The 72089-nt window shown below is 42.2% G+C and overlaps 1 protein-coding gene across 1 annotated transcript; it reads left to right on the top strand.

Moving 5' to 3' along the window:
• Positions 1 to 5996: 5996 nt before the first annotated feature.
• On the top strand, positions 5997 to 48282 carry LOC149273365 (protein jagged-2-like). Its single transcript, XM_089506403.1, has 26 exons — positions 5997 to 6071; positions 6713 to 7039; positions 22411 to 22465; positions 26492 to 26746; positions 27539 to 27599; positions 33204 to 33334; positions 35226 to 35345; positions 35750 to 35863; positions 36093 to 36206; positions 36808 to 36921; positions 37217 to 37263; positions 38140 to 38313; positions 42382 to 42532; positions 42811 to 42975; positions 43084 to 43197; positions 43338 to 43451; positions 43559 to 43672; positions 43959 to 44075; positions 44480 to 44507; positions 44693 to 44778; positions 45205 to 45318; positions 45705 to 45820; positions 45986 to 46231; positions 46686 to 46817; positions 47121 to 47274; positions 47837 to 48282. The coding sequence occupies exons 1-26, from the start codon at positions 5997 to 5999 to the stop codon at positions 48280 to 48282; spliced, it is 3684 nt and encodes a 1227-aa protein (XP_089362529.1).
• The last annotated feature ends 23807 nt before the right edge of the window (positions 48283 to 72089 follow it).

Genomic DNA, 72089 nt, shown 5'->3' on the forward strand with positions numbered 1-72089 from the left:
GGAGGCTGGATTGGGACAACAATTAAATGCAAAATAGGGGTGCCTAGGGGGTATAAGTACACAATGGTGTTGGGACATAATGTACAAAGGGGGCTGGCTGGGGGCACAAATCCACATGGGGCAATACACAAGGGTGTGGGGGGAAATACATTAAAACCAAAGGGGGGGCTGGCTGGGGCATCAATACACAAGGGGGGGGAACAAACAAACAGCAAACCAGCGTGGAAAGCATTTTGGATGTGGGTGTCAGTGTTGCAGAGCCTGTCCTGGTGTGTGTGTTTGGTTGTAGGTGTGGTAGAGCCTGTCCTGGTTTGTATGTGTGTTTGGATATTGGTGTTGCAGAGCCTGTCCTGGTGTCTGTGTGTTTGGCTGTCTGTGCGGCAAAGCCTGTCCTGGTGTGTGTGTGTGTGTGTGTGTGTGTGTGTGTGTTTGGGTGTCGGTGTGGCAGAGCCTGTCCTGGTGTGTGTGTTTGTGTGTTGATGTGGCAGAGCCTGTCCTGGTGTCTGTGTGTTTGGCTGTCTGTGTGGCAGCGCCTTTTCTGGTGTGTGTGTGTGTGTTTGTCTTTCTGTGTGGCAGGGCCTGTCCTGGTGTGTGTTTGGGTGTTGGTGTGGCAGAGCCTGTCCTGGTGTGTCTGTTTGGGTGTCTGTGCGGCAGAGCATGTCCTGGTGTGTGTGTGTGTGTGTGTGTGTTTGGGTGTCGGTGTGGCAGAGCCTGTCCTGGTGTGTGTGTGTTTGGTTGTCGGTGTGGCAGAGCTTGTACTGGTGTCAGGGCGGGCTGTTTGGGGATGAAATTGGCTCACGCTGGGCTGTTTGGGGACAAAGTTGACTCACTTTGGACTGTAATTTGTTAATGTTATTTTGGTGCTAGTCGGGTTCTATGTGGGCAGTGTGGACACCAGGGCTGGCTTTGGGGGTGTGCATCCTGTGATCTATGCCTGTAATTTAGGGGTTTTTATCTATACCTTAAATGCTTAGTTGTTATGTGATTTCCGGTTGATCTGTATATGCAAAGCTGGGTTTGTGTGTTATTCTGTTGATCTGTATCTGCTATGCCATGTTTCCATACATTATTTATATATACCTGCAAATACAGGGTTTGTATTTCTTATTCAGTGCTGTTTACATGTGTTGTTTATTTGATTTAAACCTGAACTACAGGGAGTAAGTAAAACAGAGGTGTGGCTTAGTGAATGAGGGACAAAGGGACTCTGGGGATAATTACAGGCAGGGGCCCAAGGAAATGCCTAGGGTCCAATTTTTTTATTTTGTTACAAAAATTAGCTGTTTTTTAATGTATTAAACATAATTTTTTTTACTCCCAGTCCCATCACATTACATCAATAAGCGTTAGAAAAACAGGAAAAGATGGGCATGGATGGTGTGCTGATTCGGTGACGCAACGGGCCACTTGACTAGACTTGCCCCCCAGGCCTTAGGCTGCCAGCCCTCCCCTGCCCCCCTATATGCATTTGCCCCTTTCCATACCGTCCCTGCGCATGATATACTCACTACCGCTCAGCTTCAGCACTGGCTCAGCGAGCATACTGTGTGGAGGGTCCAACTGATTGGCTGCGTCAATATAATAATATACGTATACTACCGCAATTATGTATTATTTATTTAAATTAAAAAAAAAAAACTATACCTAATCCATAATAAATAATATTTATGAAATAAATGAATACAATTGTTCAACACTTTGAGAATTTATCTACCGGTTAACAGTGGACTTTTAACATTTACTATGTATAAATAAATATATTTATTTATATATATATATATACAGTATATATATATATATATATATATATATATATATAGAGTGAGAGAGAGAAGGAGAAAGAGAGAAGGAAAGAGGGAGCGACAAAGAGAGAAGGAGAAAGGGAGGGAGAGGAGGAGAAAGGGAGGGAGAGAGAGAAGGAGAAAGGGAGGGAGAGAGAGAAGTAGAAAGGGAGGAAGAGAGAGAGAAGGAGAAAGGGAGAGAGAGAGAGAAGGAAAGAGGGAGAGAGCGCGAGAGAGAGATAGAAGGAAAGAGAGCGAGGGATGGTTCATCTCTCCAGTCATTTGAATGTATATATAACACTCACCTAACGCTTTATTTACTTTGAGTTGTTGAGCCTGTAGCCGGTGGACACTTAAACAAATATAAATTACATGTAAGAGTCCTGTGTGGGCCAGACCGATAATTCCTTTCTCCATTTATCTTCCTGGGCCGCGTGTGCTTTTGACCATAAAGATGCATGTTTTTGTGCGATTCTTTATCTCAAGCAGTCAGATAAGTAGCACAGGTACATAAATCACCCCGACCCTTCCTTCCACGTTCCAATGACAAAAAATGTAAATTTTAGTATATAAACAGTGGCCGAAAGTTGCCATATTAGGTGGCCTGTTTCTCCTGCCCCACCTCCGCTGTCCACTATGTTCTGTACGTCTGTATAATGTTGAGCGTTCTTAGCACAACCACCAACTTATCAACGTCCGAGCGTTAAAAGAGCTAAATAATAGTAAGAGAATCACATATTCCGGACCGCTGATATATTTTTCCTAAAAATGTTTCTTTACTCTGGGAAATGGTTTTTCCAAGGATTGGTGTTTTTATGCTGGTTAGTTGACATTAAACTGGCTCCAAGATGGTTGTGTGAAATTCAGACGTCTAGATGTATAATTAATACACTCTTTGATGAGTTGCTTGGATGACCTTGCCAAACAGTGTAGCCGGCGGCTGGATATGCCGGCCTCATGCTATGTGAGCGTCACAACCTAACGTGCAACCCGTCATCTGGAACCATCAGTCACGCTTACGTCACTAAGTGCCAGGGCCGCCCCAGTCTCCCCTTCCATCCCAGGCTCATCAACTAAGCGTTGACTTAAGCAATGATATCCCAAGTGTATTAAGGCTCTGTTGGACCCCCCCCCACCTGGGTGTAAGCATCATAAGCTCTATATATTTGTGTAAGATGCATAATGCACAAAGCTCAATTAATGCGGAAAAGGTTCCAGAACCCGCGATAAGACCTACAAAAGATGGTACCAGACACAGAACCTCCATAAAACTGAGACAGCGTAGACCCAAATAATGCTCCATCTGCTGGGACTCTGCAGGAGCTCAATCTCCTATATGGTTTTCTCGTCGTCATTACATTCTCCCGAGGACAGTAGGTCTTACAACTAGTGGGTCTCACGACTTGTAGGTCTCATGACTAGTAGGTGTCACGGCTAGTAGGTCTTACAACTAGTAGGTCTTACAACTAGTGGGTCTCACAACTAGTAGGTTCTCTTGACTAGTAGGTCTCACGGCTAGTAGATCTCACGACTAGTAGGTCTTACAACTAGTGGGTCTCACAACTAGTAGGTTCTCTTGACTAGTAGGTCTCACGGCTAGTAGATCTCACGACTAGTAGGTCTTACAACTAGTGGGTCTCACAAATAGTAGGTCTCACAACTAGTAGGTCGCATGACTAGTGGGTAAAGTATCATCTTCTGTAGACCATCTGCCCTCCAACTAAGTAGACTGCTTCTCCCAGTTTTAAAGGGCATTGGAAACCAGGCATCGGCTCCCCACACTGTGCCATTAGCAACCGCCGCATGTAAAACACGAATATTAAAATAGACACACACATTCTTTCAGGACGCACACTCTCCTTCGCACACTCTCTGTATCGTCCGCTTTGAAGAGGACTGGTGGCTCCTCGGATCACAGTTTTGGTGCTGCTTCGTAGAGAGGGTGAAGCCGGCCAGAGCCGAGTCCCTGTGCCCACCTTGCCAAGCTAGGCATGATCTAGGCTGAACATGGCCTTTGGATATGGAGGATTGGAACCTTACAGCTGCTTGGGTTTACACGGGGGGTAAACACGGGTTTACAGAGCCCGGACACTGCTTTCCACATGACCCAAAAATGGCTTCCATCAAGCAAAGTCAGCTCAATAAACATAATTATATTACTGCAAATCTATAAAACAGATTAGGACTCCAAACACAGACCATAGCGAGCGCCGAGCATTCTCGTTACCGCGCCGTGCGATGACCAGCACCTCTAGGACCGTTAGGCGCCTGCAGATTCCAGATCTTACTACACTCTTTGTAATTAAATGTAAATTTGACAGAATTTGATGAATTATTAATGTTTGCCGGATCACTGTGCTGTTACATGGCGCTCTGTTCTAGAATGCGTTTTTTTTAACTCTGAGCTGGAATCCTATTTTTTGCATTAAGCAGGGGGGGGGGGGGGCAGCTAAAGAGTCCTTTGCCGGTCGTAGAGCCACAACTCCCATAATGCTTAGCCAGCAGCCTTAACGGAACGGGCTCTATGTTTAGCAAAGCATCGAGTGACCCGTAGCTGTACGGCAGCTGTAGAGCGTCGAGAAGTGGAGATATGCATATAATTGAGTAAAGGGTACAGCTAGCGGGTGGTGTACACTGCCTGCGCTCTGTGCTCTGCATTGTTTAAACAGAAGGGGGAGCTCAGGGGATTGAAAATGCAAATCATATTTGCAGAAATTCATGCGTTAGTCGGTGAAGTCAAAGAATTAACTCTTTACTACTGATCACGACATGCCGTTGAAACACTATTAATAAAAATATTATTATTTATTGATTTATATGGCACCATCATATTCCGTGGCGCTGTACAACAGGCAATTATTCCATCACATAACAATTTGGACAAAAGGTGGGGAGGGTTCTGCTCATAGGAGCTAACAATCTAGGAATAAACAGCTATGGGCGGTGTGGGGGGGGCTAGGTGGGCTTGATGATTGACAGCCCTGGTTTCCAAGTCGTTCTGCAGCAGCTAAAGTCGTCAATATTCTATTTCATCCAGATAGGCGGAAAAATAAACGCAACTCAACGGAAGCGGCATCTTTCCAGTACCGGGTGGGTGGACAGCACCAGCCAAAGGTCCTCCAAACCCCGCATTCCAAAATTCACTTTTATTTACCAATAAAAACCTGGTAGAAATTGAAAAAACAAACAAATAAAATAAAAATATATAAATGAGAAGTCAATTTCTCCATTTACTATTTTAACAACAAACTGCAACATTTTAGCCGAGTTTATTGTCACACACAGATTTGTTTGTAAACATTGTTAACTGGGTGTGATCTTATATATATATGTGTATATATATATATATATATATATATATATATATAACTTTACATGTAAGAAGTAAAGTTATATATCGAATATATTTACACATTGCACAACACTGCAGAATATGATGGCGCTATATAAATCAATAAATAATAGCACTGATACATAATAGACACATCCAGAGACATATATACATATATATATATATATATACATGAGATTGTATATGGGCTTGTATATGTACATATCATAGAATATTATATATCATAATATATTACACATAATCATGGACATATATCTATCTATCTATCTATCTATCTATCTATATATATACACACACACAGTATATATGTGTAATAAAATATTATATACAGATTATGAGATACTATATATATATGTATGTGTGTAATAAGATATATACATATTATACGATATTCTATATAATAATATATTACACATAATCCTGGACATATATGTGTAATAATATGTCACATAGAATGATATTATGAGACACTATATGGAGTCACAGGTCACGTATATGTCTCCAGGTGGGCGCACCGGCTCTCCACGCGCAGCACCTGCAGCCTCCCTCCCCTCCGGCTGCGCTCTCCCTGCATCCCTCTCCCTCCCTCCCTTCTGCTCCCCCGGGCCCGCCTCCAGTCCCGCCCTCTCATGAATAGGAATGAGGCGGCGGCGCTCTCCAGTGGCTGGCGCGGCTGTCAGTCTGTCAGCTACATGTTGGTTGCCTGGGCTCGGTCGCAGTGATCCCGAGGAGTCGGCTGGGAGCTGTCCTGACAGCCCATGTGTGCTCGCTGCCGCCGCTCGCAGCCCCGTATGCCTTCGCTCCATGGCTGTATCCCGGCTCGCCTCTCACCGCTCCGGTCAGCTCTGATACCGCCCGCCGTCATGCGCTCGGGTGCCTCCGGGAGCCGCGCTCACCTCACAGCGGTGGGCTTGGTGCTGCTAACTTTCTGGGTCCAGGTAAGGCTGCCTCCCGGTGCAGGGCTAACGGTCTGCACCCCCGGGGATCCCCCCTCAGAAACAGCCGGCCCCTCACCGTCTTCACTTACATGTCTTATGTAACATGGCATGTACGCAGGGCACACAGAACATGGATCCAGGAGGGCACATGTGCAACCTGCGTGTTACATACAAGAGAAAATGCATTCTACTTATTAGAGATCCCCTCCATCATTCAAAGTTACTCTGTGTGTAATATATATATATATATATATATAGGTATATATCTTACATACTCTGCATGCTGATGTCTCCCCCGAGGGTCTGTATATCTGCCCCCGGGTGTAATTCTATATGTTGTATGCACGTTGCATGCAGTGCTGGTGAGGCACACGCTGCGTACCCGTGGATCTGGGTGGGTGCCGTGGGGCGGCTGTTGCATTTCCAATTAGCGATTGGCTGCTCTTTCTGCATTTAAGTCATGCGATAAGCGTCTCCGCGTGGGAAGGGGCCGCAGCGTTCGCCGCATGCAGTACGTGCAGCTCGAGACCTGCCTGTGGTGGTCGTCGACTAAGTGCAGCTCCCCGCTGCTGCATGCCCCTTCTCCCCCTCTGCCCGGCTCCGTAGTAATGTCTCTCCCCTGTTTGATGTGTTATTTTTAGGTTTCCCAGTCCACGGGTTATTTCGAGCTGCAGCTGAACTCGCTGAAGAATGTCAACGGAGAATTGTCCAGCGGGGAATGTTGCGATGGCGTGAAGAGTCCGTACAACCAGGACTGTAGCGGCGACGAGTGCGACACCTATCTCCGGGTCTGCCTGAAGGAGTTCCAGGCCAAAATCACCCCTTCTGGCCCGTGCAACTATGGCTCTGGATCTACTGCGGTGCTCGGTGGAAATACTTTTTATTTGAACAACAAATACACCCACCAGGGGAAGAACGGCCCCGGCGACGGTGGCAGGATTTTAATCCCGTTCCAGTTTGCGTGGCCGGTAGGTTTCTCGCCCTCTTCGTTTTATTTTTCGGTAGCGATTTAATGTTTGAATTCTGGTATACGGATAGCGATGAGTTAACGGCATCGCTAACGAGACATAATTGCCCCAAAATTCCACGTTTTATATGTATCCAGGTTACGCTGAGGTAATGTTATTGTCGCCGACGCATGCAGTTGGGTCCCCCAGGGACAAACGGCGATGATTCCCCCCCCCCTCTTTATACCTCGATTTGTTGGCTCTGTACCAGATCGTGCAGTACAAGCTGCAGCTGCTGCATTACCGCTTGCGAGTTGCAGCTTCCTTTATCTGTAAAGCTTCTTTGTGCCAGCCCCCCCCCCCCCCCCCTTAATATCTGAATATAATTGCCGGCTTTGTTTACTGCGAAATGTAAAATAAAGGGTTTGTGGTTTGGCTCTCGCACGTTCGGTGAGTTTTCCCCTTTTTTTGGGGGGGGGGTTGTTGTTGGAGGAGCTGCGAGGTTGGGTTTGCCTCCTCGGGTTGGTCGGGAAGCCGCTGTATTACCTGTTCACCTGACTGCATGGATACCAAGCACCTGAGCGTCTTGTAACCGTGGATTTGCACAGGGTGCAGCTCTGAGCGGCCGCAGAACGTTAATTACGGCCGTGACACCTGCCTTAGCCGTTTGTCTCGCCGAGACTCTTGTTTCGTTGTACTTCGTGCGGCCGAGAACGCTGCCGATCCCTTTATGTCGGGGCGAACTCGCAGTATTCCCGTGTATGTTTAATGCCATCCTTGCGTGTGTCGAGACCGAGATAAATTGTTCGATAGAAACGTTTCCCGTTTGGAATGTCCTGCCGAACGCGGTCATCTTGCGCTGACTTTCTGGTCCGTGTGCCGCGTTTTAGATGATATATAATATATATATGTGTTGGCTGACAGCCTGGTTTATATACCCGGTTGAGTCCTGGGGGCTCTGAGGCTGCTATTTCATGGCTACAGGTGGCAGACAGACCGGCGCTACGGGAGAGGAGGCTGCCTCCGTGCCGGAGACTCCTCCAGGGACTGCCGTGGCACCTTGGGGGTGTGCCGCACACTTGGGCTCCGAGTCCGCTGCGGGCTACGACAAGGTGGGGTCTGGGAAGACGACGCGGACCTAGCGTGTGTGTGTGCGTGTCTCAGCACACGTGACAGCTCTAGTTCGATCCGTGTTGGTTGGCAGAAGGTGTCTGAGAAATCTTACAGATCAAACCATGGGAGGTAATTATCCCTTTCCGGTGCCGGGGAGAATAATAATCTGTTTTGTCGCCCGAGTCTTTGGCACCGAAGGGGTTAAATCACCTGGCAGCCTCGGTCGAAGTGACGATTTGCTCTTCTGACGCTCCGTCTGCTGATGTACGGATCGTTACTCGTTAGGATTCCGCGTCAAACGCCGCAGGATAATAGAATCCTTTGAGGCTGTTGGGCTCATTTTTTTATTTTGTTTATTTGTTTTGGTTTTCTCCGTCTTGCGTTTTCACGACAAAAGTGCCGGCTCTGTTTTCTGAGATAACAACACAACTCCGGGTTCTCGTCGGGTTTTGTTTTTATTTTATTCTTCGTTTCTTTGGTTTTTTTTCGTGCTGGTATAGAAGTACCTGTTGAAATACTGTACGCGAAATTCCGTTCCGTGCGGTCATCCGCCCCGTTACCGTACGCAGGATGAGTGGCCTCCTCTAACTGTTAGAAACCCAATCCGAGTGTGAGTGTGTGGCGTGTCAGTAGTGCTGGCTCTGTGCGAGATTAAAGCGTATTAAACATGAGGTTTCACCAATGGCTCATGTAACGTCCCCCTTCCCCCAGTCCCTCTGATACCCCTTCTTCTTCTCTCGGACCGAGACAGGTGTACCCGGCCACAGATCACATGCAGCAGGGATCACCGGCCTCGCTCCGCGCGGCACAAATCCACTCGTCTAAATTTACCCCCCGAGCGTTGATGAAACGTCTGCGTTTCGCAGAATGCCGTCTCCTCTTACGATGGGTTTTGGGAGGGATTGTTCGGGGACCAGAGACGAATGGAAGCGGCGTATGAGTGCGATATAACGATGGGTGGGACGAGGTCGCCGACTCCGCTGCCGGCAGTGTCGTGTAGGTTTGTGCCAACTGGTGTTGTGTTTTGCTTTAACGTTTCTGAGCTCGAAACATGTTTTTGGGTGATATTTTCCTTCTTCCAAGAATGGTTTGTGGAGGTGAGGGTGTGCGTATGTGTGTTGTTTGGAATGTATAGGTTAGATATTTAAATGGTGGATATGGCCCCTGTTCCTTTAGAATGTCATGTTTTAGAAGAGGAAATGAAATGAGTACATGACCACCAATTAAAATAACGGGGTCTTTAGGGACTGAATTGAATCCCGGTTCCGTTTTGCTCACAAGCTCCTGTTTCTCTCGAGTATAGGTGGATTTTTGTGGGAAATGTATGTTTATCGGTGCTTTAATTTAGTGATGGCTCTAAATATAGTGCACCCATCTGTATGACGTTTACACCAGTACTTAAGAAGTAGAGCGAAGTATTTTCCCGTTGTGTGTGCGCGTGTGCAGCGGGGCTTTTGATACGATAGGGGCATCGGGGATCAGGTTTGGTTTTCTGCGGGGTGTCGTGATGTGTAAAAGGCAAACCACGTGGCTCGTGTAGCTCTGCTTCTTCTCCATAGCCCACCTCTTGCGCATGCGCCAGCAAAGTGCTCACGGTTAGCGCTGGCTGCTGGCAACGAGATGTGGCAGAGGGGTGGCTGACGAGACGGCTGCCCGGGGAACGGCCGTGGACTCGGTGCTGAATGAGCGTATTGTGTCACATTTAGGGCGTCTATAGGGGGCGCTATTCAGAAACCATGTCAACATGCGTCCTGCTTCTAGGATACCTGTTAGTGATCTCTAGTCTATTCTAAGCACCTGTAGTTGTGGAAATATGCTTAATGTCTGGAATATTGGCATTCATTTGCAGTTTTCTCACTTATTTTGCACCCGTTCAAAGTCTGTGTTTCTGTAAGAACCTTTGTGAGATTGTGTGTGCAAAATTATCTTTGAATTTCAATTTGTACCGTTTTGGAGAGGCTTTTATTGTTACTCCTGAGGACATGAGTTATTCTATCCTCCCATCTTCCTGGTCGCCGACCGTCCTGTTTTCAGTTCAGCGTATTGTCTTGTGCCGTCCCGACACCCGGGCGTGGGAATCTCGCAGGTGTTACAAGAACTGCTTACAAAAGAGCAAAATATTTTCAAAAAAAATAAATCCTCATTCCCTTCTTGCTATCCTCCCCATCCCCAAGTTCATTATTTTCTGGATCGGAACGTCGCGTTGCTTTTAGAATCTGCTTCTCTCTCTGAAATAAATGATTTCGTGTCGCTTCGGTTGCTCAAACACGAAGTGTTCCGTTTTAACCGGCTTCCAAAATCTTCAGCTATGCGATGGATATGGGGGGGGGGAGCAGAATTTCAAGGCTAAACGGCAGTCCCCGTCAGTCGGTTCAGAAGCTTATAGCCTGTTGCTTAGGAACTGGTAATAGTCTTTTAAGTAACCAATTAGTTGCCCTGTGGATAGAAGCTCCAGAAACCAAACACCTGTTCAGGTTTCACGCAGGATAAGACTTCAGAAGCTCAGTCCAGCGATTCCCTGGCCTTTTTATTATCGTTAATGATAATATAATCAATATTATGTCGCATAGCTCTCCTTTCATTATTTATTTTTCCCTGGGAAAGCTAAATATGCTCGCTTTTCCTTCTTCCTATTGCGTTCGTGGAGTTGCCATCTGTGAATAACTCCGGTATCTTGTGATGCGTTTCAAATCTGTTGTAAAATAAATCTCTTCGATATTTATGCTTTACCAAAATAACCGAACCATGTGGACTCGCCCCCTTGAGCAAAAAGGAACGATAATATAACATAATATAATATAGCTGTTTTCTTCTGCCAATTCCCATCTGAGCCATAACGGCCCCTTTTTTTATATATTTTTGTTAATTAGCCTGTAAGTCGCTGCACTTTATCGTGATTATTCCTTCCTGTGACGTTATCTCCGCTTTAATATTAAGTTGCTGATGATTGCTCATTGGTCCAGGCACGGAACTTTCTGGCCAATGAACGCAGCCCCGGGGAGGTTAAATAGACACAAGTATCTCTGAACCAATGGCGTTTATTTTCCGTTTATAACTAGATACGGTAAAGTGATCCAGATGTTCTGAAGGTTACCTTATGATTTTAAACCTATTGCCCTGTTCTACATAGTAAGGGCGTAGCATGTAAGACCCCCACAAAGGTGGTCTGTCGCAATTCTCTTGCGATACGCATTTTGAAAGAATGCGCTAAGTGATAGAGATCCATATTTTTTTTTCTTCTAATCAGATCAAAAGTGTTTTTAATAAAAAAAAAAAAAAAAAAAAATTTATTAAAAAAAAAATGATAAATCACGTGTGCATGATACGGGGTGCACAGTTTAATAAAAATCTAGGTAGACTTAACTCTTTCCCAAGTAATTGTGTTTTTTGTTTTTGTTTTTTTATTTTTTTTTTCTTCTTCTATGACGTATACCATGGGCAGGAATGCTCTACGTTGTGTACACTTGCCAGTCAAACGGTTATTGTTTATATATAAAAATGTAATGCATTTTTGAAGCTATATTTAGATGCTAGAAAGCTGGAACTCGCCCAAGAACAGATAAAACAGCAAAAAATATTCTAGTAATAGTACAATGAAGACCCCCCCCCCCCCCCCCCCCCGTCCATGTAATCCTAAGTACATCTGTTTCATGGGCTCGGTATGGTACGTTTAATGGGTGAGATACTAAGATATGTGATAAATTTATTGCATGCTACTGGCACACGGGCCGCTGCCGCCTTCAATGTGGAAACTCATCTTCCCCGGCTAAAAATAGGAATGTAAATTGCTGCCACCATCTGAAGGACGAATCAGTGAAGTCATCCCTACAAGAAAATGCACAGGATTAAACTTTTAATCCCCGATGTGCGGCAGACAGAACGAGACGCGTTCGATACCTGAGTATGAGGTAGGCTCGCGGAAGCACTTGGCCGAGTGAGTGATGGGGGTGAGCGTGGCTCAGGACGACGTGGATGTCTTATACTCTGCGTCTGTATTATAAACGTCATGAACGGGTACCTTTCAAAGGGACACGGCGGCCATCGTATGTATTTTAATGCTGATGATGGCTGTGTGGTCCATTTTATATGCATGGGGGGGGGGGGATTCTGCAATCCCTTCCAACTAATACCCTCCAAATCGCCACCTTTAGGGCTGATCATGGAAGACAGAGCGTTAGCCTGGCGAGAGAAAGTCCTACGCAAATTTTTGAGCCGGTTTTAATTTATTTTCTTTTTTTTTTCCTTTGGTGGAAAAAGACAAAAAAAACCTACTACAGACGCTACCCTATCTTTGCACGATTTTCTTCACCCAATTATATATATATATATTATACATACATACATACATACATACTTACATTTAATGCACATGCTTGCTTGCCTGTACGTTCAATGGATTACCAGTCGTGTTACATACGTGAGGAATCCTGGCTGTTACGGCATAACCAAATGATATGTTTAAGGCTTATGTTGGGTTGGTTATATGGTTTTTGCGACGGAAGGACCCATGGACGGTTATGCATGACCCAAGGGTGAGGATGGCTACATACATGAGCCTTGGACTCACGTGTGTCTGCCCTGCATGCATGTGTGGGTCTTTCTCCAGCAACCTCACGCTATGGGGCCTTCAGCTATGGGGCCTTCAGCTATGGGGCCTTCAGCTATGGGGCCTTCAGCTATGGGGCCATCTCCCTCATTCCCTTATGCAGACTCGTCGTTGGAAACAAAGACGCACAGCTTGGTACGCCCTGCGGACATAGTATTCCTGCCACATAGAATTTGAAGAGGAAACGCCATGTTTTTGCCAGTATTAATTACCGCTTGAGCAGAGATCAAGTCAAATTATAGTAATTATCCACATTTTGGGCAATAAAATGCTGCAAAATCATTCACATCCTTTTTTTAACGCCCCTATACAATGCTAAATTTAATTTTAATCACTAAGCTTAGAAGCCGGTTCCAAAATATTTCTCAAGGTTTTAATGCACGGAATTGGTTCCCACGCGTTTTGCTCCGCGAAGGAAGACTTTCTTGGACAGGTGACTTAAGTTTTTTTTTAAATGGGCTATTAGAGCAGAAAGCATGACGGGGCAAAAGGTGGCAAAAAAAGCTACTTTAAATGCACACACAAATATATTTCCCCCGGTGACCATTCTGGGAAGCGATCGTTCTCTCTGGAGAGCAAACAAACCATCCATGTTACCGTGTACTGCGCATGCATAGCTAAAAATACTCTTGCGGGAAGGGAAGCATACTGCGTGTCGTGTAATTGTACCGTGTGTGTGGCAGACATCATGGTGCTGAAAGGACCCCATGGCATTGGGGGTGTATCACGAGTGTCCCTGTGTCTCTCTCTCTCTCTTGTAGAGCGCAGCGAGGGCTTTCCGATATTTGCTGTCTTGTCTCTGTTACCAAATGAAACGTAATACGCACTGCTTGGTGTTGTATAAATCATGCGGTTCAGACGTGTACTGTACTTACACTGTACAGCGACGGCAGGCAGTGACTCCAAGAAACCGGCTTCCCAGGCTCAATGCAGAATGTGATATATTGTTTTATTTATAATGGACGTTTTTGTTGCACGAGGCAGGTAGTGTCGTCACCGGGCCGCTTTTCCTCAAAAGCTTGCGTTCTACATACAGGATTTAATTTTGGGTCCGTGTCATTGTGTAAAGCAGGGATCGACAAATTGGATTTGAATCTAGGGGCTGGCCCAAAATACACACGCTAACACCATACACATACACACGCTAACACTATATGCTGACATAAACACTCCTGCTAATGCCGTACTGTAACGCAAACACCACGCTACATGCTAGCACCACACTCATATACACACTCTGTACTATCATAAATATATAAAATTATGGGCACATATATATGGAATCTGGCACTACAATACAGTAGACATACTGACTATGGCACTATACATTTACACACTTGCACACTGACTCTGACATACACAGTACTCCCACTCTCCTCTGCCATCGCACTCTGCTTGCGTGTGGGTGCGATGTGAAGCCAGTGACGTGAGACACCCAGCGGCATTATGTGACCCGGCTTCTACACCGGACTCATGGTGAACCCTGTGGTTCCTAGTCGCCATGGCGACCTGGCTTCTGGGGTTTGCATTGCCCTGATGTAGCGCATACTTCTGTCTTCTTTAGTTGGCAGGGAAGTTGCAGTTTCATCTCACCAGTTTGGCTCTACCGTTGTCTTCTCCTGTATGAAGCGTGAAATTTCTTGGGCTGCCCTACTTATAGAACTGTAGTCTTTGACTTTTTTAAGCGGGACTTTCCCATGCAAAGCGGGACAGTTGAGAGGCACGCTATATGTGTAACTATGTAAAGTACAGGAACTCATACATGTCCAAGGCAATGGGTGGTATGTATTAAGTTGCATGCTACAGAAAAGACCATAAAGAATGAAGCTTGTCCAGTGCCCCCCACTACACGTCTGTGTGAATACGGCTTTGTCTTGTGGTTGGAGTCGTTATAAAGACATGGTATCCTCTGTTTGCTACCCACAATGCCGCATTCTGTTGCTCCCTCCAGTCATTGACAATATAGCGTCGGACACCGCCATGTTTTATGTGTATGGCTGCTGAGGCAAAAAGCTTTGAGCAGAAAATTATGTCTTGATTTTTGAGCCAACGTGACCGGCTTGGGAAAAGACTGGTAGTTCCAAGGAACTCTTTAGCATCAGTGAGTGAATTAGGTACCGGAGGTGTCATTCCTCAACACGTAACTTGCGGAAGAATACAAATTAAAGATGGATTTTGTTGAGGGTGTGTTTTTTTTGCAGTTTCTTTCCAGGTTTTATTTCATGGAATATTTGTCTTCTTTTAAGAGGATATGGTGTCTATCGATCCCTATTTCTGCCAGCTTACACTTATATTGACTTTTGTAACCAAATGTGTCGTCCTGACTTTCCTTGGTGCGATATTTTTGTCGTGAAGCAGGATCAAGTTCTCCCTTCTGGCACAGGTTTAACATTTTTATTGTAAATGCGCAGTAAATTCTAAAAATTAAAGTCCATTATTTTACTGTATCTTACGGTAACAACATTTAAGGGGGGCACTTATGAGTATCTGCACAATTACCCTATTGGGGCACGATTTACTACCATTAAAGGGACATGTTTCAGCTTCAGAGGGCCGCCGCCAGCATATTTTTGGCACAGAGCAAGCCTTCTCGAATGGTAATTGTGGAAACGTTGAAGCCGCGCGTTGTCCTTGCGCAGAATCCCCCCCCCCCCCCCCCCCCCTGCGCTCTTCATCTTGCGATCCACAACGTAGAATTTGGCTGTGGTTTTGACCAACTTTGAGGGTTATTTGGAGATCCGGTACGCTCTGTTCTTTAGAAGGTTAAGCAGACTTCTAAAACCGTGTCCAGGCTGTGGCAGATGGAATGCCTGTTTATTTCAGGCTTAACACATCCCCTTATATCTTATTTTTGTGCGTCAACAGAGTTTGCTGCTGAAGGTACATAGCAAGCATTTGAAGGATTTAGGACCCCCCCCTTATGAGAAAGGGGTAACTTGGTGATGTATAAAATGCAGATTTCCCCCATTTCTATAGATTTCCCTTGCGTGCCGTGTATTTATTTTTTTTTCTCCACCTCCTTGCCTTAGATGAGCCATGTTGTAGCAGGTTATTACAGCATGTTGACTTTTGTTAGGAATCTGGCTTTGCGCGTTTCTCGGAATCCTCCTTCTGTCCTGTTAATCAACATGATGTCTTCGGTCCCGCTGTATTATGATGTTATTTCAGGCATCAATAAGCTGTTAAAAGCCAGAATGTGCTTTACTTTCCAAATGCAGAAGGATTATGGCAGAGCTGTGAAATATCTCTCTCAGGACCTCCTGTCATTTGTGGGGGGTTTTTGTTCCCCCCCCCCCCACTATTACAAAACCCAGGTTTATCGGCACAGAATGGGGGGCGGTGATGGTTGCAGTAACAGGTGCACTTGGGAAAAATAATTTGTGGTGGCTATCTATCTAAATACTTCAGTAGAAATCCTTGGTGTCCTCTTCTACATTGTCATTTATTTTAATATATTTTCCTTTTATATTGGTTTACAAGTGGGGCGCTCCCCAAGTACAATGCCACCTGGCTACAGAACCTGCATAATTTAATTACTTTATCTTTCCTTTAACATCTCCCAAACCGATGCCAGCCAATCGGATTCCACCAAGCATCACAGATGGCCGGGTTTACTGATGATTCGGAAGTCGACGACGTGCAAAGTTTTTTTGTTTTTTTTTTTTCATTTGTGTTTGAGAATCAAATTTGTTTTTTTTCTATCATGTCCGTTATGCAAAGTCGCAGTGATAGTTCACGTGTTTGAGAATAAGGAATATCTGGGTTTTACTCTGTACGTGTGTCCTTGGAGCAGACTGCTGGTGTTGGTTTTTATTGGGTTTTAGAGTATATGACTGGCCAAACCTTTTCTGATGGACAAACTTTTTGATGTTCTCCTTTCAACGCTTTTGAACCTAATCTAGTTAGAATTTTCAGCAGTATTTATTCCCCGGTATATGTAACAATCATTCTAGGTTTAGCTATTATGACTCGGGATAATGCCTTTTTATCCTGTTCAGAGCCCACTCGTTTCATTCGCACGGGATCCCAAATCTCTTCTGGTTTGACCTTTTGAAAGAGAAAAAAAAAAACAAAAACATCTTCCAGAACTGAAACGATGACATGTAACGTGAGATTTAATATTATAAGTGATGGTCTGCGCGCTCCGCGGTGATGGTAGACAGAACGGCTGCAGGAGAGCCCCGAGTCCTGTAATTTACATTGTACTTCTGCAAATACGGGATTCATGTGCTGGCTTGTCTCCCGTATCGAGACAGCTGGTTCTTCTTCTCCTTCCTGTCTAGTCTTAAAGTGCTTCATGCTTTGGTCTGCTGAGGACTAAGGACAATAATATATGCCACGTGTGGTACTCTTCAGACCGTTGGATCATGCCACCTTCCATAGCCCGGGGGTAGACATGGGCTGAGAAGGTCTATCTTGTCGAGGCTGTTTTGTCGAAATGAAGCTCTGGAGGCGATATCAATTTATTCTGACTTGGGAACTTCTGGGTCACTAAAACTTGTCTTTCCCTCGCCTTCCTCATGTTTTATGACAGGGACGCAAATTAGGTCACTCGTAAGACACATGGATGTGTTCTAGTTGGTATTCTGGAGCATTGCTGTACGACCGGCGTGCGCCTTGTATTATATTACTTGCTTTATCCCCCCCCCAATGTTAAAATTTGGTGCTCCTTGTCCTGGTCAGACCGGAATGCTTCGAAGGATAGCAAGATGTGTAAGGGGGTTGTGGTGGTCTTTATTTGAGGTGGCAACACCACTTTTCTTTATTTTACCTAGAATGTCTATTCTATTTATAATACCCTTTTATGTTTTCGGACAGTCATTGCTTTCCATCTACATTTTTATTTTAGGTGAAATATTCCTGCTTTTTTATGTTTCTATGGATATATTTACTATCTCTACCATTCCTCTTATGCCATGATTAAACGTACCGAGCTCTGCCGTCGATCGGTTTCATCTTGTCCTCCATCTCTCATCCCTCTTACCAATCTTCCTTATTAAGCACCTGAACCCCTGGGGGGTGGGGGGGGGGGAGACTTGGCACTTGCAAGTGTCTGCACTTGCAACATTTCGGGAAGTGATGTAATTGTTGAGGGAAGGACTCGGGTCTCCTGATTTTAACCCTCTTTCTGTCATGTAATGCTTGCAGCGCACTTACGAGTGATTACATGGTGTTACGTGATTGATTTGGCATGGGGGGGGGTTTAAGAAACATGAGGCCGGCATCCTTTTCCTAATGGAAAGATGTAGCTAATGGACACTATCAGTGCTGTAGATGAGATACCCTGCTGGGGGGTATGTATAAACATTCGAGATCCAGATACGACCCGACAGTGGTTTAGCTACGGCCCTGCCTCGTCCGACGCACTCTAAAATATTAAAATATTTGCTATTGATCTGTATGCAGTAGATGCTTCCGCTACATCTGCCGACCCAGCAGAATGAATGATGAAATCAAGGGCGTGCGGTCACCCAATTTACGGACCGTTTATGCATGTTTATGTACTTATTTTGGCTTTCATGAAGGTTTGTGTGTGTAAATAACGAGGCGAGGCATCCAGAAGGGCTCCCGAGTCTGACATGAAAGCATTTATTTTCTCCGAAAAGTTGCCAGGAATAAGCCGTGCCATTTGATACTGGTGGGATCCGGCTACACTGGAGCCTGCGAGCGGCTAGAAACGAGAGCGAGGAACGCAATCCGAAAGGAATGACGACTTAACCTTGAGTGTGAATGCTGTTACAGGAGTGCGTGTGATGCCGCCTGTCACCTGCCATACATTTTATTTAAACAAAATAGAAGAGGGTTTTATTATTTTCCAGATGTCTAAATTCCATGGCAGAACCCAAAATATTCCATGTCTTTATTACATGTGAAGGTGGCACATTCTGGGCAATTTGGATGTCCAGTGGTCACCTTTGCAGCGGTGCTGTCTGTTTGACTTCCCTCCACCTTAATGCAGATGAGGTTTACGGGGGGAAGAAAACCCACCAGACTTCCCAAACCATTGTGACTGCGTCTTGTAATCTCACATGAGGTTATGAAGGAGTTGTATTCATTGTTAATTAGGATGTTGGTGCTACCATAGTTTGTCTCCTTGGTCTACATGTAGCGGACTCTCTGTTTTTAGTGTCTTTTTCTTTTTTTCTTTTTTTTATTATTGTTCCGCAGCCTTTAACCAGCTTCAGCTATTGCTTAGTGTGAGGGTTTTGTTTTATTATGTTCAGAACGCGTTATATTTTTTTTATTGTTTGTGGAAGCAGTGAGCTGAGGTCCAGATTTGTGGAAAGTGATTATTGTTCAAAATGAGTATCCCTTCTGTCATCTTTTTCAAATGGTGTGTGTGTGTGTGTGTGTGTGTGGTTGCATTCTTCCTGAACATGTAGGAACTTGAAGGAAGACATGCTTGTTTTCCGTCGCTCTGTTTTGATGAATCTTGCATTCTGTAATATAAAAACACCATGTTCAGCGCTTATTTTGTCCAAACGTGGAACAATCTACTTTAGTAGAACAAACTGTTCGGCTTAGGCAAAGGTGCTTGCCTGCTGCTATCGCCATTTACCTGTATTTGGGGGGCTGTTACCAAATGCATTGTGGGCCTCTTCAGACAGCACGGTTACTGTAGACCATCAGAACTTAGTTCTGCTATTCTTAAAGAACTTTGCTCTTTAAGAATAGCAGCGTTTGCGTATTTGCCACTTTTAAGGGATCTTTTTTAACACCGAGATACAGAAGCACCTGGATAAAGTCTTTGTCTTAGGTGCGTTAGGCTCCGGGTAGATATGTAATATTTGGAAATGCTGCTTAGTCCTTTTTAGATCTTCAGGAGGCTCTGAAATGTTTTGATGTAAGCCTCGGTACAATGATTCGCAAGAGGATAATTGGCAAGCGGTACAAATGGATGGTCTTTCCATCTGGGTCCTTCAGCCTGACTCGATTTATTTTTTTCCTCCTCCTCCTCTGGAGGACCTGTACTTGCACCCACAGGACTGCATGGTTGGCCACAGTTTTTGTGTCTCACAGTGGCCCAAGTACAAATTAGCATTTCTGCGCCACGTTGCTTGGCCAAATGTTGATCTCGTTGGTTTCCCAAGAGTTAAGTCTCAACAATGAACCGTACAAGATATGTTCAGGAAGCCACAAATGTTTTTGTTTTTTGTGTTTTTTCCATATATAGCCGGCCACACTTCATTTAGTCAATAGAAGCAATAGTCAAGTTTATACACGAAGACGGTAATACAAGAAATGCCCACAAATCTGCTCCTGCCAAAGCCTGGCTCCCTATTGTTAGTGCTTCGGCACAAATAGTTTGTTGGTATTCGTGTCTTTGTGAAGAATGACTATGCGAGATTGTAAAAGCCACATGTCCTTTAAACAGTGCACCTTTAGGCATAGCAACACCTTCACTGCAAGAGAAACCACTTCCACGGTGGCTTTTAATGACTTGTGGGACACTACTAACAATCCTAGTTGGAGAACCACAAGGTTCTACTGTTGTGCACTTGGTGAAGCGATCCGGCAGACTAAGAAGTCTTTTGGATTCACGCAATACTTCTGATTTAGTGGAGTTCCCACTGTCTCTTGACTGGTGCACATAAACAATGGTTTTTCCATTCCTCGTTTATTCAGTTTGGGCCAGAATTTTTTAACGAGGCTTTTTATAATTCTAAACTACTGCCGTTGGCTTTTGGAGCAGTGCAGGTGTCCTCGGCTTGAACTGCAGAGATATAACAATGATATCTAACGCTCCGGTGGGTTGCAGCTGACTTCACTTAATGCCTGGATGCTCAGCTTGAGTCTGTAGAAACATGGGGGGGTAATTAACCTCCTTTCCAAGTTGTGTATTCTATATGTAGACTCAATATTTACATTGTGCCGCATGGAGGCCCTGGTGGGTTTTTTTTGTTTTTTGTTTTTCCCTGAATGGAATCTCATGTCCCAAAAAATTCCATCGAGTTCTCTTTAGCGAAACCAGGAGATAAGTCTGGTTTTATTTTTGGTTACCTGCTATGCAGTGAGTTCTGTGGAAACCAACGGCGTGTTTATTAGACAGATGCTATAATAATGCTGTAATGGGCTGTGATTCTTGATGGCGACTTTAGATGTCCTCTCTTAAAACGTTAATAGACCACCTATCAATCTGGGCGAAATATGGAAACGTGCGGACAAAGCTGGTGTGTCCAGGAAGGCTGATGCTCAGTCGTTGAGCTAAACCAGTTGTACCACTTTGTTGTATTAACTCTCAGAAAGAATAGCCTAAAACGTGTTCTTTAACATACATGAGCAGTGTCTATGGTATTGCGTTAAAAATTGGTCTTGGTGGCTCTGGCAAAACAAAAAGATTGAGCCCCCCCCCCCAAGTAATGGTGAATCTGTATGTTAACGTTGTGTTATGCGTGGGGGGGTCTTCTGAAATGCAGTAAGCATTACCTGCCTGTCCCTTTATTACACTGCAGTTATTTGATGCCTCGGAGACCCCATCGTTTCAATGCACGAACTCATCAGTAAACAAACCTCGGTGCATTTAAAAGACTAAAGGCAAATGACCATACTAGCAGAGTGATGATAGGAACACGTTAAACAAGGAGAATAAATACTCCCCAGTCATTTTCTCTCCAGTCATACAGAGATGTAAAGTAATACGTTAAAAAGCATAAAACAAATTCCTGTGTTTTATTTTGTTTATTTATTGTGCTGTAGTGGACAGATTTGTATAAAGGGAGCTGCTCATCCGTTATTAGTTCCACAGCACTTATATGAATAGCCTTCACTACCGCATATCACGCTTCTAGAATAAAAATAATATACACTGCCGTTCAAAACTTTGGGGTCGCTTATAAATGTCCTTGGTTTTTTTAAACAAAACATTATAGCTTGACGCATAGAGGCCCTTTATCGCTCCCATCACTCCTGTGTTCCAATGGCCCTTTCTCACTCCCATCACTCCTGGGTTCCAACGACCTGTTATCACTCCCATCACTCCTGGGTTCGCTCATCCAAGTTTAAAAGGCTGATTGTTAGAAAACAGTTTTTGCGATTATGATGTTACAGCTAGAAATGTCCTTGTTTTCTATGGAAGCCCTTTTTCATGACAAGGGGTATTTTACACCATAAGGCTCAAGCTTGTATGTTTGACTATTATCCTTACAAACGCCGTACAGTAACACACGCCCTAACATTTACTCGCGTACAAACATGCTAACACCGTACAGTAATACACACTAACACTATATGCTGGCATACACACTCCTGCTAATGCTGTAACATGCATCACACTCTTATACACACAAACACACTGGCTTACGCTATACATAAGTACACACTCTAACACTACGGACACAAACACACTGGATCTGGCATTACAATGCATTAGACACACACTCACTCATTCAAGATGGCAGCCCGGCTAGTATTTACCCCCTTGTCCTACAAAACCCTGGGAGCCAAGGAGTGGTTTCTAGCCACCTTGTTTGTCGAGCCCTGGTCTGAATGGTAATGGATATTTTCATTTTGACTTTGAAATGCTCTTCATACTGTTTTTGTATGGTATCACATGCAAAAGTTTGTTTTTACCCATACCAACCGATGACTTTTTTTTTTTTTTGTTTTCATTTAAATTGAGACATTTATTTCTTAAAATTCCATGTTTTAACAGCCTTCTTTTCTTTGTTTTCAGAGATCATTTACTCTTATTGTGGAAGCTTGGGATTGGGACAATGAGACCAAAGTTGGTAAGTATTTCTGATTATTTATTATTATTATCCTTTATTTATATAGCGCCAACAGTTTACGCAGCGCTTAATACAATACATAAATTCAAGGGGCATGACAAGACAAGAATTGACAGACTAAGACAAACCGATACATTAGGTGGAGAGAGCCCTGCTCGCAAGCTTACAATCTAGTACTGGCGTTTTTTTGTTATCCCAACCCCAAAATAATTTTCCGCATTAAGAAATGTTAAAATTGTATTTTTCCTAGTAGTAGTTGGTATAGGTCTGTTTCCAGAGAAGAGACATAGTCCCTTTTATGAGCTGGCAAGCTTTGAACTGCACTGGATTCTGTAGCATTAATGGAGCGTTGGGATTACCACCAGACAGAGATACTGGAACCCTGGAAAAATAAACTAGTGTTTGGGAAAACTATGATAATATACGGTAACAGAAAAGGTACCAAAGCTGAGACTTTGAGGGACGTGACGTATCTTCTGCCTCTTGTCCGTCTTGCCCGGCTACGTGTAGGAACTGGTTTATTGATTGTATTTATGCTTTCGAACTGTCTGTCTCTGTGCCTTCATTGTCGTGCCTCATTGCGTTCACAAGTCGGGGACATTCTGCTTCCTCCCGTCGTAAGACCAACCTGATCTGAGGTTTATCTAGTTGACTGGGAGGACAAACCTTTTGGCCGTTACCATGAGGCTGCTTTTGATTTTAGATTTTGCTCTCCATTAGTCCTTTCTTGTTGCTCTGAATGATTTATTTATTGGATCCTGTAAGCCAAAACCTAAATTGATATTTATTTTTCTATAAATGAAAGAAGAGTCTGTTCTTGGGTGCATGCCGACCCAGATAATGTCCCTTAATTACTGCCTTTTAAGAAATCGAAGCAGTCCTAGGACAGCCTTAGCAGAATGGTTTGTATAAGTGTGCGTATACGCAGTGGCTTGATGTGCTTTTTTTAATTAGTTACATTTGTTGACATTAATCTGTTTGCGAAGTCCATGAGGTGTCTCCTTTTTCTAATAACTTTCTGTGTAATCCAATTAAGGTTAGTTTGTGTAGGTTTAGCATGTTCTTGTAACAACATATATATTTTATTTATTTATTTTAGCATTTTCTGATTTTGAAACCGTTTGAAAACTTGTATATCCCGTTAGATTTTTGTGGAATTGATTGTCGGAGTGGTGGAAGGTTCTTTCCATGCTTGGTGTAACGGATTTTCAGAGCTTGGTTTAAATAAATCATGATGCCGCCGTCCTTTTGCGCTCAATAAGCCTACAGCCAGCACACTACAGGGGGCCGCAACGCGCGCAGCTCGCAACCTCAGTGGGAATAGTGTCACCTGATACGCTTTCTTTGATCCGTCTTCATGAAATACCTTATTCTCTTTGCGTTCTGAAGTGCAATTAGCACTAGAACTTTGTTTTCATGGCTAAGTACATTTACCTGCTGTTACCCCAAGAAAACTAGTGGACTATATCTCTGCGGAGTTGTTTTGTATGCATTGATCCCTGCAGAGATTTTAGAATTAGTTTTTTTTTTGTTTTTTTTTAATACAGTTGATATAAATATTGTTAAAAAATGTGGAAGAAGCTTATATTTTGAGGAAAGGTCTGCTTTACGATCGGTTGCGCACACGAACCATCAATTGAACTTACTAGTAGGTTAAACTGAAAAAAACCCGAACAGATCTGTCCTTTTCATTCTTTTAGAGGGTTAATCGCTTAAACACAACACGAGCTATTAAGGTTTTCTTCAGCTTTTACGGCAGAAACCTGTCGGTACCTTCTGTTTTTTTTGTCACATTTTGATCTCTTTGGTAGATATAGCGAGAATCCTTATCTCAATGGAAATCGCTATAATAAATATAAAAAGTGTCCCTTTACTATTTATTGCTGTATAGAAGGTGAAAACACGTAAGATAGCCGATTTATGTCAGCCTGCGATGGCGAGCTCCGTGTTCACAAATTGATGTGAAAGTAAAGTTGGGCAGTGAATTGACCTTTTGATACATTGTATCCTGTGCATTAAAAAGCTTTCTTTGTAGCAGACTTTCACTTTGTATAGCTAAAAATCACCAAAAAAGGATTTATCTTGAATTACTTGACAGCAAAATGCCTGCTAATTGCCAAAATAAAAAAAATACACGCCCCATGCAAAGCTCTTGGTGCCCTGAGGGTAATGCCACCATTAGTTGTGCCATGTTTCTGACACAAAGAAAAATGGCGGCCTAGATGAGTAGAATGGTTCTTATGAGGCGTCCATCATGGCTCAATGGACACACACAGATTAACAGATGGAATGATATCACGTCCATCTGTTGTATTCTAGTCCTTGAACATTGTTTCTCGCATTCTACGTCTTAAATACACTGTGACAATCCATGGGATACTCTTAGTCACCAATTCTCTACTGGAAAGTTAGTATTTCAGAAATCCTCATAATACCCTTAGGTCAAGGTAATTTATGAGGCTTCACTCCTTGAAAGAGGCTTCATAGAACCTGCACAGATTCTGTATAATTTAGATTTTATGCATGAATTGGTTATAATGGGGTTTACCATACTTGAGTACATGGCATAGTGACTCGGGGTGCTTGGCATCAGCAGATAGACCAAAGCATGGGACATATTTCCATTGCAAAAAAAACTTGACTTCATGGTTCAAAGTGGTGGTTGACGTTGTCCCGGCTCTTAAGAGAGAGATTTTAAGAAACTCTATTGTATCGTAGACTGGATATTACCTCGTTCTTATGGAAGTGCTGCCGGAAATGACCATGATGTTAGCTTCTTAACATTATGATATTACTTTTTTAATCTTGGTTGAGGTATGGCTCCAAAATACCTTTGCCCGAAAAGAAAAACTTAATGGGCCATGCCATTCAGCCAACGCTGGCGATGCCAACCGTTCGTTTTGTCGGAGGGCACGATTAGTACAGCTCCAGGCCAATCGATGGATTTACAAACCAATGCAGATCGGAATAGCTAATGTCCTCATTGCATTACATCTGTGTTCTGATTATACCATGTAATTTTCCTGGGATGACGGTAATGCCAACATTTTTTCGTGTGTTTGTGTACTTACCATTGTGATAATGTTGCTGAAAATATCCATAGTTTGTACAGATGGCCGTCTGCTTTTGCGGCAGCAGTAATTGAACACTTTGCTCTTTGCTATCTCATACTGTAAAGCAAGATGCAGCAAGTCTGTCTGGATGAGGACATATTGGGTCATAATTGTGGGGGGGGGGGACGGAATTTAGAGGTAGTTTTTTAGAAGTAGCGTTTTGAGTCTTAAGTGACATTTTATGCATTTTTCTCTAGATTATATGTTTTGACCCCCGCCTTCCGTTCCTTTTTCTCCATGTTTACATATTAAACTCGAGAAGCCCCTGATTCATTGTTTTTTGTTGCGATTTGTTTCTCCTCGGCAAGTAGGGCAGTCTGAGAATGCAGGAATGAAATGTACGCTCTGTATCCTGTTCGTATTGTTGACTAGGAAATGTCCCGTTCTTTTTTTTTTTTTTTTTTTTTTTTTTTTTTTTCATGAAATGTGGATTTTAAATACTCGCAGAGATTTCAGCTAAAGATTTGTTGCTGTCAACGTTTTGGGTGCGGTTTTGTCTTCAGAAGGAAGAGGGGGAAAAAAAAATCTTAAGAAAAGGAGAAATGTCCCAGCTTCGGAAGCTTAGATGTGAAATAAAATATATATGTTTGGTTTATGCAAGCCCCTGCGGTGCAACTAGGCTGCAACTTTGTGAACCTTTAGCTCCTGACCAAGAGACAATATCCTTCCCATTTTGTGTTTAATAAAACTCTGTTCATTATATTGAACTATAAAACAGTGGCTTCTTCAAGACACTGGCGCATGTAGACTCTGGGTTCCTGCTGGGGTACCTGCGTCTTCCAAGTGATCGAGAGATGAGTAGTTCTAGTTACTGGAATACCAGAGGTTGCCCATCCTAAAGAACATCAGTAATACTTTATACAGTATTGGGGTTTGAATTGTTTCCGATGAAAATCCTCCTCTTCCTCCGTAGGTGATGAACTCTTGATTGACCGGGTTGCCCACGCAGGAGTGATCAACCCCGACGACCAGTGGACTCCTTTACCCTTGAACGGACACGTTGCCCACTTTGACTTGAAGATCAGGGTCAGATGCGATGAGAATTACTATGGCTCCATGTGCAACAAGTTATGTAGACCGAGGGATGACTTTGTGGGACATTACACGTGCGACCATAACGGAAACAAAGCCTGCATGGAAGGCTGGATGGGAGAAGAGTGTAAACAAGGTACGCATATCTTAATCTGACTGCTGTGATCTTTCCGAATGCGAGTCAGAATCACAAAAAAAAGTTTATTTTCTTATTTTTCTAGCTTCTTGTTACTTTCTGTATATGAGAAGTTCCTTTTTATTATTATTATTATTATTATAAGCATTCCTTTGTGTGTTGTCCTCCATTCGAAGCATTGTTCCCAAGTTGCTCTCCTGTGGTGTCTTAGGAAGGATGCTCTAACGAGGCATTTCTCATCCATGCATCCGCTACATTCCTGCTTTTCCGAGATCTGTCGTGTCACAACAATGTTTGTTTATGCGTAGATGGGGCAGAAGCGTTGGTAATGGTGACTGCCGGTGGCTCGTCACAGAATAGGGAACATCCCTGGTACTTGAATGGCTTTAAAACGCTTTACATGTAGGGGCTGTGTACCCTGACCCGGGAGCTTTCCAGTGTAGCAGACATTTTCAACTTTGTGATTTAACCATACATTATACAGGGCAGATTCAGACATTCTTATAGGAGAACCTTATCCAGGGTCGACTTTAAGCAGCCAATCAGCGGCAGGAAAGTCTTTATTTAGACTCTCGCCGGAGCGGGCTGGCGGAGAGTATATCACATGGGGTAGCGAGGGGAGATTTTATTCGGTCGAACACACCAGGGGTAGGAAAAGGAGGCAAATGCAGGGTCCGGCCGTGGAGACCACATTACAATATAAAGAGGCCGCTCCGCTATCCTGTGCGTTGGAGCCCCCCTTTAAACAAGTTCCAGAATGTAATGTAATCTTTTTTTCCCCCTTTTCCACAGCTGTATGTAAACAGGGATGCGATTTACTTCATGGGAGCTGCGCCGTGCCGGGGGAATGCAAGTGAGTATCTGCACGCCGTCTTTATTTCATCAAGAAAGCGGGTTTATTAGATTTGTCTGTTGCGTTGTTTGTTTATTTTATTTTTTTGCCGGCCCACCCTATTAGAGCATTTAGGGACACGCTCATAAATGGTAACTCTGAGTTCTGAATGCAGAGCAAATGCCATGGAAACCAACAGACTGTCCCAGCTGATTTGTCCTCGAACCGTCATTTTTTAGACCCGGCCTGATCGGATACCCCCTGGTAACTGCAAGGCATTTTTTATATATATATATATATATATATATATATATATATATATATATATATATATATATATATATATATATATATATATATATATATATATATATATATAAAGCGGGCAATATGCCTTGGCATCTGATTTCGCTTCAAAATGACAAGGGTGCCAGGAATCGCTAGTCTCAACATGTAGATGAACTTTCCAGTTTGAAGGCAGCAAAGCTCCCCTCCCAGTAAGCCAACACGCCGCGCATGCTTTGGAACGGGACCATTGTTTTTTAGGATGTTTGACTTTGTAGGTCAGACTTTGTGTTTTTGGAGCGCTAAAGTAATATTCCGAGTTTTCTGCTTGGGATTCCTGGAGCGGTGCCACCTTTCACTTAGCAGGTAAAAACAAAGGCTGCTTTTTAATTCAGTGTGGGGGGGGTGGGGGAATAAAAGGAAGAAGGATGGGCGCGAGTAAAAGTCGCTCGCTGCCAATTGTCTGACTTGGATTGTAAACGCCGTTACAATGATTCACGGTGGTCCGCTAGGTTTGAATCCCTTTTTCTAGTAAGGACAGTAAAATAGTGACCCTTCTTACGTATTTTGTTACTTGGCTTCTTTATTTTCCCGTGTCTTTGTAGGAATATGCCACCTGAGATTTAATAATTTTAAGATACATATTCAATTTTGACTTAAACAGGTTTTACAGAATTGTTTGTTTTTCTAATGCAGCTTATAATTCTTTGTAGTAAAAAAAAAATAAATAAAAATAAAATGCTCTCTGGCTTTTTGCTCCTTGGATGCTCCTTGAGTCGGTCGGACGCTCGCTTCGGAAATGTTCAGTTTTCCTTGAGTTGAAGCCGTGAAATACCTTCAGTGATCAAAGAATCCTTATCCGGCAAGCAAAGTCCTGGCGAGTCTTCAACGCCGCCGCTTTGACAGCAAATGTCAGCCGCAGTCCTTTGATGTCCGTCGTCCTGCTTGGCTCTTCCTTTTGACTTTCTTAATAAGCGATTAACATCTGGCCGGGCCACAGAAGTAGCGTGATAAGCACTTTATCTCTGCACGGGAGACTTTGAATACTAAATATGATCAGCGTCGATGGCCCGGTTTAATCGTTTTAGTAGTAGAAATCACACGCAAACATTTTAAGGAGCATTTTTTTTCAGTCTCCATGACAACAATGCCTGCTCTTGTGTTCCATGCTGATTAACTTTTTACCTAAACACAATTTCGTGGCAACAAGTGGTTCCGTTATCTTTATGGTTAAATCCTTTTTTTTCCTTTATAGGAACTGGAAAAACCTTCGGCTGCTGTTAGCGTTTCATGTCTCATTCTAGACTCCCGTTACGGGTTGCTTCAGTAGCTGCTGATCTTTAAGTGGTAACTTAATTGCTTTTTCACGTTGCTTCCTTCTAACCCTGCAATCTACGCAACGTCGTCCATTTCCAGTAATAAGGGGGTTGCTTATTTGAGTTGTTTGTGGTTGCTATGTCCCGAAGCTCACGTGCTACCTTTGTAGATAATAGGATAGAGTTACTGCTTTAAACTGGCTGATGGCAGTATCCTAATCAGAAATCTCAATAGGGCGCACGTCTAGTCCCTTCTTGGCCGCCATAGGAAAACGTTGAAATGTTCTTGCCTGGTCACCGCCCCTTTTGCCTTGGATGTATAAGCCTGTTTAGATATGGCGTTACTCTGCAGGCGGAGGCGGATTATTACCCCCGCCTGTTTAGGAAGCCTGGTCTTCCATGCTTTCATACCACGTAGAGGTTCATTCACTAATCCAGGTTCGCTTGAGCTCCGTCGTCGATGATTGGCACTTGAAAGGTTTGAGCGTTCACCGTGGGGAACTGTGCTGCAAAATCCCACGCTCGGACCATGCCTCGGTGGGCTTGAGGTCGGTTGCTGAACTCCCTGGGAACTTCAAACTATCTGATTAGCTCCTTGGAAGTCCTACCAAGTTCTTCGCATAACCAACCTTCTCAATGGAGACTCAACTCAAACCAACTACCCATGGAAAAGCCAGTCTTATTGCCGCTTTTACTTCTCTACTGAGGCTATCACTTATTTATTTATTGAAGGCTTTCTTATATGTTGTGAAGGCTGCGTCAGGAAAGTAATCTAGTGATATCTCCGGCTATGAATAACAGGATATATTTAATTGGTTTTGGTACGTGCATAATTGCTTGGAGAAAAATAACTTTTAAGTGCCACTACACTCACCGTTCTATTTATACATACTTATCCGCCCAAATTAATATGAATCCCATTGTGTTTTAACATTTCTTGGTTGAGCTGCCGACCCATTACCCCCCCCCCCCCCCATCGTGACATATTTATTTTTTCGGTCTGGGCTTGTTCTGTATCTGCCCTTCCTTGTTGTTGGCAAAACCAGCCTTTAACCGAAAATTGCTTTATTCTGGATTGGAATAGTGATGGCAAGGTAAATACAATCATGGAATCCAGCCTGGAATCTGAACGGAGGAAATATTGGCCGTGATGATAAAAGTAGATTGCAACCCGAATTGCTGGTCCATAAAAGAACACTTTTTTTAAAATAATTTTATTGACAAGTTGATAGAGCGCTACTGAATATGATGGTGCTATATAATACAATAAATAATATCGCCATTCAAGATATTTGGCAGTAATGCAAATACCCAGCTTATTGTGTGATTGTCTATAAGAACTTGTTGCGGGATCTCTTCTCGCAGTCCCAGGTTGACCCAAGGAGAGACCAGAGATGGACAATCTCCATGAGAAAGGCCAACTCTGCTCCTCTCCAGGGGAAACTTAGCCAGGGTCCCTCAAACCATCGGCTCCTCAATTTGTTTAAAAATGTTTTTTAAGAGCTACGGCGCCATCTCTCTAGTATTTTCCTATGAATACCGTATTGGTTCTGCGTAGCTGTGTCTGCAGTCCTCCGTGTTTTATTTCATGCCAGGGCTTCGAAATTGATTTGATCATCCTCAAACAAGAGGTTACAGTACCGTGTGTTTTCCCGACACCAACGGTGCCAGCTGCTTCTGGATGCAATTCAAAGAATTACCTTGTGCCGCAATAAAATTCCATCTTTGAGCCTCATCCTCTGTCTTGCAAGGTCACTGTATCCTCCACGTAACAATTGCCTCGGTGCAGACATGGAGGTTTGGAGGCTGATAAGGTTACCCCGGCTACACATTCTCTACTTGTTTATATTTCCAATCCCTTCTGCCGCGTTCTACAATTTTCTAATGTCCTCGGTCAAAAGACTGTTGGATGCCGCAAGTCTCCCTCCAGAGTTCGGTTCTTCTACAAAATTGACAATTTCATCTTTTTGTCTTCTTTCCTCATTCATTAATATTCAGCAGTTTCTTCAGACATTTAACCCCCATCCTTAACTGTAATGTCAGGGAACATTTGCTTCCTTTTGGATCCATGTTGACTTGTTCTTCCTATATTAAGTTTCTACCAGTTGAAGCCATAAAAATCTAGAAATGGCAGCAGATGAGGACCTTTTGTCCCGTTTCATCTGTCCAGTTTGCCTTCTGTAATTCCTATCCATTGCAAAATGCAAATAAAATAAAAAAAAATAGTGGATTTTGCAGAATAGAATCAAGCTGTTTTTTATTTTATATATTTTTTTTTTTTAATTGAACATTTATTTTAACCTTGGCCTTGAAGTGGTTGATCTGTCTGTGGGGCGTCCTGTTGTATCAGCAACCTTTCCGGAGCGCTGTAAATAAATCAAAGGAAATGCTAGATTGGCCTTTTTAAATTTACAGTATTTTTTTTTTTTTGTTTGTTTTTTATATTTGTACTTTTTTTTTTTTTTTTTTTTCTATCTTTGATAGCATTTTATTTTTTGGGATATAAAGCGCAATCCCGTTAATAAGGCACTTATGGTTAACCTATAAGATAGCCAGAGGACAATGTCTGAATACTCCAAAACGTTAAGCATGTACGTGGCCTTGTATGACATCCTATCCGATCTGTCATAAGATTCATGTTAACATTTTCAGCACTTCCGATAGGGAAATGAAATTAAAGCTGCCCCATCACCTGCGGAGTTAGGATGGAACCAGACTTCCCGTGATACAGGAAGTTTTGATTTACTCTTCCTAGATAATGTTAGCGCCGCCAGATTTAACACGTAGTGACCCTTTGATTCATAAACATTGGGTTCCTCTCCCAAAAAAAAAAGGCTTATGCTATAACTGGAAATCTATCGGAAATAAATCTTTTGGTTAACCGATAATTCTGCTTCCTGCGCACAGAGAGGAATTTTAGACTTTGTGTGTCGGAATTTTTGAAAGATTTAAGTATCTCGACCGTCTCTTTAAAATGAATGGGACGGAGACGAGGTTTTAAGCCGGGAACGTACTCTAAAACGGCGCAGTATAAATACATAACACTCATTGTATGGAAAAGGATCCCGAAATAACTCCTGAGAAAATTGACAAGACAGCTGTGTCTTCCCCCGCCCCCAAGCCTTGAAATAACGCTTTCATGCTCTAGAACAACAAATTGGCTAACCTCTCGCCAGCCGCTTGACCAAAAGCACGTTCGGAAATGTGCTGAATGCTGCTGAAATTCCTTAGAAAAAGACCCGGTTTTGTGTTCCGAGATATCGTAATAGCAGCTTTACGGAGGATTAAATAATCCGGAGCGGTGGAGCCCAACGCACGGTTGGCTAGAACAATGCATGTAGAATCCAGGAAGTGGAATACTTCCGTCATGTACTGACTGTAGGGTTCCGACGCATCCTCACCCAAAAGGGATCATGGGAAATGAAGGGAAATTTGCATATAATATCCTGGTTGTGACTCTTGGTGGAGGATGATATGACGTTGTGTCTAAAAAAAATATATATAAATCTAAATAATGTAAACAAATTCAATAGTTTCCAATGCTGGATGTTTCTGTTTCTATCTGCCGTCTCCAACAGCAGTTATCGAGAGGATTCTTCCACTTAAGTGATTCGCTCCGTTACAGCCCATACGTTTCTGCCACGGCTGCTTTGCCGATAGCCGCGTCCTTTTCTTGCCTCGTCGTCGTCTTCTGAAGGCGTCTGTAAATCTCACGGAAGTAGAGGAGATGCGTGTGTGGTTTGCGACGTGTGTTATAAGGCAGTCGCGCCTTTGTTTATTATCATTACGCTTCACATGTAGCATGTAGAGGTCGCGGTGTGGATGGTCCTGTGTTGTGTCCTACAGCAAGGACCTGCAGAGTAGATTGTGTTGACCAGCTGGTGACTACATGGACCATGGACTACAGCAAGAGGTTACATTAACCCTCGACCACCCCTATTTTGAGTCTCCGTCGCTTGAATGCTACTTGTGCCGTAAGAATGGCACCCTCCATAGAGATTAATCCGTTTCCCTCTGTTCGTAGATGTCACTACGGATGGCAAGGCCAGTACTGTACGGAGTGCGTTCCTTACCCCGGCTGCGTACATGGCAGCTGCCGGGAGCCTTGGCAGTGTAACTGCGAGACCAACTGGGGCGGCCTGCTCTGCAACAAAGGTATGTGCTGTTACAAGACAAAACTCAGTTTTTTGAATTTTTTTGCCATTTTATTTTAACATAGTAACATAGTAACATAGTTCATAAGGTTGAAAAAAGACCAAAGTCCATCAAGTTCAACCTATATACATATTGTGTCCCTACTGTGTTGATCCAGAGGAAGGCAAAAAACCCTTATGAAGCAGATGCCAATTGCCCCATACCAGGGGGAAAATTCCTTCCCGACTCCAAATATGGCAATCAGAATAAATCCCTGGATCAACGTTCTGTCCCTATTAATCTAATATCCATAACTTGTAATATTATTGCTTTCAAGAAACACGTCCAGGCTCCTTTTGAACTCTTTTATTGAGTTTACCATCACCACTTCCTCTGGCAGAGAGTTCCATAATCTCACCGCTCTTACTGTAAAGAACCCCCGTCTGTGCTGGTGTAGAAACCTTCTTTCCTCCAGCCGTAGAGGATGTCCCCTTGTTATAGATACAGTCCTGGGTATAAATAGGTCCTGGGAGTGATCTCTGTACTGTCCCCTTATATATTTATACATAGTTATTAAGTCCCCCCTAAGCCGTCTTTTTTCCAAACTAAATAACCCCAATTCTGATAATCTTTCTGGGTACTGTAGTCCTCCCATTCCCCTTATTACTCTGGTTGCCCGTCTTTGAACCCTCTCCAGCTCCACTATATCTTTCTTGTACACTGGTGCCCAGTACTGTACACAGTATTCCATGTGTGGTCTGACTAGTGACTTGTACAGGGGTAGAATTTTTATACTATTTTGTAGCGAAACAATGTGCTTGTTTTGAAATAAAATACCTTTATATATATAAACGGTACAGCATCTATGGAAAGAAAAGGTGTAAGTTGGTAAAGGATGATACCTCCGTTGACTATTACGGAACAGCTTTATAACGCTAGAAGAAAGTCTTAAGCTCTCTAGAAACATTTAAAAAAAAAAAAAAAAACTAATGGAATTGGGTCCGTACCAAGCATTCTGAAGCTTTATAGGAATATATCTTACTGCGAGTATCTGCAGAAGGAGTGCTTTGAAAGAAGCGATAGTTGGACTCGTGTGTCCTCTCTGGTAACACCGGGGTCATGTCCAAGTGGCATTTACTAAAGCAGAATGGTTTGTCTGTACTGGAAAGGTAGGCAGGTCAAGACAGGTTATTTTTAGGGAATCCCCCCCCCCCCCCCCCCCCCCCCCCCCCGACGAGCCCTGGGTTCTTTTAAAGGGCTGTCATAACAGCCATGCGAGTTGCGCCTTGGTTTAGCGGCAGCTTTAAAGCTCTGTTGCTTTAACCTCTTTCGGCACAAGTGGAGCGTAACACGTTGCAGATGAAGCCCCCCCAGCAAATGCCAAGGGCATGCATCTGTCGGCCCCCCCTGCACCTCTATTATCGTTTGCCGGTGCTTTTTGCGCACATGAAAAGGAGTTATGGTGCCCGGCCGGCTGGTGACGAGAACTCGAGGTCACCGCCGTGTAACTTTAGCTACTTTGAAAGCACTAAACGGGTGCATGGCTGTCGGCCTACAATTCAAAGCTATTCGCAAGCAGACGCATGTGTCTACTGGGTTTATTTAGTATTATTCCCCCCCCCATACAGTCATAGTTCTATAACGTAACAGTCTTATGTGATGGGCATATCTCCTAGAAACGATGGGACTCGAAGTCATATATTTAGCTATACCCATTCCCATCTTTATTTTGGTGCGTTGATTTCTTTTGGTGTTAAATATGGCGATTTCAGGGCCAACCGATCAGTTTACACGACTTGCATCTAAATTCCGTCTTACTTCCGTTCTATCATTTTGCTACCCGGTGCTGTAGGGCGTGAAAGCGTCCCAGGGTCATTTTTCCACTTAACTGGTAATTTCTTTTTATTTAAAGATCTAAACTATTGCGGAACCCATCGCCCGTGTTTAAACGGCGGCACCTGTATGAACGCGGAGCCTGATAAATATCACTGCGCATGTCCCGACGGCTATCTGGGAACGAACTGCGAAATCGGTACGTACGCTGCGTTTTTAGCGATATTTACCCCGTCTGTTCAAAGATATAGTAACTTTCATTAACACACAAATTCCTTTCGGTTGCCTAAAGTCATGTTTTCCATGGACTAATGTTTACCTTTCTGGTCACCTGATGGGCAGCTAGCAATACAATAAGAAAAAATTAACTCTCTACTGGAAAATGTCTCCAACACGGAACAGACTGATGCAGGGGTTTCGTTAAAAAAATCTCTGAAATACTAAGGATTCTACAAAAAAAAAAGTAATGAAAACAAGCAAACCCTGTCTCTTTAAAGCCATTGTGGATTGACTCCAGATTATTTATTCCTATATTTTACTTTAAGATCATTATTTTATTATTTTATATATTTTTTTTATTATTTATTTTTTTTATTGGTAAAGCGGAGCACGCTTGCGCGTCCAACCCTTGTGCAAATGATGGCATCTGTCACGAAGTTTCTTCTGGATTTGAATGCCATTGTCCTCCAGGCTGGACTGGACCAACCTGTGCAGTTGGTAAGTTACGTTTCCACTCTACAAGATGGCATTACGAGGATACGCCGCTCGTGGTATCCATACCATCCGGGCTACAAAGCTACACAATGACTTGCACTGCGGTATATATCGATCATTAACTGATTTAAAAATGTTACAAACCTAGACTAATGAAGTTATCACTGGTGGGGTATTTTATTATATAAATATTATTTTTTAATATTTTTTTAATCCTTTTCCTGATTGGCAGACATTGACGAATGCGCGTCCAGCCCTTGCGCACGCGGCGGAATTTGTAAAGATCTTATAAACGGATTTGAATGTATCTGCCCCCCGCAATGGGTAGGGACCACGTGTCAGCTTGGTAAGACTTTTTCGCACACACAGCCGTTTTATATATATATATATATATATATATATATATATATATATATATATATATATATAATTTTTTTTTTAAATGGTCAAATAAGACGGGGGCAATAAATTGGTTAGGCAAAGCTTGCTTGTAGAAAGATATAAAGGTATTATTTCCATTTGAAAAGCTGATGACACTTGAAGTCCAATCCTAGATGCAGTTCTAAGTATCGCTATTTTCCCCCCTAATTCTGATATATATTCTTGTTTTATGTTTTTTTTTTTTTGTTTTGTTATTTAACAAATGTATTGGTTATGTTTATTTTACTAAATTGGTGGTGGAAATTCTGGTGTGGTCAAAGCAAGTAGAACTAACGGATTTCACGTCCTTTAATACCTGGACCCCGTGGGGGTTAATTAACATGGCATGAGACCCGCATCCCGATAACGGGTTATGGGGCATGGAGCATCGTACAGCGTGCATGCGCCTAACACGTTATGGTTATAGCAGTCTACCGGTTGACGTTGGTGTTTTCTGCTTGGTGCCCGGGTAATGTTTTTTGTGTGTGTGTGTGTTCTTTATGTCCTTTTTTTGTCTTGTTTCACAGATGCTAATGAATGTGAGGGAAACCCCTGTCTTAATGCTTATTCTTGCAGAAATCTGATTGGTGGATATTACTGTGACTGCATTCCAGGATGGACAGGCGTAAATTGTCACATCAGTTAGTATTTTAAGGGTCAACTTCAAAGTTTAACCTCCTCATCTGTTCTAAACAAAAATAATAATAATAATAAAAAAATAAATAAATAAAACTCTGCTGATTTGACCGTATTCGAGAATCCTCCTCATAAATCCTGCGCTGATTTGTTACCCGTTCTTCCTCATCTGAGTGTTTTTCTCCCCCCCCCCCCGTCTTCAAACTTTGTTTTCAACTAAAGACCACACTTGCAGTCCCTCTTCTAGCGTCGCCCATGCGTGTTTATCCTATAAAAATGTTTCTTCTGGATTTCTTGCAGATGTTAATGAATGTCGCGGGCAGTGTCAGAATAAGGGCATTTGTAAGGTGGGTTTTTGCTGGGATTTCTTGTTATGTATGTAGTGTGTTTGTTTTTACATTCCAGATACTTTATCTGTTATTATTTATTTATTTAATATTTATTGATATTTTTATAATTTTTTTATTTATTTAGATAAAAATTTTTTTGGCCTCATCCCCAGTAGGATCTTTATGATTATATTCCACAAGCGCGGGTCTATCCATACATTAATCAATTCAAATGATCCATTAGGTGTTTTCCAATGAAGCATACCTTTTATGCCTTGAGCATTTTTTTTTCAATGTCACAGATGACCTATTAGGTTTGTGGAGTGCTTGTTCTCGTTTAGAAATTGCTATTGTTTTCCTAAGTGATCCAAAGCGGAATTTAAAGACGCCCCATTTTACGTAGAGAGGGCTTACGATCTAGCGGAGTCGAACGACTGCAATTATTGATTTAAAATGAATTGTACAATTAGGTTAGATCCGCACTATTCAGCTAATAGTATTCAGGATCGTCGGGTTAACCAGCTCTGTTTGCACTGATGTCATGGTATAGTCTGAGAAAGAGCAGACGCTCACCGGGCTGGTGTATGTTTATATATACGGCGTAAGGCATGTACGCACTTCAGCCGCGTTCCGCTGTGTAATGCGGCCAGATCAGTCTCCCGCTAGAAACTCCGTGCCTCTCCTAGAGACCAGGATCGATTTCTTTTAAAATGAAGACGCCGTCCTATCGTTCTGCCGGCGCTGAAACCTCCCGGGTTGTGTTGATGCTTTTTTATTTTAGCGATCTTATTTTTGTGTATTTGTAAATAACCCTGCCTTGTCTCCACTCAGTTGTTGGGTGTACTATGGCATCAACGTAAAACAATGGAAAAAAAATCTTTCTTTCTCTGCCAGGCTAAGCCCAACGGGTACCGCTGCCTCTGCCCGCGCGGTTTTATCGGCAAAAACTGCGAGAAGGAGGTGAACGAGTGCGCAAGCAATCCGTGCCAAAACGGGGGAGTCTGCGCCGATCAAATCAACGGCTTTCAGTGTCGGTGTCCTCCTGGGTACGCCGGTGCCACGTGCGAGGTGAGTCCTGCTCCAACACACAGCGGAGTCTTACGGTCTCTGGCCGCTGGGTCTTCGGCTTGTGTATCAACTACGGCCGTCGGAGGCTGTCGTGCGATACTAGGTGGGAAAAAAAGCAAATGTGTTGAGTGGTGTCAATTAAAGCTGCGTCATTCCATTTACCACATCACGTACGGTGTGTCATTTATACATACAAATAGTTTTCACAGCATTTTTATGTTTTCCCTTTTAAATAGTTTTTATTTTGAGTTTTACTAGATTTTTATTTTATTTTTTTTTATTTTATTTTTTTATTTCTTTTATTAAGTTTCCTGGTTTTAGGTTCCTTATTGTCTTCTCTCCCTGGTATGTTGCTCGAGGCTAAGACGGATTTTGTTTCCGAGTTGTATAGTTATATGTAGCACTACGTGTAGGTATTCGTAATGCCGGGGTATAACGTGACTTTTGAACAGTGTTCTCTCCTCACCCCTCATAAATTACATTGAGCCTGTAAGATAGTTCATTAACCATTGACTTGCCTACGCGTGGTTAAATGGCTCAACGGGTTTGTGAATAATCTACCGCGTTCAGAGAGCGTGAGAACTGAAATCCCTTTCCGGGACCCACGTATCCAAAGAAAAATACTTCTTTGATTGTAGTCCTGCCTATAGCTTTACTGCTCTTCTTCTTCTTCTTCTTCTTTTTTTTTTATTTTTTTTCCTCCGTTGTAGAAGATGAAGGGGTTTACTGAACGTCTATATGAATTGGTGGAAGTTTTGACCACTTTGTCTATATCCTTACTACCAACCATTAAACTTGGATGTGGGGGGGGGGGGGAGGAAATGTATCTAAGAAAGGAAACTAATGAATGCAACTGATAGGAGAGACATCTAAAGACCGATAATGCTTTTCTCACATTCCTCCTTAAACTTAAGAGACAGCTGGATTGAAATGAAATCTTTAGCTGCTGTGACTGTCCTTGAGCTCAATCATTCTAGAAGTGCGGTTGCTTTAATATTAACCCAGAGCGATCGTTTTCAAGCTTCAATCAGAAAGCATGCATGCTCCTACAAATTATGCATTCCATTCCATTTTTTTTTTATTTATTTTTTTTAAGTTTATTTAAAAAAAAAATAAAAAAAAGCATTTTCCGCCACTCCCAAAAGTAAGATGAGATTTCAATGCTTGTGGGATAATCCTTTTGCCGGAGAGCCTTTAATTGTTTAAATATTGCGATTCTTGGTTTTGCCGAGGCATGAAAAAAAAATATGTAAGAGTACGCAGGTGTGTGCTCGAGCCACGTTTACAACAGAGTAAAATGCCCTAGGGATTTATTAAGGGTATACCCTTTAGTTAAATAGTCAGGGTGCACCCCCCCCCCAAAAAAAAGAATACTTTCGCATGCGTCTATTTAGGCTTGTGAAGTTCCCAGCTATGGATTTAAGGGGCCGATTCACCTAAGCTGCGGTCTTTAACAGTTATATACAGTATAACAATGTTACAAAAGCCCTTTCTTGTCCTGCTGAATATTCAAAACCCTTCCTGTGAATTGTGACATTTTTAAGAGGGAACGCTTAATTGTCATGTGACACAAAAGCAGGTCCTGATTGGCTGTTGCCGTAGAAGGGCTTTTTTTTTTTTTATTTATTTTTTTTTTTTTCCCCCGTATTGTATAGCCACTTGGGACCAGGTTGTTTGCGACTAGCAAGGAGGGTCGGGTAGCCGCGCTGGTAGGAAACTCTAATGTCATAGGATGGACGACAAGGAAGCTATTGAAGTTCCTTTTGTTTCGCGAGGAATGACATGCACAGGATATCACCGCAAAAACAATGAGTGTCTCTGGGAATCGGGAATCCTAAAATAGTAACATTGAATTTATTAACCCTTCCATCGTCTCTATAGTTTTTCTTCTATAAAGCCCCAGCTTCAAGGTGGAACAACTTTTAACTGATGTCTTCTCCTAAGTACGGTCCGGTTCCCTAGTATGTGAACACGCTGGGGTGGAACAAGCACAGATAGGAGCTACTTGGCCCATCTCGTCTGCCTGGATTTTTCCAACCTGCTAAAGAACTTAAACATTGTTTAGTTCTCAGTCTTGGTATTCTCTAGAGCCTTGTAACATTAAATTGCTGCCCGTTAAATCCCTCCAGTAAAAGAACCCATCTGAGTCTCTTTTTCAGGGAAACTACTAAATATTTGTGCTCTGAAACAAATAATAAGAATAAAAGTGATGATTATTATAATTTTATTTATTTTTGCAATCCTTTTTTTAAAGCTGGTGTTCCACCTACTCTGCCGCATTCCGTCATAAATCATGTTTTTTTTTCATGGAATGCTTCGCGGACGGCGATGGGCGCATGCCCAATGAAAAAGATGAGATAATAAAGTAACCGATCTCCCGAGGTTTATTTGCCATAGAGCCTAACGAATGTTTTGTCTAAACGAGGCGGCGCTCTTCATTCGGCGCTCTGTAATGTAAAGCCGTACGTCGGAGCAGGTGGACGGCCAGGACTGTTTTTCAGAAAGCGCCGGTTTATTATTAACCGTGCGAGCCGCTGGGCTGCTTTCGATCAGCGAGGTGGCAGGCCGACTTCTATGTTTTTACATCGTCTAACATTTAAATTCCTTTGAAGTTACGGCGGCCAGCTGATTAGTAGCAGCCTCCTGCCAACATGTTTGCTCTTCTAGCTTTTAAAATGGAACGGGAAGGCAGCCGAAGCCGACGAGCGCCTTTTCCTATCTCTGATCTGTTGGGGTTTTTCTTTATGTGCCCTGAGAGAGGAAAGTATGTATTTGTGCAAACGAGAGATAGGGCTTTTATAGCCTGGCCAAGCCGTAAAAATCCTTAATCGGCCATCTGCTTTTTTTAATTATTATTTGTTTGGCTGTTGCGGAAATGGCACGTCATCGATGAGCCGCCAAACGGTGTGTTCCTGGTACCTCGTGGAATCAAAATAAAACTACCGTGTTTACAGGGAGGGGGAAGCAAATCCGCAGACCCACGATTAAAAAAATTACAAAAAAGGGGAGCTCTGGTTGTCCCCAAAGTGCCTGCACTGCCTTTCAAAGGTTTGGGGGTCACTGAGCTGTTTTTTATGGGAAACAAGTAAATTTCTAGTTGCAACGATCAATTAGTCTTTTAAACTTAAACTTGGATCAGCGAACACACAGCGAGTGATAAAGGGCCATTGGAACACAGGAGTGATGGGAGTGGTGAAGGGCCATTGGAACACAGGAGTGATGGGAGTGATAAAGGGCCATTGGAACACAGGAGTGATGGGAGTGATAAGGAGCCTCTGTACGCCTATGAAGAGATTCCATTAAAAAACAGCCGTTTCCAGCTACAATACTCATTTACAGCATTAACCCCATCTGTGCTGTATTTCTCATCCATATCATGTTATTTTAACGGACAAAATTAGCTTTTCTTTTAAAAAAACAAGGACATTTCTAAGCAATACCAAACTTTTAAACAGTAGTGTGTGTGTGTGTGTGTGTGTGTGTATATATGTATATAATGTAATCACAGTGCTGGTACTTTGCTTATACAAACCAAGGGAAACCTCATGTTCGTCAGCAGAACATTGTACGTTTCTTGTTTTGGGGGGGGAAAGGTGATGCCTTAAAGCATTTAACCCCGTGATAGATGTGTGTCTGGCTCGGATAAATGCAGAGAAGACAAGTTGAAGCCCATCTATTAAGCCCGTCTGCCTTAAAAGGATATAAGAGCATTCGCGTTTACATGGTTTTAGCTTTTGTTTAAGTTGGGCATTTTTGCTTTAATGGGAGCAGCAGACGAGCTTTCAACCCCAGGCTACAAAATTCCTCGCGATTCTTCTAATTGTTCAAGTATTGAACCGTAGGCGTAAATCGAATTAGTGCTCTAAATGCACTTTTCTCTAACCAGTTCCTTTTTCTAATGGGACGGAAGAGCAGACCTCGCCGTCGACAGCCGCGCACGCTTTTGATATCTGGACGGTAGCGCGTTCTCTCTCTCTCTGCAAGCAAAACGCTTTGTTGGAGCACGTTTATATTCTTCATAAATAAAAGCTCATCCCTCCCCCCGACGGCTTTTTCTTTCTCTTGCAGGTGGATATTGATTTCTGCGAACCTAACCCGTGTCAGAACAACGCCAAGTGCTATAACATGGGTGGAGATTACTACTGCGCATGCTCCGATGACTATGACGGAAAGAATTGCTCCCACCTCAAGGATCATTGTAGAGACGCCCCTTGCAAAGGTAAGGCAAGCGATCTTAGGTTTCTGATGATGTTTATTATGTATGCGGGAGGGTCACGGAGCGAGTTCCGTTTCTTTCTCGCCCCCCATCCTTAATCCACCCCTGCATGTGAGGAGCCGGAATATTTATACGCGCCGGGGAAAGTATGTCGCACGGTACTCTGGCGTACGAACGCTACTCGTTTGTTGCTATTTCGGGTTTCGACGTGGAGCCCGCAGTCCTGGGTTTTTGTCAGCGAGCTTCTCGGTGTCGCTAATGCCTCCTCTCTTTATTTTTAGTCATAGACAGCTGTACAATAGCGATTTCGACTAATGCCACCCGGGACGGTGTCCGTTACATCTCCTCCAACGTTTGTGGCCCCCACGGACGCTGCATTAGCCTACCAGGAGGAAACTTCACCTGTTCCTGCGACGGGGGCTTCACGGGCGCTTACTGCCACGAGAGTAAGTCGGGCTTCTTCAGACCCCGAGCGTACTCAACGGACGAAGGGTGGAAGAACAAAGCCGAGGCTTCCTGACGCTCTCGGCTCAACTCCTCTATCTCTTTTATAGATATCAACGACTGTCTCGGCAACCCGTGCAAAAACGGCGGCACTTGTACCGACGAGATTGATTCTTTTCGGTGTTTTTGCCCCAACGGCTTCGGTGGCGAACTCTGCGACATAAGTAAGTCGGGCTCAGAAGCCTTATTTTTTACTTTTTTTTTTTTTTTTTTTTTTCCTCTGTTTTTTTAGTTTTGTGTGTATTTGGCTCTGTGAATATAAAGCACTTTTGAATGGGTTGCCTGTTTTGGAAATATTTCCTAGATTACAACGATTGTAATCCGAATCCGTGCCAGAACGATGGGCGATGCGTCGACCTGGTGAACGACTTCGTCTGCGAATGCAAAAATGGTTGGAAAGGAAAGACCTGCCATTCACGTAAGCTTTTGGTTTTTTTTTGTTTTTTATTATTTTGTTTTACTTTTAGTTAAAAACTCAGATGAGGTTTATGTTGATATATTTTATTTTTATATATTCCACACCAGGCGAGTATCAGTGCGATTCGAACACCTGCAGCAACGGCGGGACGTGTCAGGACGCCGGGGACTCTTTCCGATGCCTTTGTCCACCGGGTTGGGAAGGCGCCACGTGTAACCTTGGTAAGAAAAAAAAAACCAAACCTCGTAGCGGCAGCTTCTCTTTATGGCGGATCCTTGTTCGTAGAGTAAAAACACGTGGAATGGGTTTAGGAGAATCCAGTACGCGTAAACATATTGTTTTTATTAACGAAAACGCCCCTTTCCGGTCGGCTTTCTTCTTGTCCGCTGTAGGTTGTGTTCTGCGGCTTCCCCTGCCGAGGCTTAGTGTTTTTCTTAGCAAGTAAAAGTTGCTTTTCAAGGCTTGATCCGTTTTTGTTTTTTGTTTTGTTTTTTTATCTGTATCCAGCGAAGAACAGCAGCTGTCTTCCCAACCCCTGCTCGAACGGAGGGACGTGCGTAGGCAGCGCGGATTCCTTTTCTTGCATGTGCAAAGAAGGCTGGGAGGGCCGGACCTGCACACAGAGTAAGCCTTCACGTCTCTCTCGCTCTCGCTCTTTTTATTCCTTTAGGATATTGGGTGCGTCTCCTGAACGTGTTCTATCCTTTCATTTCTCCGCCAACTCGTTTGACTCATTTGGGATGGGAAGTAGCCGGAGGACATAAAAAAATGAAATTAAATTGCGTGTAAATATTTTGTGTGTGTGCTTAAGGCTTGCCAGCAGAAGCTTCTTCCGTCTCACGCTGGCCTTTAACAGCTTCTGCTTGGACAACCACACTTCTGCGTTAAGGCATTAACTGCCTGCCCGTCGGATTTACCGGCGGAGCGGAGTGCGGGGCTCTTATTAGTATTTAACGGATAATGTGATAAGAGAATGAGACACGATGACAGCCGCTTTGCTTTAACCTGACTTTTTTTGTCTGTTACAGATACCAATGACTGCAATCCCTATCCCTGGTAAGTGTTGGTTCTTTATTTTCATAACGAGACCCTGAATGATAAATTTGGGGGTCTTTCTCGGTTTACGGTCATGCGGTTGTCTGTGTGCTTACGGCTTTTAGCCGTCGCTGGAGTGCGTTTTATGCCCTGGATGTAGCTTAAAAAAAAAACTTAAAACTTATAATATTTATGTTTCTTGACAGTTACAATGGAGGTATCTGTGTCGATGGGGTGAACTGGTTTCGCTGTGAGTGCGCGCCGGGATTTGCCGGGCCGGACTGTCGAATCAGTAAGTCATTCCGCGTTATGGTTCCCTTAGACCTGTCCATATATCTTCACAGCTTCCCCGTGTGACGGGTGCATTGTTCTGTCGATCGGTGACCTCATTTATTTAGTTCAGGAATGCGAATTTGGCAATGGTTTTATTCAATACGGCGCACCGTGCCCTGAATTATCCAGTGCCAGCCCTGAAACCTCAAATGTTTATTATTTTAAACTCTCTGAACTTGCGCACCCAGTGAGATGTGTATATTACGTGATATATGGGGCATCGCAGAGATGTTCAAATAGTTTAGGTTTTAAACAGCTATTAAGTGCTTCGATTGTGCTCGGGACCTCGTGCTGTAAAATTCTGCCTCCCGCTCGTTTTTCTTGGTAAAAACATGTAATGAAATTCTGAGATTTTTTTTAATTATTCCTTGTTCTTCTTTGGCAGATATCGATGATTGTCAGTCCTCCCCATGCGCATATGGCGCCACTTGTGTGGATGAAATAAACGGATACCGGTGCATCTGTCCTTCTGGAAGAGCTGGATCACGATGCCAAGAAGGTGCATTTCTATACTTCTATGAGAAGAGTTTTTATGAAACCAGCGAAGCCGACATACTATCTAATCTAGAATTCTGCCGTGACTTCTGCGGAACCGTAAACCAACGAGACGCCGCTAAACCAAGTGTCGATTCCTGATTTGGAAGCATTGTAGTAGATCAAAAATAACCAGTTAGATAGACAGGTGTACTTTGGGATGTAATTATAATAATATGTAAAAAAAACAGAACCATTAAAAACACATTATATATATATATATATATATATATAATATTCATTTACGAAGATATTTAACTGATACACCAACTCCCTCAATGCTTGGATCTTTGTATTAATGAAATTCTGCTGTTTATAGGGTAGTTTTCATTTCCTGTCTTTTTATTGAAGTGATCGGGTTCGGAAGGTCCTGCTGGCTCAGAGGGATGCTTTTCCCGCATGGAAGCAAATGGGACGACGAGTGCAATAGCTGCCAGTGCCTGGATGGTGTCGCTGATTGTACGAAGGTAAATCCCTTCTGCCGTCGCTTAGTAAAATGAGATTCCCTGTCTCCAGAATACTGTCTGTCATCTTATTATCATAAAAAACATAATCTATGTTTAGCACTTTTATGATTTATGGTGTTTCGCCATTCATAGACTTTTTTTTTTCTTTCGCTTTTTTTTTTGCAGACTTGGTGCGGTCGGAGGCCTTGCCTGCTGGGAAACCAACGTGACGGCGACCAGTGCCCCCCCGGCCAGTCCTGCGAACCCAGAATGTCCGCGGCGAAGTGCTTTCAGCCGCCGTGCAGCGAATGGGGAGAATGTAATGCTCCGGATAACTCTCCCAAGGCCCTGAAATGCCTGCCCAACTCCGGATACCTGGACAATAACTGCGCGCGGATAACCTTAATTTTTAACGGCGACAAAGTGCCCCAGGTGAGAATGGACCAAACTCCTGTTATGAGCATGGACTGTTTCATTGGCGCGTTTGTAGCTACATTTCATCTCCCTGGCACCACCAATGATGGGCCAGTCCTGCCGAGATCGATCCTTCAAAGATTTGGCTCTGCTTCTTGCATGGGTTAGCCCTTCGTAAATGTTTCTTCTCGCCTCCAGCTCAGCTAAACCCCTATCGCCCTGTGGCACTTAGCAGTTGTGTCCCCATTGGGAATTATGGGAATTGTAGCGAAGGAAAACCAGAATGTAGACCAACCAATCCGTTCCTTTATCCGAATAACACACCCTGGTGTGCTTTATCAGAGCACAATGATGTATTTGTGGTTTGTTGTCCATGCTGTTGGTCATTAACGTGTGTTAATATTTAAAGGGCCTGTGGAATCAATCGCCTCTTTCTTGTGCTGACCTGTACTTCTTTAACCTTTCGTCAAAGGGAACTACAGTTGAAAACATTTGCTCGGAAATCAGATATTTGCCATCGATCCGCACCGTATCCAAGGAGAGGCCGCTGATAGTTTTGTGCGACGCGTCATACTCAGCAGAAAAAGCTATCGAGGTTGCTATAGTAAGTAGCTGAACATTGTTTAATTGTGCGTAAACTCCACCGATCCCAGTTAGATATTGGTGGAACTCTGTGTCCTTCGATTCCGCAAAATACAAGCTTGCTTGGTGTATATATTATTCCCGTATCCAGAAGCACTGGAGCCTCCTCGCATCCTCCTCTAAGGCACGCTTTCTATACAGCAGTAATTGGAGAGAAGTTGAACGCATTTCGATCTTCTGGGCTGTGTCGGCCGTATGCCTGTGTAATGTATGTATAATAAATATGCTATATACGCGTAACTATAATATGTGCTACACCTTTCAGGCGTTCGTCTCGCAAGCCGATGATCACGACAACAGTCTTATTCAGAACGCTGCCAACATCATCGTCGATGCGATCACCAAACGGCAAAACAGTACGGTAATGTTGGCTGTCACCGAGGTCAAAGTTGAAACGGCGGTTGTAGAAAACAATTCAGGTAAATTTATTAGTATTGATTTATTTCGGTCTTCCCGCTACGTTTTAAGTGTTACGTCCCACCCTTCATTAAGCGGGGGGGGCTTCCCCTGATGACCTTGCATGTTATCCCCTGTCCCATGCGTAGGGGCCGGTGCTTCTTAAATGTCCATTTTTGTTTTGCCGTGGTAAGACTCATCTGCCCCAAACACCGGCCATTCCAAAGGCAACATACCAGTTATTTTTAACAATAGTATTTCTGGTGTTCTTCCTTTTTGTTTTGTTGCTATAGCGATTTCAGTGTTTAAAGAGAATACATTGTGTAAAGCTGGAAATATTGCTTAATCTGGGGGGGGGGCCGAACCAGTTCCCGACAGAACCCAACGTCGAAACTATAATTCCAACGCACATCGCTATGTTTCATCTGTGGTACCCAGAGCTAAACTTTAGGGTTTATGACGATTCCGCTGGGATCTCTGCCGACCTCCCCCATAGCATATAGGTTGTATATCGCCGTGTATAACCATGCCGCAGTACAGCTGTCTGCCTGGTGATTTATTTTGGGGTCGGCTTGTGTTTTGCAGATTACCTCGTCCCCGTGCTCTGTGCCGTCTTTAGCATCGTCTGGGTGACCTGCATAATAATCTGTGTCTGGTGGATGCGGAAGAGGAGAAAAGAGCGCGAGAGAAGAGGCCAAGAAGAGAGTAACGCAAACAACCAACTCGAGCCTTTAAATCCCATTAGGAACCCGATTGGGTTGCCTTACAACAACCTAGACATTCAGTATGAATGCAAAAACTTACTTTTCAATCAGAAAAGAACTCACGATGTTGAGGAAGAAGAGAGAGAGGATGAGTTTGACGGAGAGGTGGAAGTAGAAGACAAATACACTTCTCTGTCTTGCCCAAAAACTGTCCCAGTGAAAGGGGATGTTGACTGTTCCATAGGTTCCCCCGTAAAGAAACCACATCGGACAAGTCACGACAAAATCGACAACAGATGCGTCAAAAATGTGAATACGTCCCACTGAAGGAAGCAAAAGCTGTGTCCGTACACAGGGGAAAGGACCCTATTCCTACACTTAGGCCGCGGAGTGGAGACAGAATTCATCTCCCATGCATTAGCCCTCCGGCTGCTCGAGGGGGTCTACGATTGGTTTTGTAGCCAAGCTAGGAAGACCCTTTCTCAACGGCAGGAAAAAAAAACAAAAAACACCACGTCGGGGCTGAAAATACGGAGTTAATGTCTTTATATAATGTTATAATTTTCTATTTGTTGCATTGCCTTTCTATAAATTATTTGAGACCGATAACAAAACAAAGAAGCTCTTTGATAGTTGCTATTTTTATAATTTGCTTACGACCGCCCACACACCCCCCTCTTTCAAAAGGCCAAGAGGAAATAAAAAGTTATATCTGTATTTGCAATGTAAAGTTAAATATATAGAAGACGGCATTTTGTTTACAGAATGTATTTTACTTTTTCGTATTGGTTTGTAATTTAATTGTGGGATGTAAAAGCCTCCTGGCTGAGGAAAATGATTTTTTTTTATTTTTTTTTTATTTTTAATTTTTGACAACCCCTTTCTTCCAGGGGAACTGTGATAAATATCTTAGGGAAATAGGGGGTTAATGTGTGTTATACCCATCTCTTCCTAGATTTGTTTATATATGTTTTGCAAATTTGCCTTACGTCGTGTCCCAGAACTTTAAACTGTGGCTTAAAAATGTGGCCTTTTTTTATTTTTTATTTTATTTTAATTTTTTAGTTTTTTTTTTTGTTTGTTTTTTTGTTTTTGTGTGGTTTTATTTTAGGACTGCAGTATTGATGTATGTGACAAGTGCCTTGAGATTAAACTTTGCTATAGCAACTGTCAAAGACTACCTTTTCTGCTTGGAATCCTAAGCAGACATGTAAAGGGCCTCCTCATAGAAACACTGTTTATTTTCTAATTGTGAAACATTTTTTTTTTTGTGTAAATATGTATATAATTAAATGAATTGCTCTGTATATTTGATTTATTAACTTACAAAATTTTGAGTTTTTTTTGTTTGTTTTGTTTTTTGACATGCCATTCCTTTTTAATTTATGTTACAGAAGGGAGATTTTATGTCTAAAATAAAAATCTAGCTCCCACCTAAAGTTTATATATATTTAAAATATATATTAAATATATATAATAGTTTTTTTTAATGTCCACATTTAGTAAGGGATGTTAATATAATCAATGTTAGTCTGTTGGTCATTAGTGCATACCTTGTGACACTGAACAGTTATATGTAAATATTATATAGAGATGTTTATCGCTCCTTTTTTTTCTTTTTGTTCTGGATGTTTGAGAGCATACGTTTTTACACCTAGCCGAACATCATAGGGGGACTTTGCGTTTCCTTGTGGTCATGCTAATTACATGTGGTATTACATTGTACTTTTTGCTTAAACTAATGGCCTGATGAAGGGAACAATATTTTCTTTTTCTCTGTTTTTTATTTTAATTTTTTCTTCTCAACTAAAATATTATCCATCGAAAAAGTATGAATTACCTGACCTCAAATGGTTATTCATAATTATGAATTACATTTTTTGGGCCCCACCCCATATTTTTTTTTTAAGCTTTATTAATTTCAGCGGATTATTTTTTTTTTATTTTTTTTCTGGTCAATATAACACCTTTTGCAAACCAGTGAAGAAAAAAAATATATAAAAAATATAAATATATCCTTCGGCCAATGAACATGAACGCTTGAAACTAATTATTTTATACATGAATTGCTTGGCAGGATCTTCTGTTTAGTGCATTTTGTTTGACACGTTCTTAAAATGTTTCAGAAAAAACTATTTATTAAAGCATTTTATAACAATGTTAAGTTCCCTTTTTGTTTATTGAATACCTTTATTATTATTTTTTTTTTTATACTGCACGTTTTAAAGTTGGCTCAAAACATTCTGGGAGTTAGAATATAGAAAACATAACAAATTTAAACTGGGGCTGAGATTTATGTTTAGAATTATTGTCGATATATGAATTTTATCTCTATTATATTTTTATTTCTTTTATATTACATATAATATAGCTTTTATTGATTTTATTTATTTTATTATTTTTTTTTTAACTTTAAGTACCGTATTGGCTCGGATATAGGCCGCCCTCGTATATAGGCCGCACCCTAAAAGGTTTTTTTTTTCTTTAAAAAAACATGCTGCCACTCTGTCTCCCCCCCCCCCCGAGATATGCTGCCACTGTCCCCCCCCCCCCCGCGATATGCTGCCACTCTGCCCCCCCCCCCCCGACTTACCAGAGCAGACTCCCGGATGTCTTGCGGATGTGCCGGCACCGGAAGTTGCTAACCTCCGCTGCCGGGACATCTGCACGATGTGCTTAGACAACCTCCTGTGCCGGCACCGCCCCCGTGGGAAGTGCTGGCAGGGGAGGCTGTCTCAGCGTATCGGAGAGTAGGATGCAGGTCCCCTGCACCGCTGCGGGGGGATCTGTATCCTAACCCCGCTGCCTGTCCGGCGCCCGGGACTGCATGTCCTGGGCGTCGGGCGCTAGACCCCGAATAAAGACTTAAAGTGGGGGGGGAAAAGTGCGGCCTATATTCGAGCCAATACGGTATATTATATTGACCTTGAAATACATTCTATCCAAATTGTCACTTTCCCAAAATATATTCGCCGCTAAAACATAAGGTCATCTCTGCAAAGCATAGAGGTCAAAGGGATTTGGATCTTCCAAATCCAGTCGGATAATCACACGGATTTATATATCCCACATTCACATTCATCTTCTTTAAGTGCAAATATCAGGGGAATTTTCCATTGCTTGCAGCTTTTTCTAATCTACAGATTCAGTTATCCACTTAGGAGCGCACCCCCCCTCCTTAAAAAGAGGATCCTCCCCAGTGAACACAAATATATTTATTATAGCTCATTTCATTGTTTTTCAAGCCCCTGCTTTATTAAACTGTCATAGAACGGCAAACTGGTAAACGTGGGAAGCTCAATGCATTCTCATGTAGAGTTCCAGACTTAGAACGTTGGCCAATGGTCACACTCTTCTGCTAATGGAGCTGTAAAATCTGCCCCAGTTTCATGCTTACTATTCGGCCAAGAATTAGAGGACCGCGTCGTAATAAAGCTCTAGTAGCAGAGAATCTGTAGATGTTGGATGTGATGAAGGATATTTAGGGGTCAATGGAGTACAGTCTGGTTAATCGGCTAATACGAGGTCACCAACAAAAATATACTCTGCGGTTTATTTCAAAAGGCTGGGATAAAGGGTTAAAGCCTTCGTAATGGCGCGTCGGGATACTGGAGTCCTCTTGTATTTGGCTTTTGATCCGGTCAAATTTAAGAGTAAAATAGGCAGGTCCGGCTTCTGCTTCTTAAATGAACTTTAAGGAAATTGCTTAGAACAAAAGGACTATTGGATTATATTAATACAAAATCTAATCGTGCTGCTTTCACTCTGCATCATGCAAGGTCAGCACCAGATGCTTCCTCTAATGAGAAGGAGCCTTGGGCGATGCGTAGTCCGTAGGGCACATGACTGTATCGGCTAATAGACTGGTCCCGTCAGCAGTTCTGTTGGCTGCTATGTTAATATTATGCAGTTTGAAGAGTGGTGCTATTACTGTTCATACATAACCACCCGTATGTGTGGCCCTACGTCCCCAAATAGTCATTGTTTTTAACTGATGGATTCAGAATTACCAGATGTCAAGAGACACGAAAGAAGTCAAACACTGGATAAGTGTAACGCTGTCAACCAAACCCTTGGAGAAACAGCATGAATATGTCACAAACGGAAACAAACTATCCGAGCCCGAAACATCCCAGGGTCCCATGACGTTCGGCTGATCATCAAACGATTGCATTCCAGGTAAATGTATTCCCCCAACTAAAACGTATGCAGGTACTTTACATGCTGTTCAGACATTTAATGGTTATGACGCTTAAGGGAGCAACTGCGGGTTTTAGATTTTTTACCCCCATTGTGTTTATTGCAGATATTTAAGAAAACAAACTCAAGCATTGTACATTTGATGTGGAATTTGATATTGTACGTTCATTGCTGTTTCTCTTATCTTGAATAAATAGTTAAAAAAGAAAGAAAAAAGAAAAATGGGGCTAAAAGGTAAGTTCTGTAAATTTTAAAAATACACCGGGTCCAGAAGCAAAGATATTATCAGCGAGTTTTGTATCCCTAGTACGTTGTCAATCCGGTTTGTTCTTTTACCCAACCTCGCGTGAACTTCAGATGACTAAAACGTAAAACTCCTCGTTTGTCCTTGGTAACCCTCTAGGTCTAGCGGTCGGGTCACTCCATTCCTCTCTTTTTTTGTCTCTCTATGTTTATTTTTTGTGTAACCGGTTGTATAGTGGTGAACAATTTGAGCTAAATAATGCTGACAGATTTCCCCAATTTTAAGTGTTCGAGGTCAGTCCAATTAAGACTTCCTTCTGCGGGGTGCATGTGGGATTTCAATTTAGAAAAAAGTTTATTTAAAAATGAAGCTTTTTCAATTTTTGTTCCTAATTTTTCTCTTCTTTTCTTTATACTATCTTTTTTTATTCTCTCCCATCCTCTTTCTGCCCTATCCTTTATCTTCTCATCTTCTATCCCTTCCTTGTCTCGTCTCGTCTCGTCTCTCTCTCTCTCGCTCTCTCTCTCTTCTGTTTTTCTCATCGGTCTTTCTCTTCGATCTCTCTCTCTTTCCTCTCTTGTCTCTCTTCGGTCTGGCTCTCTTGGCTCTCTCCTGTCTTTCTCTTTGTTCTGGTATGGTGACCATATGAGTCCACAGGCTGGGAAACCTTTGGGAAGTCTCCTCTCTCTTTTTTTCCTCCTCTCTTTTCTCTTTTTTGTTTCTTGTCCACTCTGCACAGTCCTTCATAGTGTTTCCGGGCCGGTGGACCTGCAGGCAGCCCGATAGTCTAACAGGGTGATTAGTTCCCGCGTCCTGGGCCTGTGAAAGCCACACTTTCTTCCAAATTTCTACCACTGATGAATACAGTTTCAAGGTCTCTATTTTTTTTATGTATTTTGTACGTTTCAATTTAATTATGATATCCTCCTTCCAAAGAAAATACAGTTAACTAGGGGTATTTCCAGTCCAGGCAATACTAAAGACAATTACGTAAACAGCTGAAGCGATCTTTGTATTAATCGGCCCTTTCATAAAAGGTCTTCATATATCTTCAGCTGCCAGCCTATAGAAGAAGCCAGTATTGAACATCGCCTTTTTGGCGCATGCATGAATCTCGTGACAAGGCCTCATTGGGATTTGAGAAATCCGTCCAAGTTTTAAGGTTGAAACCAACAACAACAAGGACGGGCAAGCAGAAAAAAACCCTTAACTTGTGAATAAATTCCTGTAACTTGTTATAATGATCTTGTCTACCTATAGCTCTTCACATATCACAGGAATGTCTAGAATAAATCTATGGCCGGCGTAGCCGTTAGCTTTCCAAATCCAACAGGTTACATCGTTGACGGTGGTGGGGTGATGGTAGTTAAAATGTTTGTTGGGGTAAAGCCCCAGGTCTATTAGGGAAGTTGCAAGTATGGCATATAAATGTGTAAGGGTATGCGTGAAACACCTATACAATATATGTGTAGGGTATGTTTGGTATGGTTTTTGTGTATGGTCGGCATAGAATTGTTTAAGTTCTACGAGGACATGGAGCTTGGGTTTATGCTAGTCCACCAAAAGCCCTGATGGTGGGTATGAAAGCATAAGAAGAAACATGGCGGTGGGAATGGTAAGGGAAGGGGGTGATAAACTGTTTGTTGATGCCCCATTAAAAAAAAGGCTTGCAATTTATTCCTTTAAGCCCCCATTTTGCACTGTCTACTGTTCAGCGTGGCTTAAACTCACTTGTATTTCCCTCACATGTTGCCCGGTGACATTCCGGAGTGGCTACGATGACTACTTTGGCTGAGATCATCGTGGGTGTTTGTGCCTCTGGGGCAATAGTGATATCTAGTGCAATGCGCGCCAATTACCCAGGATGTGAGTCTGAGGAAGGTGTTTCAACACGCCGGAAGTGAGTGTGAGCCCTGCCAGAGGCTTTCATAACTCCAGGAACACCAAGGGAACGTATTGGCACAATAAGGGATGCACGGGTCGAAAGAGTAACACTAAATAATCCAACATAATATTATCTAATAGTTCATCGGCCACGGCCCCTGACATATAAAATATACAATAATAATACGTATAATAATATTCTATATACAAGGCAATGTGAATAAATATAATGTTGCTTGCAGGGCAAGAAGATTATTAGTAAAAAGAGGGATGTCGAGAGTGTATTTTATTTTTAGTCCCTTTTTTATTGCTTTAGTGCTGAATCACGCCCGTAAAGGCAAAAGGACTCTGACAACTCTAATGGAAGGCGCACAGCTTTGCAGATCAGGCCCCTGGTTTGTGGCTATTTGGTTAACTCTGGACCGCTAGGTCTCCGAATGCACTGCGGCTTCTTGGAGCAGCTGCCTCGTAAACCTTGGAGACCCCCCCTCCTGCTAAAGACAGGTGGACTTCTAGAAACAGAATAGCATTAAGAAGCTATAAGTAAGGAAATACCATGTTGCAAACAGATGATGGATCGAGAGACAGATTAATAACGCACACGTTTTTTAACAATCAGTTCCGTGGCTTTAAGTTTCACTCACGGGTTTACCTTGTTGCTTAGAAGGGATTAGGAGACTGTGGAAGGAGTCTTTGGAACAAAAAGGGTATTAAAAAAAGACGTAATTGAAAAATAAGTTTTACCTGCACAGGCGAGTGATATTGCCCTAAAAAAGGGAGGCCTGAGAAATCGAACACAAAAAAAGCAAGAATTTAGCGCGAATTCAGCAAATACCATCCAAAACACACCGATCTAAGGCATAAGTATTGGGGACTCAATACTTTACTACTACACAGGTGCCTCGTTATTGGTGTCCAGTAGACGGGCAGATGGGGCAAAAATGATTCAAACCTATTTTTCAGTCCTTTTTGGGCCCATTCGTTTTCGGGCGACTGCCCATTTTCGAACAAAAATCGAGGGGGACTTTTTTTTTATCGGGATCATTCACTCTAACTTTCTCTCTCACACTCTCATTCTCGTTCACTCTCTCTGACCCTCTCTACAAGTTCCTCTACCTTCTCTGCTCACCACTTCCGCCGACCACTTCTGCTTCCATGTCTTCTTGATCTTTATCTTCCGTCCTCTCTCGTTCATCCTGTCTCTTCTTTTATCTTTTCTCTTCTATCATCGTCCGCATCTCCACAGACATAGCCTGGCACAAACTTCTGCCAAGATGGCGGCTCTTCTGGTGACATCCTCTTGCCCCGATTCTCCAATCCTGCAATTATATCACCCTTTGACTTTCAAGGGTAACTCAAACTATCCTCCGTACCTTGAGGATTTCGATGTGTTCAGGGTAGGCAGGGTAATTTGATTGTGTTTCATGTATTTAGTTTAAACCAGGGAATTTAACCCTCTCCACTCCACAGGACACCAGATATACAAAAAGGGAAAGGCAACTTTTTTACTTAACCCCCCTAATAATGCCCCCAGGCACAGGGTGGGGGGAGGGTCAATCGTACGTTCATTCTCTTATGGTTTAACCCCTTCATTCTGTTCCCATTAGTTGGGGGCTAATGTTTGACCGGGGGTCTGTTCATCAACACAAACGGATTCAGAGAGCTACCCATCTCATATACTAGAATGAGAACGTTTACCCCAAAAAGCATAATTTATTCTTGAACCTGGTTTCATAGAAACAGTAATTGGGGGAATAAGATGCAAAATCTTAGTATTAGTTATTATTTTTATTAGTATTATGTCAATAGTTATCAAGATTTTTTAAACAGAGACTTGGCACCGTTATACTACATGGCGCGTTCACCTCCTGCAATCCAAGGTCACGCCTGGAACGGCACAAACTTACGCTGAACTGCTGGCCGAGTTCCACTTTGTGACACGACTTCCGTAACACCCACAGATTGTTTGTTCTCGCGTCTCCCCTGTGCGCACTCGGCGCGTGTTATGTTCCCTGCAGAAAATAATAGACAATAGATGCTTAGGTGGGCATTTAGCAAGCGTATCTGTTCAGGCAAGCATGAGACTGCACGGGGAACCACGCTCAAGATTTGGGAAAAGGGTGTTTTATGTATTTCTTCATATAGGCAGCCGGTCGTTCCGGCCACTTGACGAGAAGATTAACTTATTTTCGAGAAGTTTTTCTTTTATCGGAAGAACGAAACTAAACTGGGCAGTTATAATCCAGACTGGAACATCTAAAAATTAGATTTACCCATTTCTTAGAACACTCAAAAACACCAGGCTTATCCAGACCAGGTGAGAAACCCAACTCCCCCCCCCCCCCAAAAAAAGCAGATGGCGCTTGAACCCCCCACCGCCAGAAAGGCTCGATGTGACCCAAAAAAATGTTATAAATGTAGAAATACGCCCCCAAAAAACACACACAAAAAAAAAACATCACACATACAAAAGCAACAAAAACTGTACACATTGCATCTGCATTGGATTCAAATTCCCATAACGCTCGGGAAGCCAGCACTGGCTGTGTGTTATGAGAGTTGTGTATTCACGGAACCGACTGGTTAAATTCAACGTGAACGCTTTATTATTTCACACCACGCGGTGACCTTTAAACTTTTTTCCAAATCGGCGTTATCACCGCGGCACAATGGCATTCGTTTGATAGCAGAACACATTGTTATATTATTAATGGCGGACTTTGACTGGTGTGATAATCAGAATTCAGTTTGCGATTGTCTGCTTTGGTCCTATCGTCTCCCCGATCGCCCAAACTTCCCTCCTGAAAAACAAATTGCCAGGAAACACATGTACGGTTATTGGCAACCATTCCCCAACATTCTTCAAGAATCCTCCAAAAAAACACTTTCGTGCTCGCATTCCTTCAAAACAAAACCGCGGACGCTTACAATGAACTTCGGCGACTTGACAGAACGGATAAGAATTCACAAGTGTTGGGGAATTCGCCGTCCCCTCTATGATGCGAGCAATTGTATGACTTCGTGGAAGACATATAAGCGGACCTTTTCACATGCCTCTAAATATAGTGTCCTTGTCTAGATCTTTGGACGCACCTTACATTCGATACAAAGACTTTTTGTGGTTCTTCTCCGAAGACGTGTTCCATATTTCAGATTGAGCAACTTTAAACTTTCGTTTTTTTAAACCAAAATATTGTACAACATAGACTTTTCTTTTCTTATCCCCCGAAACCTAGAGTTTTTCATTGCGTAGATGAATGAACCGATCTGTCCGTTCTTTGTATATTTTAAGCGAGTTCCAATACAATTTTAAGCTTTAAAAGAAATCCCAAAGAGAGACCGTGAATATTAAGTTTGTTACGTTTTTTTTTATGGCTCAAGCTAACTAGACCTTTAAAGAGGACCATCGGACGAATACGTCAATTCATAAAATGTAAAGCGCGTTGAGACTGAAAAAAAGAAAGTTCTTTCCTTTATCTGAGACAGTTGTTTCGAATGAGTAAGATATTATATGGCCCCTGTGGACCGGCGTGTTTAACAAACGTGGGCTTTGCTCGGGGAAGAGAATGAGCTGTTGTGACATCGGGTCATATTCGGAAACGGTGCTTTATATGTTGGGCTGGAAGCTAAAACGGTCTCAGAGACAAGGTTCTCAGGAAGGAAGAAGGCTGGGTCCGTTCCAAGGTTGTCCCAAAGCAAACATCTGAGATTTAGGAGGAACAGCTTTTGTTTTCAGCGGCTTGATGGGTTTGAAGGGTGACGATACTCACGGAAGAACAAGGTTGAGTGTCGCATGAGCTTTCGAGATTTCTCTACCGTGGATGTTAATCTAAAGGAACTATACCCTTCTTTGACAATATGGTATTTATTGCTTTATTTCTGTGTGGACCTGAACATTGCTGACCTCCCCTGGACCATACCATTAGAATATGAAAAACATGCATATTTCAAGGAAACAATTAAAGCAGATTATATAAAAATAGTTTGGAGTAATTATGCCCTTTTCTGATGTTTTTTACTTCAATTCCTACCATCCTGATAATCTGTATCCTGGTTTTATAGGAATTGTTCTACCTTCAGTGCCTAACATAACATGTATCTAACAAATGTATATAAGACCTCTTCTTGTTTGGAAACCTGTCATACATGGACTTCTGGAGGCACCTTGAATGGTTCTAGGTGTTAATTCAGTTCACATCCTTTTTATTTCTTAGGCTATAGATTTCTAATCATGATTCTACACTTTTTAGATATAAAAGAAAAACTCATTAAGTATAAGAAAATGGTGTTAATGTACAAAAGAGTTATTCCCAGCACCTTTACATCCTTGTTGCCCGTCTGGTTAACATGTCATGGATGACTGACTGTTAAGGAGAAAGGTGATAATTGACATGATTTTGCTGGGGGCTTTTAGAGTTGACAGATGATGACATAAATGAAGTGTTATCAGCCCCGATCTCTCTTATCTTACCTACAGTTCCAACGCCTGTATAGGATCTTTCCTCGCAACGGGCGGATTCTATGATTCCTAAAGGGACCTCTCATTATTACGCTACATTTTATCAATAGAGCACAAGTAGATTCCGTAGCGCTCTTGTAATATGGGGAGAATCAAAAATGACAATAATATTAAAACTAACAACGTCCACCACTAACGATAACATTAAATCCTTTAACCCCTTCAATCCCAGGGGTTTTTGGTACCTCAAAGCCCGGAGCAATTTTGCCATTTTTGGGGTATGTCGGTTTAGCGATTATTCTCCTTTCCTCTGAATAGTGTACCCATATAAACTATATATAGTTTTTTTCAAGGAGAGATTGAGCTTTCTTTTGATACCATAGTTGGATGATTAGCTGAAAATTTAGAATGAGAAATTTAGTAAAAACTAGAGAAAATTAGAAAAAAAAACTAATTTTTTTTTTACATTTTCCCTCTGAATCCTCACAAAATTAGGTAAAGTGATGGAAAATCCCCTCCAAGTTTATCAATTCAGCTGTCCTGATTTCAGAAATACCTAATTTATATAGATTTTCCAGACTTTCCCAGCACCAGGGAGCATACTATTAGGTGTACAATTTTGTATACTTTTTATGCCTATGGCTTAACGGGTTTGGGGGTTGTGAACGGGGGCAGGAGGGTTATACTGGCTAGATGTTATGCTAGGGCAATGGGAAGTAAGGTTTTTTAATATTTTTTTATTATCTTTTTTTTTATATATTTTTTTGTAATTTTTTTTTTTATTTAAATTTTTTGACATTTTTTTTGTATTTTTTATATATTTTTTTAACACAGAAATGTTTAGAGGTCCTCTTAGGGGCCTCCTGAACATGCCAGTGATGTCACAATGACACCGCAGCTCACATTATAATTTTTTTTAGTATTATTTATATTATTATTTTAATGATTTATTTAATATTTTTTTAATGAATTAACTTTTTTTTTCCAGCTTTTCTGTTACAGGATGGGAGGGGGAGTGAGAGACATGGTTTCTCACTCCCCTCCCCGCGATCCCCCTGCACCGATCACACTGTGATCTCTATGCAGGCCCTCACAGACCTGCATAGAGATCGCAGCGTCTCTGTGCCTCATCAGAGGGCATCCTGTCCTCCGATGACCTTCCGGGTTACGTCAGCAGTGACGCAACCCGGAAGGAAATGCCCGATCGCGTGTTTGAAATGGCGCAGTTTACAGTGTAACAGCTTACCGGCTTTCATTCCGAAAGCTGTTACATGAGATCGGACAGCAGAAAGCCGGCAATGCCGGCTTCTGCTGTCAGTGGGGAGTCCAGGCTGTCATATTTTGCATATGGCGTCCTATTTCATCGAGTGGGTCGCATTAAACTGGCCATTGTGGCATTTCTCAAATACCTTCGTTGTGTTTTCAGCCCCAGTTGGTTGTTAATTAGTAGAAGTGACGGGTGAAATATACAAGAACAAACCCCAAGGTTTCCATCCACCAAAGTCACATTGCATGTGACGCGACACGTGTCACGCTGCTTATGATGTCATTGTTGGTAGAAACTGTTTTTTCCCGTGAGAGTCTCTGAGATGGAGGATTATATTTTTTTCCTTTTATCATTATCATACTTGTTTTTTTCTTATGCGGAGATTCCCACCAGAATTCCCGTGAAAACAGAATCAAAACTTTAAATATCCACTCGCTGATGTCATGGGCAAACGTTGTTAGTGTCATAAGCTAAACGCCGTGTCAGGTGATATATATATATGGTTGTGTAAACGTGGGACAGAATGTTTGGACAGGGCGTAAAGTGGCATCTAATACTATTCTTAGAACATGGACATCTCTAGCTAACAGCCCACGAGCCCTGTAAGGTACATCTTTCTTATTCTTCCACTACGTGTAGTTTTCTAAAATGAATTGAACTTTTTCTTACGATTCCTAGGTTTTGTGTTACAACATGTTTGCGAAAGGCCTTTCCCCAAGCCTCCAATATTCTTCATGTTTTGAAAGTACTGTGTTGGAAAAGAACTTTATCCCTTCAGCATTAGCCAAAACTGTTTTTTTCCCCAGAGCGGCAGACATGATAGAACAAAACCTTTACCGGCAGCCCACACATGTTGCACCTTAAATCAATAATCATTTTATAGAATAATATAAAAAGCTGAATAATCTAATAAAGGGCACTGAATCTCGTAGAAGAAGCTCAAAATCCAAGGCAAAACGTATAAATGGTGGGAGGGAGTGCTAATCTAATATCATTTTAGATATGGATGTCCGCAGGAGAACGTCAACGAACCAGGAAAACTATGTCCAAAGGGTTCTAGAGCAAGGAAAGGCACGTCTACTTGCCATAGGGCTTGAGAAACTGATGTCCATTGCTACTGCGTGTTAGTTTAGATAGGGTTCACTGCTGTTGGACCTCACTTAAAATGTGATAATTATTCCCCAACAAGGGATAAATATCATGAAGGTATCACCAGCTCAATAAGGAACACCAGAAGAAAGGAAAAGTCAAGGCTGGTAACGGTCAAAGATGGCGTCTCACACATAAAAGGAGATGTTGCTGACCTTATCTAGACTTTTAAACAACAACCAAACAGGTCATGATTGAATTCTGATAAGACATTATTTCAAATAATAACAGAGTACATTTTCCCCTTAGTGGTTATTAGTTTAAGGTAAGTAAGATATTTCTTCAGTTATGAAACTTAATAGGAAATCTTGAAATTACGATGAGTTAAATGACAAGTTCTCAACATGTTGCTTTGCCGAAAAGTTGTTTGGACAGGACATTGTTCCAAATATTTACATTAGAATTCTAAGAGGTATACTTAAAATATACTTAGAGACGAGTAATGCACTTATGATACAATAAGGCCAAGTCCTCGTCCATGTCCTTTCCAGGTTCCAGAGCATACATAATCATCATGTCCATCTGAGATGCATATTTGGCCTCATCTCCCTCAATGTTGCCAATGGACCTCACAAAAAGTCAGTTATCCTCACGGAACCCTCAATGTGACCTTCCTTTCGTTAAGAGACACAAGTGGATCCCTTATATCTAACGATGTGCTGTCAGCATAATACTTAACAAGTGTTTCTCAAATTATTCATAAAAATATGTTTTGACATTCGCTTGATTTGCCGGATGACATCTTTTGCATGAAAGAACGGCACCAGCTGCTCCCAGAAGCAGAGATGCAGATTTTGGAGCAAAGTGTTACAATATATATATATATATATATATCCAGGCAGTCAAGATATCAGACGGAAATTATTTTAAGTTTAAGACAAGGTTGGAAGAAATGAAGGATGATGTTGATCAACATACTGGATAGAGCATATACACTTTATACCATGAGATATACAGAACTGTTAAGTCCAATTTTATTGTAGGGTTCCAACAATTCTGATTGGCTCCTGGTGGAGCTATTTATGTGATCCAGAAGCTAAAGAAAAAACCATTACTGATACATTATATGGACAAAAGTATTTGGACACCTGGCCATTACACCAACAGGGACTTTGATATCATCACGTTCTTAATACATAGACATTAATATGAAGTGGCTTCTTATAACGGCTTCCACTCTTCTGGGAAGGATTTCCACAAGATTCTGTGGGAATTTTTGGCCATTCATCCAGTAGAGTGTTTTTGAGGTTAGGGGCTGATGTTGGACGAGACGCCCGGCTCTCTCTCTCCGCTCCAGTTCATCCCAAAGGTGTTCGATGGGGTTGAGGTCAGGGCTCTGTGTGGCTGGTCACGTTCTTCCACACAAAACTCATCCAACCATGTCATGGTAGACCTTGCTTTGTGCACAGGGGCACAGCTATGCTGGAATAGAAACTGGCCTTCCCCAAACTGTTCCCACAAAGTTGGAAGCAGAGCATTGTCCAAAATGTCTTGGTATGGCCCACTCTCTAATGAATTTAGGGTTTCATCCTTTTTAGCAACCCCCCTAACAAAATGAAAGGGTTCCTTTTGGTTATCTTAATTAAAAGGACAATCCAATCAGCATATAAATTAAATGCACATGATAGCCGAGAGGTCCCTTTACATTTTCATGGTTTATTTTTTCATGGTTATATTAAAGTAAAACCTCTAGTCTCAATATGAAGCAAAAACCTATCTTATAATTTACTGTCTCACCGCACCTCATTGAGATTGTCAACTATCTTACAATCACCTAGAGACATGGCTTGCCGTTTAGTGCCCCGCCACAGCTTAACCTTGCAGACTCTCAAAACAAACAGCCATCAACAGGCCAATATAAGTCTAAATACATAGTAACAGAAAACGTTAAGGAATAATATACTTTATTACATCTTCCGTGCTCTACATGTTCATTCATACGCTTGTTAAATTTTAATGGAAATGTGCGTCAGCAGGAAGGAAGTTATTCCTATCAACTGAACAAAAGTAATTTCTGTTTTGTGCAAGTAATTAAAATTCATGTAGATAAAGACAATTCTGTTCATTTTAAGATAGCGGTTGGTGTATCTCCTCATCAACAAACACATAAAGAGAAAGATTGTAGAAGAAACGGAAAGGGTTTCGGCCTCACAGGCATCCTGAACCTCACTCTAGCTAACTCTGAAAAATATAATTTTATCCTGCGTAACCATAGTAATGTTTTTTTTGGTCTAAATATGTTTAAAATCAATCGGTCTTACTACACATAGGTTGTTACCAGCGGTCCTTGACACAAATCCTGCTGCCGGGACTGTCCTAGCCAAATCGGGATATCTTGTAACTATAATAGTATCTATGTTTGTTCCTCCTCACGTTTATAGTCAAGGCTGAGGTCCCTTATAATGCAGATTAAACCCAAGCCAAATTTGGCGGTTTAATTGTAGCACCTCCTACTTCTGAGAAGACTCCACCCATTTTTAACAACGTCCAATAACAGCCAGGGAACTCCAACGCTTCATGATAGCAAGGAAAAATATTCCAAATTTTCATTTTCTGCCATTTTCTCCATTGTTTCCAGCCCTGCCCGTAAAGGAGTCATTGTGTAACAAGGCGAACGTGCTGCATCTTGTATGAACATTTTAGCACTGAAAACATAGTAATAACCATTTAATAGCTGAGCCATTGCCGTGCTGCGATTAAAATACCTTTATTATAACCTCTGTCTGCAGGTAACTACATGCTGCATAAACCAGCGGTTTAAAGCTAAAATATCTGTCGGAGCGCCAGCCAATTTCAGATGACTTAAAAACCACAAGGTAATCGTCACTTTGAAGTTTTCCTAGAATTTTATTAACGTACTTTGGGATCGAGCTATTCAAGAGGAGAATGTACCAGGGGAATTATTATATTTAAATCAATTAAGGGAAGGGAAAACAGTGTCCCAAGGCTGGTCTAAAAAGTATTGAAAAATTAAGCATTTTGGCTGAGGGTGGTTTTCCTTTTTTTTTATAATCTATTATTATTACCCGTTTTCTCTGACCAGAGCGTTTATAGAGATGGGGAAATCCCAATTATTTATTATTTATATTGTATATATATTGCCTTTCTTGTGTAAAAAAAAACGCATATAAAAAAACATTTGTGGGAAAACGACTTTTATTTACGACAAGAAAAATGAGAGGCAATTTATTTCGTTCTCATCCCAAAATCTTAACAGAAACTCTAAAACGATTGTAATCTATTAGCCAGATGGCAAACACATCCAGGGCTCAAGAGCTAAATAATATAGAGTATGTTTGTATTCATGTAGTGTATGTTTGTAAGTGAGCACGGATGTGTCATTGTGTGTGTGTGAGCATGAATGTGTAGGTGGGGTGAGATGGAGTGTGTGTGTTAGAATGTATGTATATGTCTGTGTTAGGGAGTATGAGTAAGTATGTGTAATTTGTTTGTGTTTACATATGTGTGCCAGAGTGTTGGAAAGGGAGGCAAGGGGCAAAGAGGGCACAGACAAGTTGTTTGGGGGCAATGATGGCACAGACCAGCTGTTGAAACTGAGGGGCCCCGGGGGCATTTTCGCACCAGGGCCCTGGGGTTTCTAGTTACACCCCTGTATTTATATATATATATATAAATGTATGCAGTGTGAAAATGTAAGCTTTTAAAATAAAGACACACGTGAAATGTAACATGAGCGCACAAGGCGTGACGTATAACCGGACTGAACTTAACCTAAAGAAAAAGCCTTTGCACATTGTCGGCTATCAGCGGAGTTATTTCTAGATATACATGATCCTTTCCAGAGTTTCTACAGCAGCTGTAGATCTATAGTAAAGCCGGGGATGCTTCTTGATTTAGAACTATATGTTGACTCAACATTGAAGGTCACCGTTATACCGTACATACTTTTCCTTTGAATATATTGTTTCCAGCTAACGAAAAACGATGTATAAGAACATTCTAAATGTTGAAAGGCCCATGTTGCCCAAGAAGCCATTAGTCCAATCCAAGGCATAAATCGTTGGGCGTTCCCCACCAAGCAATGTTTTCACTGTGCAGCATTTTTTTGGTTACATTGTTGCATAGTTGGTTACATTACTCTTAAATTCCTATCATTTTCCAGTCTTTAAAGTTAGTTCACCGATGAAGGTGATAAATGGACAGATACGCCTTCTTTGACTTTAACAAAGAAGTAATCAGGATGTGAGTTTGTCATTGTCAAAACTTTAGGAATCTATATAAAAAAAATCAGATTGTGTTTTTTTAAACAAATTGTGTTTTTTTTTTCATGGTCTGCGATGAACAAATGTAGCAGAAATTAAGTGATTGATACAACCACGGAATAGTTTTCTTAGGATAGACCTTGCAAAGTTAAAAGGTGTCTTCCTTCTCCATGGTACAACTGCTCGAGGTAAGCCATGGTCTATGTAGATGCCAACCTCCGATTTTGCGTCAGCAGTAGAAATACCATGATGGAATAAACATATATGTTGAAACTTGACCCGGTGCATTAAATTACTCATCTGAATGTCTATCACATAGGTTGATGTCAAGGCACTTGCAGGAGGAAGATGAAACGTGCCAACTTACTGCAACATACTTTGGACTCATGGATGATGAGGCGCCTTCATCTCGCTCTCCTCGTTTCTCCTCCTGTAGAGTCCAGGCCCGGCGAGGAGTCTCTTCTTTTCTAGCTTTGCATTTTCTTGACGTTATTAGATGTTGGTTTATTGTCTCATTCTGATGCATTCTCCGTTTGTCTGACAGCAACCTGGTCTATCATACCGCTGCCCAACTCCAGTCCTCGAGGGTCACAAGCAGGACACAATTTCTAATTTTATGGTGTGCTGGGGACGTTAGTCATTGGAGTTGTCTTTTCTTTATTATTTCCTTTATTGTTTCACTTATAAACGTTCTATTTTGTGAGTTAGCATTGAATCTGTAGAAATCCCTCTCCTTACATCCTACATGGAAAGGCTACAATCCTTTTAATTGATGGAGAGCACCTATGGTTCTAAAAGTGCTAATCAGGTGAGTATGGAGTAACGTCAGCCAGCAGCCCACCAGGCATTGGCCAGTCGTGGCTTGGATATATCTCCCTAACCTAAAGCAAACACATCTGACAACCAAAATACTTTAGAACATATGCAATCCTCTAATATTCTGATGGGGAAACCCTAATACCTTTTGCCTTGGTTTATGAGCACATTAGCCTTCCATTGTTTCAACAGCCTAGTGTCTGTTGGGTATAATTCCATTTTTCCCACCATTGTAATTATTTATTTGTTTCTTAAATATATGCCTTAAAGGTACATTGTTACAAGCTTCAAATTTCCTCTTGTACAGACCATTTAAGTTCTTAAGCACTTGGCCAAATACATTGCCAGGTAACCTAGATTTTCGATGCTTGAGAGGCATAAAGTCTCCAGTTTGCCTATTAATTATAGGGTTGAATACACAATAAAACAGTGGCCGAGTCCTTACATGTATGGAATGCAGCAGCGTTACACAGCACCTCGCCACAGAGATTACTGCAAAATGATGTATACATTATGAATAATGAAGACGAGCGATCGTCAATACAATCGGAATGCTTCTGCGTTAGGGGTTTTTGAGATCATTCAAAGAGGGTAAAAAACAAATGTTGCATAGGATTTCCAGTAAAAGTGTCATTAGCGTCGATTGTGATTAAGACAAGCGGAAAACTACAAAGAAAGTAGTTTAAAGAAACTATAAAAAAGCTCAAGGTGGAGAGAAATATAGAATGCCTTGCGAAAGGTCATTTAAAGCCGTACTATCGTAAATTAGCACCTTGAAGTGAAAACATCACCTCTAACACTTTGTTTTATTATCTCCCCAAGAACATCTGTTGCCCTGCCAGGTAGATGGGAGGAATGATCATTTTCCCCAAGGATAATAACCTTTACGGTCTTTAAATGAATAACTTTCAACTTCGGTTTGTGGCCCTTGGCTTCAATTACTTGTGGAAACAAACTATTCCTGTCTCGTTTGCGTTTCCGTAGCTGTGGGCTCAGGGTATTTAGAAAAAGTTTGATTTTTAAAGTCTGCATACACCTGTACATATCAAACTAGCTTCAAGGTCTCTGTTGGCTTCTTCTGAGTTTCCTTTCTCTTTATGGTGGGGTTGGCTGGAGTCTGGTACCGTTATGGGCTGCTGGGTGAAGCAAGGTCTGTATCTTTTGCTCCTCAAGTGACAGGACCAAGACTGAGGCGCACATCCTGAAACTCTACGAAATCCTAGATGAACGTTTGGTTGGCGTTTTGTTGGCCATAATAACAGCACTTGAGAGGTATAGATGTTTTTGGAGAGTGGTTTTGGAGGTCATTATCTAGAAGTTGAGGAGAGCACTCATCCTGTCACTCCAGAGGGCCAAATGAGATGGAAGCATTGTGTGGATCTCAACTTGCGTCTGGAATAACAGGATCACCGGTCAACAAATCAGTCTGTCCTTTTACAGTCTGATTGTAGAATGTTACATCAAAGTCAAACATGATTTTCCAAGTAAAGTTTCCTTGTATTCCATAAACTGCCTATTTAAAAAAACTTATTTCACATGTTTTAAAATCTGTATAGAATTATAGCGATGTATAACATCATTCATCATCAACTCACTATTGTTACCGTTTTTTCTCTTTCGAAGCAAAGCAAAAGGGAATCCTCTGGTTCTAAAAGAGATTAGCCGTGTCATATCTTTAGTATGAATCACAGCTTGAAAAGAAACGCTACAAATACTAAAATTTGTCATAAATGTCAGATTCCCCTTAAAAAGTAATACCCAGATGTTTTTCTTTGTGACATAGAAGATTCCGGCTTAATAAAACAAGTTATCACACAACAGACTTCAATTTTATGCCTGAGTTACGACATGCCTCTCATTCCATTATGATGCCTGAAACATGGGTGTGTGTGTGTGTTACTCCTGTTTGAAGCAATATTGAAAATGATGTTCGATGATCAGAGTTTAGGAAGTTGCTGCTGCGATCAAACATTAACAATGTAACATTGCCCTCTAGCTAACCGATTTTGAAAATAAAGGTTCTTTCTACCAAGGTCCTTCTCATGGACCTCTGTACGGCAGTAGCGTTCCGCAGAAGTATATAAGCACAGTGTCAGGCTCATCGTATCTCAGCCCTTATCAAACAAAGCAGATACATCTCACCAGAAATAGCCGAGTAGGCGGCATATCAAGTATACAGACTGCTGGGGGTACAACGTTAGAATGGTCCAGGTAAGAATCCAAAAGGGTCTGGGAGAGGACACAAGCAAAAGGGGGCAAATCCAATAGGCAGTCCTGGTCAAAAAGGTAACAGGCAGGCAGGCAGGCAGGCAGGCAGGCAGGCAGGCAGGCAAAATGGTAAGTCCAAGAAACAGATCCCGAGTTGGGCATGACCTATAGCCCCAAAGTAACTTAATGAACTCACACCTCTGTTACTGAGAGGCAGGGATATAAAGCCTGTTGATAAGGTCAGGTGTGTTAATGACATTGCCTTCAGGTGGGGGAGGCAGGGTATAAAGCCTTTTGGTTAGGTCAGGTGTGGTAATGACATAGGCTTCATGGGAGAAAGGCTTGGATATAGCATAACCAACACAGCTGAACGTAAATAAACAGAACACGGGTTCTAAACATAACCAGACAAGACATACGTGGCACAGGACGCCACAAAGGACAGGGAACAAGGCAAGGAACAACTCCTTTAAGCAAGCATAGGATATCTCAAACGGGAGATGGGGAGAAGAGAGAGGAACTGAGATCTTCAGATGAATAAGGGAAAGAGGGCAAAGGTTCACAAAACAGCACGCTGTGCAAACTCCAGGCAGACCTCTTAAAGGGGCGGCCATGCCTGGCAGTTTGCAGGGCTGCGGCCGAATCCTGACACACAGACTGAAGAGGAAACACTAAATACAAACTGTATTACCATACCACCCAACATTCGGGGCAGGGGGCAAGAGGCAGGGAGGAGCAGGGCCGACACAAGAAATGAGTAGAGTCAGGGTATGGCGGCTCACCTGTCTTACAGGGAAAGCCACCTCACCACGCTCAGTTTCAGAGCAAAGGATGGTGGCCATGCAGGGTCTGCAATGGCCGTCGGTTTTACAGCTCCCTGGGCCAAGGGGGGGATCAGAACTGGCCTATGTTCCACAATGCCTGCAAAAGAGGGACAGTAGGGCAGCTACATGGGACAGTGCCATGGAAACTGGGACAGTTGGGAGGTTTGGTATTACTACTGTATTACCACTTTAAGTCTCAAGCAGGTTTACTGGCAAGGGTGGAATCTATAGGTCCTGGGTCTAAGCTACGGGGTATCTAAGAGAAGGAACCCTGGAGCCCAGGGAATGAGGATAGAGTAAAACCAGCCTAGTTCAGTACAATTTTCTAGCATACTTGAATACAATACACAGATATGCAACAAGGCAGACGTTACACACTCATCTCCTGGTAGATTATCCCTCCAATCCACTACTTGTTGGCATCAGTGATATTTATATTTGAGAAACATTCATATGGCATCCAAGGTCTCAGCAACGCCTGGCCTTTTAACTACAATCGCAGCTGCTGTGACGGAGAAGCCGTATTAGTTTGTTTACCCTGTTTGCTGTAGGAACTGTCCCTCTGATGGTTTCTATATCACGGGTTGTCACTCCCTTGGCACCAGATCTGTTTCTTTTTTACTATGTAAGAAGAAGAACCTTGCAGAACTCAGGCTACATGAACCGTGTATACTAGAGTTAAAAGAACTAATCCCGGCGACACTCATCTCAGCAACTTTGTAACTTATTGATAAGTAAACACAAACATCTCATCGGGATTTAATGCTAATGTTTCAGATGCCGGACTGGTGAAATGTACTTGTTAAAGCCAGACATTGTGTTCTTTTGGGCAATTAGTGAGTGGAATTATTTTAATGTGGTCATTTTGAGAAATGCTGGGATGACAGCCCGGCTTAATTCTGATGTTGCGGTTAGCATATGACAAGAGGGCATTAGGATTAAGAAACAAATCAAATAAAGGTGTTGTGATGGATTTGGATTAAGACCCACTTAGTTATTAGAACCTGCCTGATTATACATTGCGGCTTTACCCTTTGGTTATGGATGTCAGGGTACACTATAGCAGTTCTCATCCATGAATTTAGTGGAGGAATCTCAGAAACATTATAGGATACAACGTCACAATGTATCGAAAAGGTGTCCCTATTATAGTATTGTAACAATTCATAAAGAAGTTTGAGACAAAGTTATTTCGATTATGTGCCAAAGTTTATAAATGAAAAGGCTCAGGGCATGAAATGTGCCGTCCCAGCTGACCATCTCCCCAGACATGTCTCCTAAGATAAACCATAGTTCATAGTAACCGGGTTCTTTGTTAAAATACAGTATACCTGGCATAATAACGTCATTATAAAAATCCCCAAGAAACATTTTATTTGGTTGCTTATTCCTTTTAAAATAATGACATTTAGACATGGGGCAGCTGGTGACAATATAGACTATGCTTGTCTTTAAGTCAGAGGAGAAGTTGGGATGTAATTGTGTACATTGATGACATCATAATCTAACTCATCATTCCTTTGCAAGCAAATCAAAAGTTGCCCTTGTTTCACATATAAAATCCCTGAACTGCTTTATAAAATATATTTATGATATATATAATAATAATTATATATATATATATATATATATATATATATATATATACGATGATAGAGTATTGCAGAGCATGCGGTGATACCTTTTTTATTGGACTAACATAATATTAAAAAGACAAGCTTTCAAGAGTTATCCTCCCTTCATCAGGTCTGAAGCAATACTCATCAACATGATAGAGGTTACAACTTAAAACAAGTGATGGTATAAGAGGTGGGGGGGTTGAGTGGGGTGTCGTAAATAATAGGTCTGGAGGTGAGAAATGCAGAGAGGTAGAGAGATAACCCAAGGACAGAACAAATAAATTTAGGGAACCAATAACCACAGTAAAACATCAAAGATAACAGCAATTAGACATTGGATGACTAGATGAAGTTCATGTGAAGTTCTGGTAGTGTGTAAGGAAACCAGAATCCACATTAAGTCCCTCTTTTATGGTGTTAAAATGTGTAATCATTTTCATCTCAAATGTTTTTCTTTCCTGAGAGTCTCTGAAATTTCCTTTGAGTACTTTAATTTTTAGGTTTTGGGTGGAGTGATTGTTCTGTGTGAAATGATGTCCTACCGGGGTGCAATATTTTTCTTCCTCGTGGTTTTTGATGGAGCTTCGGTGCAGGTTCATTCTAAGGTGCAGCTTAAGCCCAGTTTCTCCAATGTAGCCCCCTTTGTCACATGCAGAGCATTGTATGATGTACACCACGTTTGCCGATGTACATGAGTAAGAGTCTTTGATGCTGTATGTTTTGTTGTTGTGACTGGCTGTGTTATGTTGGCAAAGTTTGCAGTGGGATTTGTTGCATGGTACGGTGCCATTCTGTGTATGCTCCTGTTCTGGGGCCAGTTTGCTGCGCACTAATCTTTTCCTCAGGTTTGGTGGTTGTTTGAATGCCAGTATTGGGGGCTGAGGGAATATTTTTTTCAGTGTGGGGTCTTCTGAGAATATCGGCTGTAGGTCTTTAATAATTTTGCGGATTTCCTCAAGAGTTGGGTTGTAGGTAACTACCAGAGGGATCCTGCTTGTGTTATCCTTTTTTTGTATTCTAGAAGCCTTTCCTGTGGTGTCCTTACAGCAGATTTAATTTTTTTGGATATAGTTTTTTCCTTGTAGCCCTTCTTCTGAAATGACTCTGCCAGCGCGCCCAGGTGTTTGTCTCGGTCCTGAGTGTCAGAGCAGATACGGTGGTATCTTATGGCTTGGCTGTAAATGACACCTTGTTTAGTGTGTTTGGGATGAAAGCTTGAATTGTGAAGGTGGCTGTACCTG

Source organism: Sceloporus occidentalis, unplaced genomic scaffold (assembly GCF_023333645.1).
Source record: "Sceloporus occidentalis isolate IW3139 unplaced genomic scaffold, rSceOcc1.0.p SCAF_383, whole genome shotgun sequence".
In the NCBI taxonomy this organism is placed as follows: domain Eukaryota; kingdom Metazoa; phylum Chordata; class Lepidosauria; order Squamata; family Phrynosomatidae; genus Sceloporus; species Sceloporus occidentalis.

Coding starts and splice junctions, on each gene's coding strand:
- LOC149273365 (XM_089506403.1), top strand. CDS start 5,997: ATGCGCTCGGGTGCCTCCGGGAGCCGCGCTCACCTCACAGCGGTGGGC. Junction 26,747..27,538: donor GGGAGAAGAGTGTAAACAAG/GTACGCATATCT, acceptor CCTTTTCCACAG/CTGTATGTAAACAGGGATGC. Junction 42,533..42,810: donor TAGAGACGCCCCTTGCAAAG/GTAAGGCAAGCG, acceptor CTTTATTTTTAG/TCATAGACAGCTGTACAATA.